Source organism: Arachis hypogaea, chromosome 3 (assembly GCF_003086295.3).
Source record: "Arachis hypogaea cultivar Tifrunner chromosome 3, arahy.Tifrunner.gnm2.J5K5, whole genome shotgun sequence".
NCBI lineage: Eukaryota > Viridiplantae > Streptophyta > Magnoliopsida > Fabales > Fabaceae > Arachis > Arachis hypogaea.
In genome coordinates this window covers 19,258,680-19,330,768 of record NC_092038.1, presented here as the reverse complement: position 1 = coordinate 19,330,768, position 72,089 = coordinate 19,258,680, and the positions used below count along the sequence as shown (strand labels likewise).

Here is a 72,089-nt window from a genome sequence, read left to right as displayed (position 1 = left end):
AACCAAACTGAATGAACATAAGATGTAAATTGATAATAGTAGCTTTGTAGATTATAAACAAGACATTGTCAATGTAACATAGTTGCAGTTGTCCACATAAGGATAAACAGACTGAAACAGCTACCTTCAAGCATAAACTCTGTTAAATTATCTACTACCAGAAAATCAAAATAAACCATACAGTCTACATAAGAGCCATTCCCTAAGAGAGGTAACAAAAAATCCAAAATATCAACCAATGCCCAAATCCCATATATATTGTTAAAGCAGCTGCTACAACATCCCAATCAAGGGTTTTTCTTCCTTGGTGCCTTGAACTGAGGTGTTGGAACCATCTTCATGAACCTTTCCAACCTTGAAGCTGTGGCTGCAGTTGCTCCTTGCATGGGATCGACAGAAGAAGTTACTGGTTGTGGTGTGGTCTTCCGTTTAGTTGGTAACTTAGGTGGCCTTATTGCTGGTGGTGGTGGTGCCTGCTTGAAGTGTAATAAGTTAAATGAGTTACTATGAAAAGGGGAGTTAAATATAGGATTATGAACAACAAATCATTTGGGACATTTTATACCTCATCTTGTGTTCCACCATAGCTTGGTTGGGATAATTCAACCTCTTCAGCTTGCGGTCCAGACACTGGGGGTGGAATGTCAGCTGCCGATGTTGCCGGATTGGTACTGTTGGTTGCTTCAGGTGCAGGTGTACTCCCAGTAGCAGTAGCTTTGTCCTTTGAAGCTGCCACAGCTGCTGCTGCAGCCGCAAGAGCAGCAGCAAGCTCATCAGCTCTCTTCTGTTTGCATCCCCTCTTGGTGTGGCCCTTTACACCACAATATGTGCATGTGAATGGCTTGAGCTGTCTCTTTAGGGTAACAGTCTGCTTAGCTTTCTTGTTTACACTAGGACCCTCATCAGCGTCCTTTCTTCTTTTGGTTGTGAGCTTTCCTGGTTTCCGTTTGATGTTAGGAGCCTGGGGCTTACTATATGCTGATTTTTCCCACATGGATTGACCTGGAAGAGGATTGATATAATGTTCGTAGGTCTTCGTGTATGAATCCATTGTGACCAAGGGGTGGCAGAAATCCTCTGGTCTCTTGTTCACCCGTGCAAGAGCAGCACAGGTGTGGACACAGGGAATGCCTACAGCACACCAAACAGAACATGTTAGCTAACAGTTTAGGTAAAAATTACACTAAAATGAATCTAATGATAATGCAAATGAAGATAAATAGAAAGAAACAGAATTAGATGTAAATGTAACAAAAATTACCTGTTAACATCCAGAATTGGCAGGTGCAAAGTCTTTTGCCTAGATCGACAACCATGTTTGTTGGTTGTCCATAGACCTCAAACTTCTCATAGGCTTCATCCCCAGTCCATATAGGTACCCAGTTCTTTGACTCTTTCCTTACCTTTTCTAACCGGCTCTGAATAACTGGAGGAAGTTTTCCGATGTGATTGTTCAACTTTATCTTGTTCTTTGCAATGGACCTCATAACGAACATCCTTACCTCTTCAAGCAGGGTGATGATTGGCTTGCTCCTAGCCTCTTTGATCCTTGCATTGAATACCTCACATGTGTTATTGCATATATTATCCAGCTTTGGCCTGTGGCTAAATTGAGATTTCGTCCATGAATGCCTAGGCCACTTGTTAAGGTATGTCCATGCTTCTTCACTGACTCTTTTGATCTTGTCCATGTTGCCAATAAAATCTTGAAAGGTGGTTGACCTTGCAGCATCCCAAATGAGTCTCCGCAGCTCAAGATCCTTCCACTGTTTGTTAAAGTTACGCCACAGGTGCCATACACAGAAACGATGGTGGACCTGTGGCATGACCTCTTCCACAGCTGAAATCAACCCCTGCAATTGATGGAAAGATATAGCAGAAACCAAGTAATAACCAATACCCAATCAGCCTAACTAATCAATAACCAACCACCCTAAGTCATCAATAACCAATCACCCTAAATAATCAATAACCAATCAACTTAAATAATCAATAACCAATCACCCTAAATAATCAATAACCAATCATCCTAACCAAGCAAACCATCCTAACAAATCAAACTACTTAGTTAATCAAATACCCTGAATATTCACACATACTACAAGTGATTCCAGCAACTTGCAATTATCAATACCAAATAAAACATAGAATCAAAATATTGCATACAATTAACTAATATACATTTTGCTTCCAATATAAACTGGCTAACCTTCTGCATATCAGAAATGAAACACCACCCGTTAGCCTTATAGTCTCCCAAGTCTTCGTGGAGTAACTCCAAAAACCATTTCCAGTTCTCCTTGTTTTCAATGTTGACTATAGCCCAAGTAACCACATAAATGTGGTGATTTGCATCTTGTGCGACAGCTGATAATATCTGTCCACCAATCTGCGTCTTCAGAAATGCACCGTCGAGGCCGATTAAAGGTCGACAACCAGCTTTAAACCCGTTCTTGCAACCACTCAGGCAGATATACATTTTTTCAAACATTACTTGGCCGTCAGGCAGTGGAGTAACCCCAATCTTTACAGTGGATCCCGGATTGGTCTTTAGGAGCGTTTCAGCATAATCACTTAACAAGGCATACTGTGCCTTTTCATCCCCGTACACAATATTTCTTGCATCAGCCAAGGCTCGGGCTAATGAATTCCTATGCAGTATGAGATCAGACTTAGACCTGAAGTATGTTGCAGCCTCACATTGCTTGAAGTTGGGGTACTTTCTAACCTTCTTGACCAACTTACTTGCCAGCCAAGCTCTGTTTGCAGCCCTATTAGAATTCTCTCTCGGACATGTATGATCGTCATAAAAGGTCTTGATTTGTCAGCAAGTGTCCTCGTGATCCCTTGAGGCATAAACAACCCAGCTGCACTCTTCCACCTGGCACACTGCCCTACACCTCACATTGTCATTCTTTACAAACTTAATCCTTCTACCCTCCTGAATGGTAAACTCTCGCACAGCATCCCTGAATTCTTGTTTAGTGTTAAACTTCATTCCCACTTGCAGTTGCAACTCACCAAATCTCTGTCCCTCCTGGAAGATTGGAAATTCATCCGATTCTCCATCAGATTCCAATTCATCTTCAGAATTAGGAGGAGTCTTCATCTCCTCCGAGTGCCAAGAGTTGGCACCATCAGACTCTGCACCCGGGTCAAGAGCATCATACATAAATCCCCCTCCTGGACTTCCTAAAAAACCAAGGTCCACCTCTACATCAGATAAGTCTGCCACAATTGCATCATCATCTTGCATAATACTGTCTTTATACAACTTTTCCTTTCCCTTGGCCATGGCTGAGGCCTTCTGAACCTTCTTGACCTCTTTCCTAATTAGTTGTTTAAGCAATTCATCATCACTACTAGAGCTGGCCTCCTGGACAGGGACATAAGAGTCATCCTCTGAACTCCCTTCATCACTGCTGGATCTGTTTCCAGTTAAATCCACATGAAAAGTTTGCTTCCCTTTGTTAGCACTCCACTGTCCCCTTGCCTGAGATCTTGTGATTCTTTTAGGTGGGTTAAATTTGGGCTTGGTTTTGGAAGTAATCTTGGGCTTGGGCTTTGGTTGAGTCTTCTTGGGCTTCTGGTTCTGTTTGGGTTTTGGATTCTGATTGACAGTTGGGGTTGTATTGGGCTTTGTAGTGGGTTTTGGGTTGGTTATATGATGGAGTTTGGGGTTCTCATGATCAGCCATGGACTTGGTGTCATCATGCATAGGTTTTCTGATGGGAGTGTTAGCAGGAACTGGGATTGCAGTTGGACTGTTTGGAATGGGGATTGGGGTAGGAGGTTCTGGGTCAGGATCAGCTTTATCATGTGGCATTTAATTTAAGGTTTCCTCAGGGGTGTTCTTCTTGTTTAACTCACCACCAGGCTCCTCTTGTTGAATATAATCCAGACACAGCACATCTTCTTTCCCCTCCAACAGTTCGGGTGTCGAAACTCCATGTTCGAAATAAACATCTACTAGGCCATCATTCATCTGTGCATGGAAGCACATCTCCCTTAATTCATCATCAGTGGTCAGAGCTCTCAATTCAACCTCCAAGCTCCTCTCCGGAACCAGCCACCAACACTCAATTACTTTGTCATATCCCAACTCCTTGAAATAGTTCCTGATGAAGAAGACATCAAGTCTATCCTCATCTAAATCACCTAAGCAAGCTTTATTGTCAGGTGAGTAAACCAACTTTCCATCAGCATTCTTCTTAAACGTTCCACCATGATGGAACATTATATCCAACAACTTCTCCATCTGTATTGGAAAAAAAATATACAACATTTTTACTAAAATATAGAATCCACAATCAACAACAGATCATATGCCAAAATCCCTAACTAACAACTACTTCAGTCACCATGCCATTATAGAAATTTCATATTTTCGGTTTGAAAACAGAGCATTCCGATTACCCCTACCCGCACCACCCAATGCAAAAAACCTATCCACTAACATAGCATCCATGGTTTCCCATCAATCTATACCAAATTTCCAAGTAAAATCCATAATGTACGATACCTTACCACTACGTAGAACAGAAAAATACTATGTAATATTCTGCATGCCTACCTCTGTCACAGGAGATTCCAGGCAGAATCTTTGCTCCTTCCTTCACCGATCTTCAGCCAACGATGAAGAGGTTCCACTGAACTCCAGATTGTTTCACTTCGAAAAGTCACGCCAGGAGTCTAGAATGCCAGGGTTTGATGGTTTCAGTTCGCAGGAGATGAAGAAGACGAAGTGATCTTTGAATATTGGGGGAGGGGGTTTGAAAGTTTTGTAGATGCTGAGTTGAAACGGTGTCGTCTATTAGTGGGTTTAGCGCCAAAACCCAATACGACGTCATTTTCGTTCATCCAGCGTGGCACTCATTCGCCACGTCACTCCCGGCGGTAAGGAATCTGGCCGGAAAATATGCGGGGGACCAACTTGATGCATTTTTTTCAATCTGGAGGACTAAATTTGTGCAATTGGGAACTCAGGGACTAAATCGGTGCATTTTGTGAATCTCAGGGACCACTTTGGTGTTTCCCATTTTTAATTAACAGATTAACATTCAAATTCAAATGAATTAGCAGCAGCAATAATAAGAATAAACAATTAACAGTAACAGTTAACAGTAGCAGCAGCAATAATAATGATTAATTAACAAATTAAAATTAATAACAATTAACAAATTAAAAAACAGGTAATAGTAGCAGTAGCCAACAAAAATTAGAAGAAGAGAAGATAGTAAATCAAGAAGTAAAAAATCAATAGAACAGAGAAAATCAATAAGCGAAAAATAGCAAGAGGTTGGATCAGAAGTAGAAGAACCAACTTGACTAAGGCTCCATTCTTGGTGATTTGCTGATGCAGACAGAGTGGCAGAGTGCAGGGAGGTCGACGGAGAGAGAGGCACTACCAAGACGACGGCGTGTTGTTGCGGCCTTCGTGGAGCTGTGGAGGACGATGGCGTGCAGTTGGGAGAGGACGACGGCGTGCTGTGTGGAGCCGTGCTAGGAAGGACGACGGAGAGAGAAGGTGTTACGAGGAAGGGAGAGGAAGAGAACAGGGCGGCGGGCCGCGAGTCAGGGTTGGTGCTGTCCAGCAGCAGGCCGGCGGCAATGGCGGAGGCGCGGAGCAGTGGGAGGACGAGGAAGGGAGAGGGAGAGCAAAAGGCGTTGAGAGTTGAGAGGATTGGAGGCAAAGAGGCAAGAAGAGTTAGGGTTATGTTGTTGCTCTTGCTGCGGCTGTTAGGTCATTTGGGCCTTTGGGGGTTGGTTTAATTTAGAGTTTTTTAAAAACGGGTTCGGTTCGGTTTGGGTCTTTCTTATCAGAACCAAAAATCGAACCAAACCATAAAAAACTGCCCAATTTTATTTTTTTAGTTTTTTCGGTTTTCGGTTTATTCATTTATCGGTTTTTTTAGTTCGGTTAATCGGTTTTGTTCGGATTGGATCGATTTTGAACACCCCTAGTACTGTTGACTTATTATCACAAAATATCTTAAATGACCTTTCAATGTTATCTGCTACATAAAATTCAGTGATAAAATTTTGCAACCATATGCCATGTTTGGATGCCTCAAAGCAAGCAACGTACTATGCCTCCATTGTTGAAGAAGCTACAAGAGTCTGTTTGTTAGACTTCCATGCAATAGCTCCTCTAACTAACAAGAAAACACAACATGAAGTAGAGCGTCTATTATCTTGACATCCCGCAAAATCAGAATCAGAATACCCAATGATCTCCAATTTTATAATCTCTGATAAGTAAGCATGTAATCTTTTGTTCTCTTCAGATAACGCATTACGTGTTTAATAGCTATCCAATGATCCATTCCAGGATTGGTCAAGTATCTACCCAACATTCCCACTATGAATGATATATCGGGACGTGTGCAAACTTGAGCATACATTAAGCTCCCTAGTGCTGAAGCATAAGATTTGTCATGCATTGCTATCCTCTCAAGATCATTTTTGGGACATCGCTTGAGACTGAATCTGTCTCCTTTAGCTACGAGTGTGTCTATTGGTCTACAACTTTCCATATCATATGTACTTAAAATCATTTCAATATAGTTCTTTTGTGACAATCAAAGAATACATTGAGAGAGATATATTAGTATCTCGATTCCTAATACAAAAGGGGCATCATCAAGATCTTTTATTTCAAATTTGTTCGATAGAAATTTCTTAGTTTCATGCAACAATCCTTTATCGTTACTAGCAAGTAGAATGTCATCAACATATAAGACCAAAAATATGTATTTACTCTCGCTGAACTTATGGTATACACATTCATTTATAATATTTACCTCAAAACCATACGAGATAATGACTTGAAGAAACTTGTAACACCATTGACGGGGGAAGCTTGTTTGAGACCATAGATGAATTTTTTTTAACTTACAAACCATAGATTTTGAATCGCTTGATACAAAATTTTTTGGTTGTACCATATACATTGCTTTATCAATGTCACTATTGAGAAATGTTGTCTTTAGATCCATCTGATGTAGCTCCAAGTCAAAATGAGCTACTAGTGCCATTATGGTTCTAAAAGGGTTTGATGATACTGGAGAGAAAGTATTTTTATAGTCTATGCATTCCTTTTGAGTAAAGCCTTTAGCGACTAGACAAGCTTTATATCTCGCGACATTACCCTTAGAATCCCTTTTGGTTTTAAATATCCATTTAAAGCCAATTGGTTTCACACCTTCAGGTAATTCCATGAGATCCCAAACGTCATTGTCTTTCATAGAGTTTATCTCTTCTTTCAAGGCATCGATCCACTTTTAGAGTTTGAACTTTGCATGGCTTGAAGAAAATTGAGTGGGTCATTTTCTGTCAAACTAATGCCATCCTCATATTCCTGGAGATAGACTACATATTCATCCAAAATTGTACGTCTCCTTTTTCTGTTGGATCTATTTAATGACACTTCTTGAGGTTGTTGAGCTTATTGTATAGGTTAGGGTTGAGGAGGATTCTCATTATTCTCCTGTGCTGTAGCAGTATCTTGAGCAACAATAGTATTCTCATTGTTCTATTTTACTGTAACTGGATCTACAGTAGGATTTTCACTGTACTCTTGTACTATAACTGTATCTTGAACAATAATGGGTATGAAAAACCTACTATTAGTTATAGAATCCTCATCAAAAGTAACATTCCTAATATTTCCTTCTCCCCTAAACTCAACATCCTCAAGAAATCTCACATTTTTCGTTTCAAAAATAGACCTTGATGCAGGATTGTAAAATTTATACCCTTGTAATTGCTCAACATAACCAACAAATTAGCAACTAATTGTTCTTGAATCCAATTTTCTTTCATGCGACCTGTAAGGTTGCACCTCAGCTAGACATCTCCAAATGTATAAATGCTTTATACTGGCCTTTTTCCAGTCCAAAATTCATAAGGGTTTTGTTAACTACTTTGTTAGGCACCCTATTAAGGATGTACACTGTGGTCTTTAAGACTTTTTCCCAGAATGATTCAGGTAAACAAGAATGAATAATCATACTTCTCACCATGTCCTTAAGAGCTCGGTTCCTTCGCTCTGCAATACCATTCATGCTAGGTTTGCCAGGCCTGGTGTATTAGGAATAATACCGCACTCCTCTATAAAAAGCGCAAATGGCCTGGGATATTGCTCACTTGAACCGTTGTATATTTCGTAGTATTCTCCATCACGGTTGGATTTGACAACTTTAATTTTCTTTCCAAGTTGAAGTTCAACTTCAGCTTTGAAAGACTTGAAAACATCCAACGCTTAGGACCTTTCATGAATTAAATATAAATATCCATAACGAGAATAATCATCTATGAACATAATAAAATACTGTTGTCCATTCTAAGAGACAGTAGGGAATGGGCCATATATATCGGTATGTATTAGCTCTAAAATATCTTTAGTTCTCTCGCCATCTAATTTCTTTTCATTTGTCCTTTTCTCCTTTATGCACTCAATGCAGATTTCAAAGTCTGCCAAACTTATGGGTCCAAGAATCCCATCCGACACTAGCTTCTGAATTTCCTTTTTAGAGATATGACCTATGCGTTTGTGCCATAATGATGCCGAATTCTCATTTAGTTTTCGTTTTGTACCTGTTTGCAGCATTTCATTATTATATGAATTCAAATCAATCCCATATAAATTATCCGTCAAATGGCCAAAGCAAATATTATTTGAATTATTAAAAGAGACTGACTTTATTGTTTCTGAACAAATAAAATAACTTGATTTGTCCAAACGAGAAATAGAAACTAAATTCCATCTAACGACGGTACATAAAATATCTCAAACAAATCAAAGTAGAACCCACTCGTGGAACATAATCTAAAGATTCTTATAACAACAACTGCAACTATATTATCGTCAGCCACATAGATATATCTTTTCGCATCACTTGACAATTGGCTCCACAGGCAACCCTGCAAGTAACACTTACATAAATAGTAGCAGCAGTAGAATCTATCCACCAAGGCAATGTGTTAGAAGTTTGAGGCTTTAGATACCATTAACATATCAATTTCTTCATATCAGATCCCTTCAGCTTTTCTACAAATTATAGACTCTGTCCTATTTTATCAATTTTCTTCGGCCCATAGTATGATGCACGATTGCAGGAAAGACAACAGTAATCAACTCCAAATACAAAAAAAGTATATAACAAAAAAGTAAAATTTAGGGCTTTGTAGATCCAATATTTTTATTCTTACATTAGTTTTATTCGTACATTTTAGCATTTAATATATCAAGTAAAAGTTTTGTAGACCATCACGAACCTCAGCTTCTACTTTTCTTCTTCCGTTTTTTCTCTCCCCTGGCCCTCATTCCAGCAAATTTCTTCTCTAGCGGCGTATCCAGCAGCAGCAATGGCCTCTATCACTACCATCGCCTCCTTCCTCTTCATCTGTCACCGATCTGTTTGCTTTCACTCTCTTTCATTTGATTTAGTGGTAAGGTTGTCGCCTCTCACTGCCGCCATCGTTGTTGCCTCCCTTTTCTCCTTCTTCCTCGTGCTTTTCCTGTTCACCGTCATGTTCTCTTTTTCTCTGCTTCGATGGGAACGTGAGAGGAGACCTTAGTGTAAGAGAGAAGAGATTGAGAAAAAAAGTAGAGAACTCAATGGTTATTAGAGTAAATAAGAAAGGGATTAGTGGAGAGAAATAAATCAATTTTTGAAATTTGATTTTTCAATTCAAATTTGATTTCCTGCCTCATTCACTTGATAAAAGCTGGTGGACAACCCAGTGTGTGAAGTGTGAACTGCATCCAGTAAAGAACGAAAGAACTAAAAGTTATGAAAAGAGAGAACTGATTTTTTTATTACTTTTTGTACTCTTCATTATTGATTTCAACGTTTCTGTTGTACCATTTAAGTTGCCACTTGTTATGCAATAAAGCTTAACACTTATCGAACAAATGAAGTGCCACTTGTTGAGTAACAAACTTATTACTTCTCTCTTATTATATTTTAACTAGCAGAAGCTCCCGCGTATACGCACGGGTGATAGTAGTATTTGGTTGTTGTAATTATTCTTTAAAACATTTAAATAATTTTGTGATGGACTTATATTATTTTTTTTATAATTATTTATTTATTTATCTATATAGTTATTTATGTAAGATACGTTGTGAAAAGTATTAATACTTAAAAAGTTATATAAATTGTTGAAGTACATCATTAAATTTAGAAAGAATTTAACATATTACTAAAGTTTCTATTTCTATTAAACCAAGTGAAATGTATATGAATTTAAGGAGATGATATAAAAAATTATGTACTATTAGTGGAAAATTGACGAGTTGTTAACTCTAATTATAAATTGGATAAATTACATTATACTCTTAAATTGATTAATATGGTATTGTTCTAAAGCATATCGATTTATTATACCACCTTATTAAAGTTAACTATTTATGTATTTAACGCGAGAATTTCTACACTTTAAATATTTAGACTTTTTTTTAGTATATTATAATTGTAATTCATGAATATTTGACATTCATTGATATAATTTATTGGTCTATAAATATGAACGAAAAATATTGTAGTTAAGTCATGGAAGTTAATCAATATTTTTTTTAATATTAAGTATTCGATTTTGTATCATGGTGTAATGCGATATTTTTACATTTGAAAATAGATTACTAAAATTCTATGTTATGGACATCGTTTTTTTTTTATTGATTTCAACATACCATAACAACACATAATATAGATGAGGACTGAATTTTAAAAAGAACGTACAAACAAAAGACCAATTGCATGTTGTAGTACAATTGTACTAAGTACTTCCATACTAAAGATGCCAACTCCAAAAATAATGCACACAATAAAGGCAAAACAAAAACTAAAAAAAAAATAGACACACCAAGTTGACATTACACAACACCACGACTTAGATCTAAACATTAATAGGAAAGTCCAGTAAAAATGACTAACAATAAATCCCTATTCTTTTGTTAAGTAAAACTTTGTCATTTCTAAATGCATTATGTCATACATGATACAAAATTTTATAAGTAATTTCAGTCTCACCTTATCATCATAAACAATTCACTGAAGCATCCTTCTTGTATCATCTACGAGGTTATATCTAGTAATATAGAATTTGGAGAATTTGCTATCATTCATTTCAAGCATGTGTATGTACTTCTCCATTACTTGAATAAAATCGTGGTCCATTTCTAAATTGTAATTTCATCCTACCACTTCATCAGTTAAACCTTCAAACACAATCTTTTGGCCTTGTTGTATCCCTTGACAACATGTATCTTAAGCGTCTTCTTTTTTTTAAGTGACCTTGTTCTTCTTGTATTGAGTAGATCTATCTCTCTTGCTAATAATCTCACATATATAAATTAATAGATAAACTATAAGAAGATACACCAAAAAAAAATTTTCATTGGAATCTAAATACTTTTGACATGTTACAAAATCTACAAGTCACCTACATCATTAGTTCTCAAATTAACGTTTGAAAATAAAAAAAATAAATTTACAGAATATGTTTATATTTGGAATCATGGAACTTCCTTAGGTGAAGAAAGCATAACCCAGATCTTGATGGACCAAAATATAAATCAAGATAGTAAAAAATTCAAGGATCAGTTTGCAAATAGTAAAATTTAGTAAATGGGACAAATTTAGATATATCCTTCTTGCAACAATATCTTTTATACTATTCTTTTTTTTTGTCTATTATTATTATTATTATTATTATTATTATTATTATTATTGTTGTTGTTGTTATAATTGTGTTAATATTATTTTGATTATTAAAATTATTATTACTATTATTCTTATTATTATAATTATTAATGTTATTATCATTGTCCTTATTGTCAATGTTACGACAATAACAATAATATTAGGGCAGATTATAGGCCTAACAAAAATTATCCTAAAAAATTAAAATAAAAAACTGTATTTTAAGGTGTAATTTAAAGACATATATTAAAAAATTTTTAATAAAAAATTCTTAATTTTATTAGAATATGATTATTATTTCCTTGATTGTTGTATATTTATCTATTTAGCCAATATATTTAGAGCGGGTTTTAATTAAGATTCTTAAAGAAAACTTTTTCTTCTTATAATTAGTATTTTGTTTCAAAACAAAATTAATTAATTATTAATTAATTAATTAATATTATTAAGAATTAGTTTTCTTCTTATAATTAGTTTTCTTCTTATTTATTATTACTTCATTCCTTATTTTACTTAATTTAAAATAATTATAAAACCCTACTTAAATTTTTTGCAGATTTAATCATGTTTAATTATATTATACATTATAATTTTAATTTGAGTTTTAAAAAGACTAAAATTTTAATTTTACTACAAAATGATAAAATATTCTTTAAGCATTCAAGTAAAATACTAAATTATCTATTTCAATGGTCATATTTTTATATGTATTATTTATATATATAATTTAATAAATAAAATTTACTAATGTTCATGCAAGATTATTAGATAATTTTATTAATTTTAAAAAAAGTTAATGCAATATATCCAACTTTTTTTATAAATCAAATTCAACTAAGTTAAACAATAAAATTAGAAATAATGTTAACCATAATTTATTTTTATTATGTTATAAACTAACTTAATTAAAGTTGATTAATTTTTTTTTTAATATGTAGTATTATTCTTATTAAACTTATCTAATTATATTTATACAACTTAAACTTTCACAGGAGATTATTAATAACATCTTATTGACCAAAAATTTTATTATAATGACTCTAAATAGAGTTTAAATAACTTGATCTGAATATATATACATTGAAAACTTAAAATGCAATTAATAAGAAAATATTATCTATAAAAAAAATTATTAATGAGATATAATCTAGATATAATGAGAAATAAATCATATAAACAGAGATTTTGTATAATAAGTAGAATTAGATGTAAAATTAACAATATTTTTAATTATTTTTTAATTTATTCAATAATAATAATAATAATAATAATAATAATAATAATAATAATAATAATAATATATTTATCTAACTTTATTTACAATATGTCTATGCATGTTAGTCATTCTATTCATAATTATATTATTAAATAAATCACAAAAAAATTATATTATTAATAATTATTGCAAAATATTTAATAAAAAATATTAAACTTTTAAACAGGCATTAAATATTTTTAACTCAGTATATTTTTTAGAAAAAATTTTCAGATACCATAAATAATAGTACGCATCATTTTCCACCACTAATATGGAATTTGTGAGCTTACTTCTTAAAAGTTCAGTTTTTATTTTTTTCATTGTAGACAATTTCTAAAATCATACATAACTAACTACATACAAAAATAAATTAAAACTTAGTTTCTTTTTTGTTATATAAAAATAAATAAAGAGCCATAATATGCTATATTAATAGAATTTATAAATTATTAAAATTAAAGCATTACTAAGAGAAAGATTGAAAATTATCCAGAGACATGTTCTAAACTAGCTCTTGACATGCACAGAATATTAATGAGTGAAAACAAAATAAATTTATATTAAATCTACATTGTTGATATATCTCACATTGATATATCTCACATCATCAATCAGCAAGATATATGTCACATAGTTAATCATCAACCATATTAAAAACTATAAAAATATGAAATTTAGTTAAAAAATTATACATGAATGGTCTTTAAATACACTTTTTTCTCCAACTACTTAAAAGTTATAGATTTACTTTTACTACAACGGTATCGCCAAATTCAAAACTACATACTAATCATCAGTATCAAAAGTTGAAAACAAATTATTATAACAATCGCCACCACAAATAACTCGCAGTTTTCCTTTTCAATTAAAATCTTATTGAAATTAATCGTGTAAATATTGTTAATACAATTATAAAAATGTTTTCTAAAATACATCATCCTTGATATTTTGTATAAACACACACATGATACATAAATAAAGTGCAAAAATAAATAATTTAAAAAAATAAAAAAGTTGCAAAATTGGAATAAAATTTAGTTATACAAATTATTTCAGGTTTCAAATAAAATTGGAAGCTTTAACAAAATTCATTACAACATATAGACCAATATCCAAGTGAATTTATCTCTACCTTATTATATATTGTTGCAAGTTGCAACCGCAAACGTAATATTATATAAAGGTTCACAAATGAAAAAATTAATTTAATTAGCATATATATGAATTGAGTAATTAATATCTTATTTTGTTAATGTTTAATCAAGTTATGAAAGTTTAATATATAAAATTTAGAATGATTAATTCCTTTAAAAATAGTTAATATTTTATTTGTATTTTTTAATTAGTAAATTCTATAGCATATTTTAATTAAATTTATAAAAACAAATAAGTATATAGATTTATTGTTATATAAAGATGAAATTAAATATTTTATATGTGTTCTAATTGTAAAAAATAATATTACATGACCAATAAAATTTATTATTTTTTCAATACTTGACTTACATTTTAAACATTAAATATTAATTTTATTATAAAATTTTAATAGTATAAAAAAAGTGTTGGTCGTCTAAAATATTAGCCCCTAACATTTATCTAAAATTAAGCACAAACATGTGTTATTTTATGCATAACTTTTTATATATAACCATAATACACTAAGCCGACTTTTTCATTGTAATTTTTTTTATAAAATTTCATACATTATAAAATTTCAAATTTTATTATTATTTAATTATTAAATTTAACATTTTACTTATATTTTATTTAGTTTGTTACATATTTTTATTTTATTCATAAGTTATTATTTAGTGAGTATTTATGAATAATATGTTTAGCATATCTAAAAGGTCATTTTGCTGTACAACTGAAAAAAAAAATTAAAAGTGTTTTCTCAAACTTATATCCAATAAGAGTTGCTCAAACACATCAAACAAATTCTAACTATTAATCACATAAACGAATAATATATTATCATATAAAGGATTTAGAGTATGAAGACCTTGGAAGGATATTTGTCAGCTACAGATAAAGGAGCAATCTGTAAGAGACAAGATGATAATTGGCTTGTCAATGGAGATTGGTGACGGAAGAAAAACTCACTTTTGAAAAGATGTATGGTTAAGTTATGGTTCCTTGAAAGATAGGTTTCCAAGGCTGTTCTCGGTTTCAACCCAAAAAGGCTTTGTCATAGGGGTTTGTGGGTTTTGGAATGGGTTTGAGTGGATTTAGAACTTCTAATGGAGGCGCAAGCTATTCTAATGGGAGTTGGAACTTGTGAATCAACTACATAAAACCTTGAGGCTGGTAAAACTAGCTTCTGACAGAGAGGATAGAGTTGTCTAGAAGTTTGACAGGCAATGTGTGTTTTCTACTAACTCCTTTATGCAGGTACTATAGGCGGAGACGCTTCCGGAGGAAGTAACAAGCTATAGCTTCACCAAGACTATCTAGAAAGGTTTAGTCCCTCCAAGGGTTGAGCTATTTACATGGTTTGCTTTAATAGGCAGAGTGAAAACTAAAGAAAGACTATGTCAATTTGGAATTGTTAACCAAGGTGATATTGTGTGTGTTCTATGTAATAAGGATGTTGAAAATGTCTTCCACTTGTTTCTTGGTTGTGAATTTACATGGCAGGTGTGGTGCGCATGGTTATCTGATTTTGGCATAAAATAGACTACTCCGGGTACTTTAAAGGAACACTTTGAAGGCTGGACATGTGTCACAACTAGGAAGGAGGAAAGTAAGAAGTGGTTCATAAGTTTCTTTGCGGTTATTTGGAACGTATGGTTAGAAAGGAATCGGAGATTGTTTCATAATACAGGAAATGTGCTGGCGACATTATCAACATGACTATGCATAATTACAAGGAGTGGAGGTGCGAGGATCCCTTTTGTTGTTAATGATAATGGCGGAGATGACATGAGAATGCATTTTTGTTGAGCGATCTAGGTGGTAACAATAGGTGTATTTTATTGTTGTCTATTGTTTAGTTTCTATTTGTTTATGCTTCAAATACTCCACACTCGTGTTGAGCTCTTCTTGTTTCAAAGAAAAATATATATTATCAGAAAATTACACACATTACTTGTATAGTTTTATTAGCATAATGATTCCAATAAAGAAAAAGTAGTAGTTGAAATGTATAGTTACCTAACACAGTAATTGATACAACATAATCAACATTTTTGTTCTACTTAGGGTCCTTTTGGAAAGTTTTAAAAGTAACTTTTTTAAGTTTTATTTTGATTTATGAAAAGTAGTAGTTTTAATGTCTGGTACAATTTTCAAAATCAAATTGTAGTTTTCTAAAAAGCTATTTAAGAGCTTATAGAGAAGTTAAAAAAATGACTTCTCTCATAATACTACTACTTTTTATCACATTTCTATAAAATAAGCACTTTTAGAACTAAAAATTCAAACACAAAATAATTTATTTATAAGCTATTTTTAATATAGTCATTTATTGTTTAAACTATTTTTTCAAAAGGAGTTTAATTAAGTTGTTTACCCAAATTGGACCTTAAGCATATATATTTGGCTAAACTATAATTGGTTAACACAGTCTTCGCTTTAGAATTTTTTTGCTTCTTTAGCTCAGCATATTCAACAGAAGACATAGAACTCTATCATAAAATATATTACTCTAACATAAAAAAATACAAATTAAAGTTCATTGATGTTGAGGCACATTTGTCCATAAAGTATCCATAGAACATGTTAAGGAGGAAGTTCGGAAACAAAGAATGTCCATAGAACATGTTAGAACAGAACTTATGATTGCTGATCCATCGACTAAAGGATTGCAACCAAAGACATTTAAGAAACATGTACATAGAATGGGTCTTGGTTCTTCTGAATGATGCTAACATTCTGAGCTCACTATGTTTATTTATGTGTTTTCTGAACATTGATAGTTTGTTGTTTTTGGTTAAAGTAATATTATTTTATGAGTTATAACATAATGATCTAGAAACCTTATGGGACTGGTATAAAATTTTGTGTTATTTATGTAGCTTGTGTAGTAAGATGCTAATGGTTGTAGAAGGAAGGAAATGTGTTTTATATTAAATGCATGACTACCATAACTCACACAAAATATTTTATCATATTAAAGCAATTATGTAATATGTGAAAATATAATTACACTTAGGCCAAGTGGGAGAATGTTAGAAGTTTATTGTAATTTAAACTTCTGTTATGGCCTAATTGTAATTATTTATAAATTATTAATGACTTAATCTCATCCGTTAATGCTAATGTTTGATAGACGCATTAGATTTAAAGGTAATAATACATATAAAGATGGTCCTCTCTCCGCCTCTATATGTAACACCCTACCACACAAAGTCTTATGTTAAAGTCATAAAATAGAGGTGACGAGGTATTACGACCTCTAAAAATAAAATTTAGTATATATAGTAGTGTAAAGAATGTTTATAACTAGGAGCCTTTGTAAAAAGGGTAAATCAAAATCGTTAAATCAAAAATCGTGAGTGTTGTGCTTTTTGATTTAACGGTATGGATGGCATACTTTCAATATATAGATTCTATTAAAAGCTGATCTATTCAGTGTTCCAACAGATGTGGAAGCTAAATCCAAATGGGACCATGGTAAATAGTTACTCCGGTCTGTGTGCAATAGCAGAATTTGCCAAAGGTAAAACTGTAAAATTATAAACATTTCTCAATTGGATACCACTTTTATAAGTCTTTACGGTGCCTCTTTGTTATTCATAATCCAACTTGGTCGTTCATGCAGATGGTATTAGTCCTGGTGGGATTCGCTCTTGGATTGCAAAAGGAAGAAGAGGTGAATTGCCAACCAACACTTTAGATGAATCTCAATAATCAATATATCATTCAAGCATTTAATAGAGTCTTAATTCCTTACTTTATATACGTGTTTAGGTGAACTGTATGTTGCTTTCTTCAATTTAAGTGAACAAAAGGCAGTGATAAGTACAAAGACATCGTCTCTGGCTGAAGTATCTTTTTCTGATGAATTGAACCAATTGAGAACCTGATTTGCAGAGAGCAATGCAAGGATTTACTAGAAGATTGTGGGATTGATGAAGAGTGAGGGTCTCTTGGCCGGAATCGGTCTATCACGTAAGTTTTCCAACTTCTCACTACGTTTATTGGGTTGTAACTATTAGAAGAAGACTTATTTTTATTGATTATATCACATAACCACATCCTCCATTTGCATATACACAACTACTTGTTTAAATTAAAGTAATTGAGCTTCGATCACTAATTTAATTTCTTATTTTGAGGTACCGAGGACAGCAAGTGTCAGAAACTCTGAATTGACAAAATATAACGCAGTTGACTATACATTATAATAAAGAGAGCAACTTATTAAGGGGCTGAGGGTGACTTGCTTTATCACTATATATAATTTCTTAATTAATTCTTGGATGCTCTTTGTTATGGATATCAACAATAGAAAAGACACAAAATATAACAGTTAAAACATCATGCTTATTTTTCTCATTTCTGTTTGTCATTGTGGTGTGTCAACCTTTTTAAATCCTAGCAGAATTGAATTACTTATTTGGAACTCAGATTCTATGCCCTTGTAAGAATTGCAATAATTTTCAGTCTTTTTCTGGTGTCTTTCCTCTTGTTTTCTTGATAATCTCCAATTACAAATTATAAAATTGCAGGAATGATACATAGGACGGATCAATGACGGCATGAGTTTGATTCACAAACATTTAGTAATAATGCACTTTATGTTTTTGTTATTTTGCTTCTTAGAAATTGGACTTCCAGTTTAGTGTTAAAGTTCAATTTCTATTTGAAGTGATAAAGCTGTTACTTGAATTGGGTAGTAATATACTATGAAGTGATTGCCACTTTGTTGTTGTCGTTGTGGAGGAACATGAATGTTCTAGTATACTTAATCGTTGAGGGTGTAAGAAATTAGCTTGTTAATGATTTGCTTTCTGTAGAGCACTAGTGCTAACTATATGGCAGAATAATAGTGTGTATAGTCCATTTTCTTATATCTTTCTTGTGTACTGTTTGTGAAGGTTTTTCAAACTATTTTATTTCTAGGAGTGATTTTTTTGGGCTGTGCTTAAAATCGAAATTCCATTTCAGGCCCACAAGCTAGCAGCGCGACGACAGCTCAAGTGGAGGAGTAAGAGGAGGTTGAAATTGCAAAAGGATACACTATCTCAGTTGCAGACACATTTAGCATTTCTTATGTTGGAGACACATTCAATGGCTTGGAGGATCGTGATGGTAAGTTGGAGACTATATAAGAGTGCAAGAAATCGTATTATTTTTTGCCAAAATAAAAATTCATACTTTGATTATATCTCAACTCGTCTGTTTCTTATGTTGGATAATACTCTGGAGAATGTCGAGACGTTAGATGATGCACAGGCTAAGTTTGATTATATCCTTGATTCTCCTTCTATTGATGTAGCTTTTGAGAAGATCAAAAGCCTTGTGAAGGCAAAGGACCTTGATTCCTCGTTGATATTGTTGATCAATGGTGCTTCGGCTAAAGCAAAAGAATCAATGCTGCCAGCTTCAAAGCATGAACCAGATGGCAGAGTAATCTTGGTTGAATTCGAAACACTTCGGTTGTTGAATACATATGTTCCAAATAATGGGTGGAAAAAGGAACCAAACTCATTTCAAAGGAGAAGAAAATGGGACAAAAGGATTCTAGAATTTGTTACACAAAATTCAGACAAGGCTTTCATATGGTGTGTGGATCTAAATGTGAGATTAATAAATTCCAATCTCTTTGTTTGGTGGCATACTTTTCATTATTGTCTTTGTAGCTATGAAAACAAGTTCAGCTCATTAATAATTTTCAATTAAAGCACAAGTTTTCTTATTAGTTTTGAATGATTGATAAAAGCACAAGTTGAAAATGTTTGTTGGATAATATAGTTCCGCAGGGAGGTTGATGCGAGGAAGCTTGATATGAATGAGAGACAACAGATCGTTGACAAGATCTTTAAGGTTGCTGAAGAAGATAACGAGAAGTATTTGATCAAGTTCAGAAACAGACTTGAAAAGTTAGTTCTACCACTTAATTAATTCATCCTTTTAATTATTTTTTTAATTTTTATAAATATTAGCTCATTTGTATTTAAGGATATATTTTATAAATTATGAAAATGAAATCTTTTGTACATCGGTAAGTTCATTAGATAGGACAGAAAAGAGAACTTCTTTGAGGTCCCTTCACTCTTTTATGTGCTTAGAGCATTGAATGCATTGATTTAAATCCTATTACGTGTTACACATTACATATACACTTCATTTTCTAAGTTCTTAATCTTTTTATCAGGTCAGCTAATGCATATGTGGAGGGTTAAATGAAGCCATTCCTCTTACTGAATCATCCCGATCCTGTGTTCAATTGCGAACAAGTCAATAGTACTCATTCAATGGTATGTGAAGCTCTTGGTTTATAGATTTGCTGCTTTCAGTTGTAGCTTCTAAATAACTATTTCTGCTCTGATTTCAGGCACATGCTCCTTTTCCTTACAGCGAACCATTTTTCGGTGGTTCATTAGTTGCTTATGGACTGCAGGCTGTTGTAAGTTCTGTCAAGAACATCTTGTTTATTCATGCTATCTACTTTTTTATGCCTGCTATTGTTGATAGAAATTGTTCTAAAAATATTGTTGCTATTGTTAAAGTTGCAAGTATGAGGGCATATAAAAGTAGTCATACATTGGCGTCTTCTCATCTTGTGTTCTCTCACTTGTTCTTCTTCGAAGTCTTCCAGTGCTTAAAATGCTTAAACTAGTTCAATCAGAAGAAATCAATAATATTAAATATTAAATATTAACTAACATATTACATTTCTCATTTGTGTGGAGGATCTGGAACTAACATTGATACTTGATTCGGTTATTTGAAGCAATATCTTGACTTCTTTTGTCTTCAACTCTTTTTGTTTTCAGCTTGGGCCACGAGATGGAATTATTCAGTGTTTCATCAAAAGAGATAAATCTAATTCAACATATCACATATTCCTTTGTCTCAGCCCTGGTAAAATTTCTTTCCATTTGTTGTACACGTGGACTACATATTGCTTGCGTTTATGTCTTTTTTGTGATCAGATGCTTCTAGTGTGACTATGTAAATTTTGACTTCAGTTCAAATAGTTCAGGCTGTTGAAGCTTCTGATTTTGACTTCAGACTTCTGATTTTGTATATGTTTGCATTGATACATGATCTATATGCTTACAATATGAAATTATAAATTACTAGTAAGAGAGTTCTGGACATGGTTGATCAAGGTCAAAATTTCCATCCTTTTTTTTCTTTGTTTAAATCGGCATTTACTTAGTGTTCTGAGTATGAAACTCGAATAGTTTCATAATTTTAGTTCCCATATGTTATTTGTTTCCCTTCCCCATTAGGAGTCTAGGATCTTATTATCTGATAATTGTTTACTTGGGAGCACACTTATCCAAGTTTCTTTGCCACTTAAATAAACATTATAAATTTTTGGATGTTGATCAGGTGACATAAGTTTAGGTATCTGCACTACTTGGGGTTGAAAACTATTACATATTTATATATTTGAAAATGTTTTTCATTCTATTAAATTATAATTTCTAATGTCAGTTTCTCCAGTGTTTGCATATCTTCATATCTTCTTATTTCTCGCTTTATCTGTGAATATAATTATGTGAATATAATAATTATTTTTTTAATTATGTTTTCAAATTATATTTTTATTGTAGGAATTGGATCAAGAAAGTGAGATTCTATCGCCAAAAGAGTTAGAAAGTAGGTCTTCTAGAGTGAGCAATAGAGTAGCGTGAAATATGATGGAGATGTTATGTATTAAGAGTTACATGTTAAGACATTTATAGTTAAAAAATTATGCTATATTTGATACTATGTATAAGAGTTATTACTTTTAATTTTCAATACTAAAATTATATATTTTGTTTAATACTTTGTTTATGAGTAATATATTACTTTGTTTATAAGTTATATAATGTTTTTGTTATTTTAAAATTTTAATAAAAAATTTATTCGTTTAACGTGATAAAAAAATGTCATTTTTATCCGGTAAAAACGGTGGCTTGTAATTGCCATTTTAAATAATATGAAATGCCATTTTAACATGGTAAAAACGGCAGTTTTAAATGTCGTTTTAACCAATAAAAATGCTACTATTAGGGTAAAAATGGCGGTTTAAAATGCCGTTTTAACCAACTAAAAATGTTGTTTTAATTCGGTAAAAATGACGGTTTTAAACGCCATTTTAACCAACCAAAAGTGTCACTCTACCAAGATAAAAATGGCGGTTCATAAACGCCATTTTAACCAACAAAAAATGCCATTTTACCCTGGAAGTAACGGCGGTTTGAACCGCCGTTTTAACCCAACTCAAAAACCGCCGTTTTAACCAGGTAATTGTGGCGGTTTTTCAAAAACCGCCGTAATAACCAAATGGCGCTTCAAATTATGGCGGTTTTTCTTGAGCGCCATTCAAGGTAATAATGGCGGCTCAAACCGCCGTAATAACCCTAAAAAACCGCCGTAATTACCAAGATTTTTTGTAGTGACGTCTTTAGATAAACAATTTCTCAACATTTAAGACTGAAGAAGACAGGATAACTAACACATGTTCTATTTTCTTGTCTCTTGTCAATGCTTTCTAAATCGTCCAGAGATGTTTGACCTACTAAATAATTATTGATGTTGAATATAATGACCTTGGTATAACTCTTACTCCTTATGAGCTCGTGCTTTTAAGAAGCTTGATAATAACTTTGTAAATGCTGCTGAGTAGCTTTTATTAAATAGCAACAACCAGCAAACCACCCAATTAATTGTTTGACAACTTTTGACACTGGAATGTTTCAGGGATTATGACATATGATGGCCTTGAGAATTGCGATGCTCGCCCAGCTATTGTTACCTTCAACAGAAATTGTTAGAGTCACGATGCTCGCCCAGCTATATTCATGACATGATGAGCACGCTAACTAAAAACAACTCCATTGAGAAGCTTGCGGAGATTGATGAGATTGTATAGCTTTTTTTAGGAAAATATTTTTGTTCTTTCGAATTCAAAATGTTGATGATTTAAATTATTTTCTATACTGTTATTTGTTCCATGAATTTGTGGATTCTGCATGCACGCGTTGCACAGGCTTTTTTTAGGAAGTAATCACTTTCTGCATGTACGGATGGTTTACAAATTTATTGGAAATGGCTATAATTTAGTTGACTCTACTTGTACATGCTCACTTAGGTTGTATGTTATATGTCAATCACAATTGATTCAATTATCTAAAGATGGTGAATCTGAACCCTTTTTTTCTTTCCAATTTGTAGATGTTTCTGTTCATATCAAAAGGATGTTTGATTTGTTATGTATGCGGGTGATTCTTTATTGAGTTTGGAGATGTTACATTTTCCTTTTTTTTTAATTCTATTCGGCATATTTCTTTGAATAGGTACTTGATTATTTTTTCACAGATCTAAGTGGATATTACTTCTGTTAAGTATCAGGATGCTCCTTTTGTATACTAATTAGATGTTACTTTATATGTTTTTCAAGTTTTCTTGTGTTGTAGTTGTGGATGTCTATATTTCTTTTAGAATTGCATGACCTCTTTTTTTAGAATTCTACTCGGCATGTTTCTCCGTGTAGGTACCTGATTGTTTTTGCAAAGATCTAAATAGATGTTACTTCTGTTAAGCATTAGGATGTTCCTTTTTTCTTACTAAATGCATGTTACTTTATACATTTTTCGAGTTTTCTTGTGTTGCAGTTGTGAATGACTGTATTTCTTTAAGAATTGCATGGCCCTTTTTTTAAGTCCTACTTGGCATGTTTTTTCGTGTAGGTACATGATTGTTTTTGCAAATATCTAAGTGGATATTACTTCTGTCAAGCATTAGGATGCTTTTTTTTCATACTAAATGGATGTTATTTTAACAGAAGCCATGTGAATATCAAATTAAAAAAGCTTATCTTACATAAGTGAAAAACAAAACCAAAACACAGAACATCACATGCATCTTAGTCAATAATGATTTTTTCTAATAGAATGATTAATAATGATAATTTGTATAAATTAATTGGAATTTAACTAACAATAATCACACAGTTTTTTGGCATCATTGATTCTTCTATTCTGATGATAGAATCAAAATTGTTCACAATTAGTAGTTACTTCTTGTTAGTTCTTAAACATAAAATGGAAAGAAACTATCTAATTTGACCTATTCCTAATCACTAGCATAATGTGACTTTAAAACTCAATTTTGTTACAATATTTTGTTAAAAATCAAAGAACAATGAAGAACATTGTTAAACTACTATACACTCTTTTCTAAATCTTAAGACATGCTTATAATCCAATCATTAGTAATAAGAATAAAAATTTTGTTGCTGCTATGTATATAATTCAATGTTTACACATGTAACAAATGATAAGAAATACTATCTTTTTGCCAAAGAGACTTAACAGAAGTGTTTAGACTTCTAGTTATTATTTGTCATTCTTACAAAAATAATCAAATGAATAAAAGAATGAATTGCATTTTGTACACTCCTACTTACTACATCTCTCAACTAATTCTATATTCTATATTCAATTTCAATCTTTGATTTTGACTGTACCAACAAAGATATATACAAAAAGAAAACAAACTAAAGGGGACAAATTGCAAGTTGCAACCATGATGATGAATTGTAATTTTTCAAGTTGATAATCAATTTTGACTCATTTAGTTTCAAAAATCTCAGACCCCCTTTCTAATTTCTTGTTCTTTCACACCTTTGCGGTTCCAAAAGCAAGTGATGCCTACAATTTTTACAATCTACAACTGAATTTGTCTTTAAACCAATATATTTAAAGCCTTCTTCATCCAAGGATATGTTTCTTTTACTTCTGCCACAACCATCCATCTTCTTTTCCTAAAATTTATCTCTAGTCAATTATCTAAATTACTTGCTAACAAGCATAGAAAACATGTATCCCTCATGAATTATGGGTTGTCCTTTACTCTTGTAAGTCCATTTTTCTAATTTATTCTGCAAAGAGAACAACCAAATCACAGATTATTTAAATAGAAGTACATAATATCATTCCTAAAAAACATAAAAAATGTATAAAAAAGAACATCCGAAAAATATAAAAATAAATATCAATTATTCAATTTTTCACATTCATCTTTAACTTACAACGGCAGATTTCACCCTAATCTAATTAATATTCCATCAATTATTCAATTTTCACCTAACTCATGGCAATGAACATAAGTCTATTATCTATATGCGTTATACATAGCAAGTTGGCAATAGTTATAAAAATATGGAACAATTCATACAACAAATAAAAATATGGAAACCAAATAAGCACTAGCAATAGTTATGAAATCAAAGGAACATGCTTATATGAAGACAACAAAAATAACTTGCAAGAATTATGAAGTAGCATTAAACAGCTAGACAGAAATCTTCAACCAGCGAGAATGGCAGCGGGGCAATGATTCTTGCCGCAGACCAAGAAAATTTGGCAATGATTCTTGTAGTAAACTAACTATCGGCACGAAATTTGGCGCACCAAGAAGACAATGACGCGGTGGTCATGGAGGCGAGACTGACGGCGCACTGGAGCAGTGACAAATCGGTACTTTGGACAAGAAAGAAGACCGACAAGATGAGAAAGAATGGTGATCACAGTCCTTTCTGAGGAGGAAAAGTGATCCTTGGACAACAAAGCGGCAGTGCAACGATGAAACGAAGGAGAAGGGAAGACGGAGCTTCTTCCAATTTCCTTCGCAGCAGTGAAGAGGTGGCTATGGAATGTCGCCTAACGGCGCGGTGTTAGGTGTCGTGGCGGCTGCGTTAACTGGAAAAGAGTGTGGACAGCGTGCGTGGCTGTAGGAATGGGAGAAGGGGAAGGGTTTGTGTGTGTGTGACTACGGAAGTGGGAGTGGGAGAGAAGGGGAAGTGTTTTCACAATTTTTTATTAGGGTTACTTAATCAGCTTTTAATTATTCAAATTTTGAATTAAAAAAATAAAATTAATTATTAAATAAAATTATTTAAAAAGTTGGCTGATTTATTTTGATTTCCTATACTTTTCCTTAATTTTAACATAATGTTATCTTTTCCATTTTGCGTGTGCCAGACACGCCTTGGCCCAATTCGTTGGCGCCGCAGGTGACATGGCCATTTCCCATCTCGTGGATGCCATGCTTGAGTTTGACTTTCACGTCTCTTTTGTCAGTCAGTATCTCCATTTCGTAGGTAATTTCCCTAAATTGATGGCCAAATCCATTTCGTGGATGACATACCTGAGATGAAACTGCGTATTTTGGAAATTAGTTTCATGTATGCGCATTTCAGGAATTAATGTTTTTTCTTTATTTATTTTAATAAAAAAGCCTATATATCAATGTCTTTATTTCCCTTAATATTAAAACTTGTAGCAACTATAATATCATTATCATATATTATTATGTTATATTACAATATACTTAATAATTTAATTTGATATATAATTAGTATAAAATAATTTTATATATTAATTAATTACATAATATTACAATAATAAAAATAACTACTTTTTAAATTGACTAACATAAATAATTATAAATAAAATAAATATAATTAAAAAATTATATAAAATATTTTCTACCATCTATACATCAAAATTAATTTAATTTAAAGGTTATATATAAACATTATCAGTGACTGGATTATACTTGCCAAGATGAGTTTTACTAATGGCCAATTGTCTTGATTTGTCATGTGTTAGAATTAAGAATAGTTTATGAAAATCATGACGAATACATGCAAAATTTCACAATGAATATTATATAATATGAAATATTTTAAAATATGTGATGTCACATAATTTTAATAAAAAAAAAAACTACATCCAATTTATGTTAATCATTTATATTAATTTATATTTGTAGTTTTACATATTTTTTTATATGAACTAAATATAATATAATTGTCACTTTTAATATTTTTTTCCATAATTTTTTTCATAAATTTAATGATAATAATATCCTGAATTTGCATTACTCTTTTTTTTCAAGGATTACTCTTATATTATATCATTAGCGAATAAAGTACTATTTTAACAACTAACATTTATGTTAAGTTCTAATATTTACAATGTCCTATTTTTATTACAAATATTTTATTTTATTTTAGTTTAGTTTTCTGATTAAAATTAATTTTTTTAAAATATTTTTTCTTATTATCTTTTTGTTTAATTATTTTATCACTTTTTTTTTTCTCAAATTTCTACAACTCCCACCATAATCACTATAATTATAAGTTTTATCTCTATCTAAAACAAAATTACACCGAAGGAAAGAATATTTTTGGACAAAAAATTTAATTTTAATCAAAGGATTAAAATAAAATAAAATAAAAAATTTAAAATAAAAATAAAATATTTTAAACATTAAATAACAAAATTAGAATTTAGTCTAATTGTCGAACTTTATCCTATCATGTGCAAAGCACCAGCAAATATATGAGTATCTTTTATGGTGAAAATTTAGATGCAGTTAACTTTATTTTGAGGCCAACATATTAGCCATTGGTGCAATGCCTCGGCCACAACTTGCCTGGTTAAGTGCAACGATATCCCTTCTTAACTTGGCCCAAGGCCCTATTTTATGTTCGCAAACTGAGGCCACCCAAACCCAATGTGACAATGCCTAATGTGGCAGAAAGTAGAAAAGTCCTAGTACATTTACGGTTATCAAAAGTCAATGAGTTTTAGTTCGCATGACATATCTTTTCCTTTTTACTTCAAAAATTTTGGGTTCAAATCCTAAAAATTTAAAGGTTGAGTTCAAATCCTAGAAATTGTAATCGAGGAGAAAATTTGATAAATATATGAGGATTGCACTAAATTTGTGAGTCTTTTAGTTTTATGACACAGATTTAGCCTGAACGGGCGGGTTGGGTCTTGCGTAAGTCATATATTAATCTATTTTATTATATTTATATATAATTTATTAAAAAAATCAATATATATTTACCGGAAGAGTTATTTTACTTTTATATCTCTTGTTCTCTTTTTATTTATTTATTTAGCTGAGTTGGTTTTATATATTGATTGATGAGAATATCAACGTGATCCATGGGAAGAACATAAAGAACAAGATATGTATCCCACTTAGCTTGTGTGTAAGGGATATCCTTTGATTTGGAAAAAGAATATGGAAGAATGACCATATGTTTATTCGTTCTGGGTCACTATGTCTTTTCCAAAATAAAATAATTCAATCGATGATAGAGATAGAACCCGCAGTTGATCAAATCCATTATTAAAAAAACTAAAGGCATGCATTATTAGTATATATTATTCTACTAATAATATAGGTTGAAACCACCTTTTAGTAGTCGTGACTCGTGACACTTCTACTCTCTCTCCTTCTTTATTAATTATTATTATTATTATATTAATAGACCTACCTACAGTTGAAGACTGAAGAGTAAGCTCGGAAGTTTAACGGGAAAGATCGGATAACCCATACCTTTTGCAAATTAAGATTAGAGATATAACGTTACGAGTCACGAGACTAAAACCTAAAAAAGAGTCTTATATTGGGAGAGGAAGAAACACTTGAGAAAGAGTATTATAAAATTTTAGATTTTATCACCATATGAGTTATTAATTAGTTTTTGTAGCTATACTTTTTGTAAGTTTTTGTAGTTCATTATATTGGTACTTTCATAAAGACTTAACCAATAAAAAGGAGTTATTTGCAAAGGATTTTGAATAACAAAAGGCGACTAAATCTTCATTTTGATCATTGAGATTTATGCGATTATTTATTTTGGTTTTCGAAATTTAAAATTATCTATACTAGTCCTCCAGATTTAAGTTTGGGCACTAATATGGTCCCTCGACTTTTTCCGGTGATGATTAGGCAAATGGAGTGTTGAGATGACACCCTTTCTGTCATATTGGACGCTGTAACGGCTAGCTGACATGACGAGAGTTGTATTTGTATCCAATTTAGTCCCTGAAATCCTAATTATCTTATTATTTATCTGAGTTATAATGACAAAGTTTTAATAAGGAGGACTAAATTGGATACAAATACAACCATCGCCACATTAACTGGCCGTTACAGCATCCAACGTGACATGAAATGTGTCATCTCAACACTCCATTTGCCTAATCATCACCGGAAAGAGTCGAGGGATCATATTGGTGCTCAAACTTAAATCTGGAGGACCAGTACAGGTAATTTTAAACTTTAGAGACCAAAATAAGTAATCGCGTGAATTTCCGAAATCAAAATGAGAATTTAGTCAACAGAAGGCCGAACACTGTCGTTGAGTGAAGTACTGCGGAATAGAATTGTCACTTGTATATTATGAGTCTCATGAAAATAATACTTAAAAAAGAGTAATCATGAAAACAAATTATAAAATTTTAAATTCTTTTATTATATGAGTTGATTTTTATAATAACGGTTGTTTTAAAATTTTGTGGCCCATTAGATAAATTAATCTTAAAGACCAATTATATCAAAATTCTTAAAAAAGATTTATTTAAATAAAACTTAAGAAAAAAGAATAAAAGAATAAGTTTTATATTAATATATCTGTTGAATTTTAAATTTTAATATATTTCTTGTAGATAATTCTATGATAAAAGGCATAATTTATTTGAAAAAATTAATAAAAATAAAATGATATTTTTTCCAAAAGGTATTTAACTACTTATAAAGATGAATCTTCATCTTTTCACTATTTTTCCTCTTCATCGTAGCAGGCATCTCAATATATATATTTTTGGGTAAAATATATTTTTTGTTCCTGAAGTTTGACAAAAGTTTCAAAAATATTCCTAAGTTTTATTTTGTTTCAATTTTGTCCTAGAAGTTTTCGATTTGCATCAAATATACCCTTAGCGGCTAATTTTTCAAAAAATTTAAGACCAATTCAACAACAATTTTATAAGAACAACCCTCAACACAAGCAAATCAAGCATCATTTTCATGCATTATTATTAGATTGGTCTTAATTTTTTTGAAAATTTAGTTGTCGGGGGTATATTTGATGCAAATCGAAAACTTCTGAGACAAAATTAAAACAAAATAAAACTTAAGGGTATTTTTAAAACTTTTGTCAAACTTCAGAGACAAAAAGTATACTTTACCCTATATTTTTTATTTCTATAAAATATTAGTTATTTTTTTTATTTAGTTTACCCACAAAAACTTTTCGCATGTTTTAGCAACGAACAATTATTATCTCTGGTAGAGGCATTTACCACGTTGAAAGTGGCTATCCGCTATTGCCAAATCTCTCTCACTTTCTTTATGTTCTTCTTATTATACTCTCTCTTTCTTAGATAAATAAATAATTCCAAGAAATAAAAATTTAATATATATTTTTATTTGTTGTGGAGTAAACTAATACTAATTAAATTCATATATAACATAATTAATATATAACAATTCAATTTAAAAATATTTCTGTTTTAATTTATACAAGATATATATCGAAGTAATATCTTTTATTTCTTAACAAAGAAATAAATTATAAAAGATACTCTAAAATATTATAATATCCAATTTATAGAATTCTTTTTTCGAGTATATATATCTCTTTATATGTGGTAAATTTGTTGAATTGATATCATCTTATTATTGAAAAATAAATATTTCATAGTTTATTTTAAAAGTCATTTTGTCAGAAATTAAATCTAATGGGAGTCAAAATAACAATTTAGAACAATTAAAATATCCACGAGTAATATGAGAAAAATTCTTTATCATGTGATGATATTTTAAGGTTATTTTGTTGTAACCGTCTAGTTATGAAGTATGATTATTTTATTGAATTGTCATGTTTATATGTCAAATACATTTTAAATAAAATATTTAGTTGATATTCGTTAGACATATGTATATGTTTTGCGTATACAATTATATCTTAATAAAAAAATAAAAATACACTCAAATATTATCATATATTGATATGTTTAATTTTATTTTTTATTTATATTTTTTAAATAAATTAAGAATAATAGTATATATTATTAATTATTAACACAAAAAATTATTTTAAATATTTTATATAATTAAAAATATTAAAGAATGAAAAGTTCGTTTGTAATTTAACATCACTATATCATTAAGATATTATTATAAATTATCAAAGAAATATTATATTCATAATAAGATCTTAACATATATATTGAGGAGGCGGGAATTAGCAACAACTTTTTTAAGATTACCAACTATTTAGGATTTAAAATTTGTGGTATAAACTCTAAACGTTATATCACTTGTTTTGGGAGGAAAAAAAAAAGGAATAATAGACATCTATATTAAAAGAGAATTGATACGATATCATTGAAAACTAAAATGACGTAATTTGCAGGAGTTTGCATATATTATCAGGTAGAAATTTAGGTGCAATCAATTTTATGTGAAGTTGATAACTGAAAATCGTTAGATAATTTAATTGATTTGACTAAATTTTCATCTAACGGCTCTCGACTATCAACTTCACGTGAAGTTGATTATACCTGAATTTTCACCTTTCATCAGGTGCAAATGTCGCAAAAGTTCGCATTCTCATCATTCACACATGGCTCCTCCGTTCAAGCTCCAAATCCATGACCATCCATCCCAAAATCTACGTTCATATATTCTACACTCCTTTTGAAATAAAATTCCAGATCCTTCAACTTTTCTTTTTTTTTTTTTTCACCCACCAATAGCTTTTTAAAACTGTGTTCTTATACCGTCACCCATTTCCAAATGTAACCATTCCCAAGTTATAGTTCTTATTAAGCAAAGGTGAGATGAATTTTGATCTGTTTGCTAAATGAGATATGGATTGAGTATATCAATATGAAAAAGTATATAAAACCAAGAGGTTATCAGTCAAAAACTAAACAAAACCACATTAATTTATATTAATAATTAATTTTAAATTTTTAATTTAAAATTTAAAAAATTTAAAATTGATTAAGTAAACCTAATTAAAACCTATAAAAACTTTACTTTTCTCTCTCACATTAACCTACCCACCTCTAACAATCACACATACAGACCTCTCTCTCACCGTCAGACTCTCTCCACTTCCCCACCGCGACCCACTCCTCCAATTACATTCGCTTTCAGTCGGAACTGTCTTTACTAGATCGAAAGCTCGTGATGATATCTCAATAATGTCTGCACGCCTTGAAGATCTGGAGACGTGAGCTCTCATCCGGTAAAGGAATGTATATCAATTGGTCAAGACGTCCTGGTCGAAGCAATGCAGGGTCTATAATGTCAGGTTTGTTTGTTGCTCCAATGATGAACACTGTTTTCTTAACAGACATTCCATCCATCTCTGTTAGTAGTTAGTTCAACACTCTATCAGCACCGTCGGAATCCCCTCTTGAACTTCCTCGTTGCAGATCCGAAATATCAAAGCCTTAGAAAAATAATTAGTGGCAATTTGTGTGAAATATAAAAAAAAATATTCATTTAATATGAAAAATACATCCTAATACTTAATAACAGAAATATTTAGTTATATTTTAGCAAAAATAATTACGTATCTATGAAATTTTAAAAAAATATAAAATTCTTAAAGAAATAGAGACATTCACATTTGCAATACAAAAAATTCGAAAAATATATAAAAGAACATCCATTTAGTATGAAAAAGAAACATTTTGATACTTAGCAGAACATCCATATATATTAACTTGTAGATATTTTGGTTTCACCCAAAGATATTTTGACTGATTTTTGGCTAATACCCTTTTGGTTCATAGCATTATTCTTTAGTGTTAGTCAACCAAATAAAAAAGACGATTTTTTAACAATTAAAAATAATAAAATATATTTTTTTAAATTATATATTTTATATATAAATATTTATTTTGTTATATTCAATTTAATTTTGTTTTGATTTCGATTGAACTTTTAAACTTTTAGTTCTATTAATTTAATGACAAATTTAATTTTTAAAATTTTTGTAGACGTAAACTCATTTAAGAAAAGATCCCTTTAAATATTCAATTTTTTCTTATAAATTATATCTAAATTTAGTTTATCCGTCTAAAATTTTTATTTATTCTCTTTTTCTGTGTAAAATTAATTTTTAGCTCGTACAAATATTTTTTTTATGATATTTTTACTTTGAAAGGCCAACGATTAATTCAATAAGAATCGAAACTTCATTTAAGAATTTGTCGGTTAGTTAATATAAGTTGTTATATATACAAAATAAAATTTAACTTTTCAATACTTAGTTTAAATAGACGAATGAACTAATAACACTCGACCAACTCAATTTAATTTGTTCTGACAAATCTATCTTAGCTGCGCATCTACATACGAGGATATTCGGCTATGATTTAGAAAGGTCCGTTGCGCTACTAATCAACATCAACTAATAAAGAGACGCTTTCTATTTACCATGAGAGTTTTGTTTGTTCTTCAACAATTAGATCTATTCAGTTAAGAATGATTATTGTGTTGGAATGACTAAGATTTTCAATTGGAGTACTAACAATTTCAATTGACTAAATTATCCATATTTTTCGTTCAATAACCCTCTTAGAAATTTTTGTATTGGAGTCTTGGTTTCTTAGAATCGAATGAGATTAATAAGGTTTTGAAATTAGAATTCAGATGGCAGTAGTTTCAACGGAATTTAAAACAAACAAAAGGGGTATATTTTTATCAAATGAAAAAAGGATCTTCTCTATCATACAAAATGTAATTGTAATCTTGACTAAAAGCATCATCTGAAATAAATGGTTCAGTCCAAAAACTGGAACCAAACTCATCAAACAAAGTTGTTGCACCCCACGAAGCAAACCTATCTTCTTCCCTATTTGACTCTTCTTCATGACCAGAGGAAAAGCAGAGCCATGCATTATTGTCGTTGTTGTTGTTGTTGTCTTCTTCTTCTTCAGTGTACGAATAGGAAGACTCAGTTGTCACATTGGATAACGAACTTTCCAAGATATGGTGTGAATCATCATCGTTATCATCAACAGTAGTAATAGTAAGGACTTCACTTTTTGGTCTTTCATGTTCTTTGGTATTCTGAGAAGAAGACTTGGACTTGGACTTGGACTTGTTCAAATCATCATCATCATCATCACTTGCTGTGTTGTTCACATTGCAGTTTTGGAACTTCTTCAGGTGGCTATGCCAATAGTTCTTGATCTCGTTGTCTGTTCTTCCAGGTAGATTTTCAGCAATCAGTGACCATCTGAAAAACACAACATTGCACTTCATTCAATTATTGTGCTACTAATAAAAAAAATTGACTAATAATTGCATAGTCAAAAGTTTTGTCTTGTTATATAAATAGAAGAGAAATGATAAATGACTATTAAAATTTGTTAGTTATCAATATTTAAAAATATGAGATAAAATATATTGTTAAATTATTAGACTAAAAGAATTAGACTAAAAAAATTGAGTTGAAGGTTAAATAATGACAAAAAATAATAAATTTTAATAATCTTTTAGTATTTTTTTTAAATTAAATTCATATTTCATCTTAAATAAATGGAGCGATAAGATTATGTAGGACAAGACCATTCGGATGATGGTTGAAATCCAGTGGCATATTCCTTATGCTAAGTGTTTTTTTTTTTATTTTATTTTTTAAAATAATAATTTCATTTAATTCCATTTAAGCTGGTTTTAGTTGAGTCTGTCTACATCAGAACAAAACTTGCTATCAATGTTATCTAGTTTTTAATTCATGACATTTTAGGCGACTTTAATTAAAAGACACCATACAATAATTAAATAAGTGTCAAATCATCACTTGAATAAGTTAAATTAGCAATAATGATGCTAGAGAGATTGCAACAAAAAATTATTTTACTTAATTTAAGATTCATAATTTTATATATGTAATATTTATAATTATATATCTATTATCACTCAATTAATTGAATAATAATTAAAAATACAAAATAAAATAAACAGTAGCTAAAAAAATACAAAATGTTTTGAGTTAATTTTTTATTGTCTTCTAAATATTTTTGTTAAATGAGTCATATTTTATGTGGTGATTTTCTCCATAAAGAAGAAAAAGACAATAACCAGCACATGAATGCAAGAAAATTTAATCAGGATACAAAATTTTAATGAATTAAAATCCATACTTGTTTCCATGTTGTTTATGCAAATCCATGATAAGCTGCTCTTCCTTTTGGGTGTAGTTCCCTCTCTTTAGATTTGGCCGCAAGTAATTCATCCAACGAAGTCTGCAGCTCTTTCCACATCTCAACAAACCTATGTAATTAACAGAGCAAATTAACCCAAATTCGCAGATTTGCAATTCAAATGAATGCATCAAAAGATTTCATAATTAGAAACACTATAATACCTGCAAGCCTTGGGAGTTGACGCCAATTAGGGTGACCATATCTCTCAACATAAGCAGTAAGTTTCTTATCCTCTTCTTCACTCCAGGCACCTTTCTTTATTCCATTCGCATCAAAGTATGGAGCTCTCACCATTTTTCTCAATCCAAAAAGTGAATTGCAGAAATCAAATCAGAGCAACAAAGATAAGAGTACCCTCCAAGTATAAATATAGTGTGTTGGTGATGTTGTTTTGGAATGAAACGCGTATCATGTGTTCTGAGATATCCAATCATCATGACCCAAAAGAAACATGGACCCACTAAAGTTTGTAGGAGTATATTTTACACAAGGAAAATATAAGTAACTAACAAGATTTTTGAACAATATGTAAATCATGTGAATTAATAGAGTTAAAAGAGTAAATTTAATTAGTAACATTAAATTAGAGTGTAGTATATTTTTATTTGATTGATGATTGTTCATGTTGTTCAAAATTTTCATTGTTTCCCTAACACTCCCTTTACACAAATATTCACGAATAAAGACAAATGCCATGTCAATGGCTTAATTGGTGTATGTATGTTGCTCCAATTATTTTTATATGAAATGATATTCTTTTTAGATGACCCTTTTTTATATTTATGAAATGTTCGCTCTTTTGTTGAAAAAAGAAATTGAAAAGTATTTTGGATACATTTTGTTGAGGAATTCCAAATTTATAAAAGGTGAATTTAACTATTTTGGCATTGTAATAAGTGAACTAAGACTTTTATAATGAAAATTTTCTTAATGTATGGTTCTTTTGGAAGTACATACAATAAAGTATTTTGTAATTAGAAATTGACATGGTCCAGCTCCCATTTGGGGTTGTTGCTGTTGGGTCATCGTCGGAATTCTCTATTACCGGAGAGATTTTGGAGAAGAATTAAATAAAAAAAATAAAATCAGAAGACATCACATCTAACTCAAAACTCTTAAGAAAGTAAGTTAATGGATCTCTTATCTTATAAACTCTGCATTCTTCTTTACTTATTTCAATGTGAGACTAATTTCATACACTACTCCTCATACTTACAATATTAACAATTGCATGCTTAAAATTGGAATCATATTCTATCAAATGAGTCAGAATTAAGAAAAGATTCTTTTAGCCACTGAATGATATAAATACTGGGTCACAAGTATTTTTTTAATCTTAATTTTTATATTTTTTAATCTCATATTGATTTGATTATCGGAGTTCTTATAAATACATAATTTTTATCCTATTCTAAAATGACGAGTGACTAATAGTTTTTTATTCAACCTCTCTTTCATCACTGTGAGTAGTTTTTTATTAGAACAGAAATTGAACATAAATTTTGATTAAAAAGAAGGGGTGTTCAACAAAATATAAAAGATGCAAATTTGGAAAGGTGCCCTTGTATCCAAGAAATGTTACCAAGATGGTTTAAGAAGCTTGTAGCTTGAGGTTTGACACGGATGAAGGATTCATAGATCTCTCATCAAATTGTACCAGAGTTTAAATCTCAAGAGTAAAATATAGAATCTTTTATGGTGTATTGACTATTGAGTGCAATGAGTGTGTGCAGTGTAAGACTTAAATAAAAAAACTTGTAGCTTTGAGTATTAGTATCATTTTAAAATAATGTAATATTTTACCGTTAATTTAATTTTCTATGTTTAAGTCACAGAATAATTGTTAATGGTAAGAGTATTATTTGACTCTTTTTATTATTATTGAATTACTTAAATATAAATTATATTATACATATAAGCTTTTGCGCTTAGAAGCATTGTCGCTGTGCAATTACAAATATTTGATCATATTTACCAGACATACATGCATACATACGAAGTTCAACTTTATACACTTCTACACTACTCAGTTATCGACGGCCCTTCCGACACGTTTGGTTGTGGACAGCAAGTTACCGACGGTGAGATCGTTATCGTAAAAATTTGATTAAAAAGTAAAAATTTCCGACAATAAATTTTTAGACGGCTAGACTTTTAATTACCAATGATTTAGCAGTATTAAACATTCGTGTCCATTGGCGCGCATCGAAACTTACTACCGACAAAAATTGACCAGGACATAGTAAAGGTTTTACGGATATTGAGAACTAGGAGTTTGAAAGTATTTTTTTTTTTTAAATTAGAAGCATGAAACAAATAGAAAATTTTTCGGCAGAAGATAAACGAAAAGAATGCTGACAATGGAGGAGGTTAAAGAGACAATTTAGAATTGTGAATTATCTAAAATTTCATGAAGTGATGGGTACAATATAAATTTTATTAAAAAGTGTTGGGATGATATTAATGCAGAGTTCACGTTAACTGTACTAAAATTTTTTCAGTTATCAAGGTTGTCTTCTGATTCGAATACTACATGGGTGGTCCTAGCACCTAAGTTCACTGGAGCCAAAGAGATTAAGGACTTCCGACCGATTAGTATGATAGGTTGCGTGTATAAATTAAAATAATCTCTAAAGTGATGGTTCGAAAGATGAGATCAGTAATACCAGATCTAGTAGGTAAGACTCAGAGTGCATTTGTAAAGAGTCGAAAAATACATAATAGGACACTTATTGCATGCGAAACAATACAATGGCTAAAGATGAGGAAAAAGAAAACGACAATCATTAAATTAGACTTTCAAAAGGCGTATGATCAGGTAAAGTGAAGTTTCGTGGATATTGTGCTACAGAAGATGGGCTTTGGTTGGAGGTGGAGGGAATGGGTGAAGGAGTGTGTTGGTACAACTTCTATGTCGATTTTGATAAATGGCTCACCAACTAAACCTTTTAAGATGGAGAGGGGTTTGAGACAAGGTGATCCACTATCTCTATTTTTATTTGTTCTTGTTGTTGATGTTCTGCATAGGATGGTAGGGGAAGCAGTCAGAAATAGACGTATTTTGCCTGTGCTGATTGGTAAGGATAATATAGAGCTATCACATCTCCAATTTTCAGATGACACTATATTATTCTATCTACCGGAGGATGAGACCATCAGAAACTATGTCAGGTTGCTAAGGTGTTTCGAGGTGATATCAGGATTAAGTATTAACTTTGATAAGTCTAGTTTGATCCCAATCAATTGTGAACAGTTGTGGACCTACAATATGTGCAATTTATTGGGATGTAAGGAGATTAACCTTCTAGTTAGATACATTGGCATCTCTTTATGAGCAAATCCAAGGCGGGTAAACACTTGAAAATCGATAATTGAAAAAGTAGAGGAGAAGCTTAGCTTATGGAAGGCAAAAGTGCTCAATAAAGCGGGTAAGTTAGTCCTTATTAAATCTGCACTGAATAGCTTGCCGGTATACTATTTGAGTTTGTATAAGATGCCGAAAGCAGTGATAGAAAAGTTGATTTCGTTGCAGAGAAATTTCTATGGAGTAAGGAGAAAGGTAGGAATGGTTTGGCATTGGTTAAGTGAGAAGTGGTTCAGACTCATAAAAAGTTGGGCAGCTTGGGGGTGGTGATGCCGTGGTTAGAAAGACAACTCTCCTTTTCAAGTAGTGGTAGCGTTTCTCAAAAGAGGAGTGTCCTTTATAGAAGAAAGTAGTATGCTCTTGTCATAACTTGAAACCTGATGTGATATTATCATTTTAGACATTACCTAGTAGAGGGATTCTATGGAAGGATATTTGTCAGTTGCAGTTCAAAGATCGTAATGTGAGAGATAAGCTGATTGTTGGGTTGTCTATGGAGGTGGACGATGGAAGGAGGACTCGATTCTGAAAAGATGTTTGGCTACAAAGTGGGTCTCTAAAGATGAGTTTTTCGAGATTCTTCTTTATTTTAAACAAAAAAGGATCTGTTATAGAAAATTGTGGGTTTTGAAATGGGTTAGAGTGGATTTGAAACATCCAGTGGAAGCGAGATTTATTCCAATGGAAGTTGGAATTAGTGGATCAATTGCATGAGACCTTAAACCTATAAAGATAGCATGTGATATATAAGATAGAGTCATATGGAAGTTTGACAAGGAAGAAATTTTTTTAACTAACTGTTTTGTGCAGGTGTTGCAGTCAGAAACACTTCCGGAGGACAACATCAGCTATAGTTTCACCAAAACATTATGGAAAGGTTTGGTTCCACCATGATGGAGTTATTTATCTGGTTTGTTTTAATAGGAAGAGTAAATAACAAAGAAAAATTGCATAGACTAGGAATCATTAGCCACGGTGATAACATGTGTGTATTGTGTAAAAAAAATGTTGAACATATCTAACACTTGTTTTTTGATTGTGAGTTTACCTAGCAGGTGTGGTATGAATGACTATTTGACTTTGGAAGGCTGTGGTCTATTCCGAGTTCACTGAAAGAACATTTTTTGAGTTAGACATGAGTGGTTAATAAGAAAGAGGAGCGTAACAAGTGGCTTATATGTTTCTTTGCAATTATTTGGAATGTTTGGTTAGAGAGAAACAGACGGATATTAAATACCAAGGAAGCCGGAGTGGGAGAGGTGTTTCACAAATCTTTGACTAGTTACAGAGAATGGTGTAGTTTGGATCCCTTTTGTTGTTGATAACGATGCTGGAGATAACACTAGGGATTGTTTTCAAGTTTTATGTAGTTGGATATTAGTGTTTGAGACTTTGTTTGAGATTCTGTTGCTCTACTTTATTGTGTTGAGTTCGCTTGTTAAAAAAAAGAGAGTAGAGAAAATAACACCGGCAAGTATATCCTAGTTCAATTCAATCTCAAAGTGCAATAAAGTTATATCCGGTCTTCACCACAACAATAACAAATTTTACTATATCCAATTTAATATTATAATAACCAATGTTAAGACTAAGACAAAGAAAAAGATAAACAAACTAAACTAGTTCAATGCCAAGACAAACAAAGCACTACACTATACTTCATAAACTAGTTTCCAAACCAAACAAACTCTCTACAACAAAACAAACCAAGACTAAAATTGTATTGTGATTTTTTCTTAATTTATGATTTATCACTCATAGATTTTTTTAAATATTTTCTCACAATTTTATATGCCATTTTTTTAATACTAGAAAGACTCAAAACTAAATATAAAATTTAAATCAAGGTAAAGAAAAAAGGCATTTAATTGTGGAATATTTAATTTCTAATTGTCCTTAAGTTTTCTCAAATTTGATTCTTTTTCTTATATCTAAAAATTAAGCTAATGCTAGCTGTTACAGTAGATTAATTTGTATTGAAGATGAGATGCTTTTTCCTTTTTTATGCAGTTATAAATCTTTTTTTTAAAGATAATATTATCTTTTTTTTTTTTTGCAGCAACACACCTCTTTTATAATCACTTCAAATCTTATTTTTAATGAATGATTCTTTCTAAATCTGTTCTAATTACTGTAATGTTCTCAACTATCTATTGTTTGCTGTTCATAATCATCATTATTGTTATATGTTTTCTTTTCTATTTTTGGCAACAACAATCTCTTTAAATTTAACACCAAATAAACATTTATATCAATTTTAAAGTTAAAATTTTATAAACTTTATAACATATAACGTATTAAACCAAATCATTAACTAATCAATCAATATAATTAATTAAATATTTATGATCACAAATACTTATAAGATCATTTTTAGACCCAACACATAGTAATAAGTTAATGTATTTTTTGTGATTATTATTACTAGCTCTCCTTGGATATGTTGGTAAGACATTATTTATTTATTGTCTTAAACTCTTTGTCAGGAGTACAGAGTTTTGTTCATGTTTCTATTGTTCCTATTTAATAATAATCATCTGATGATCTGATCATGATACAATCATCATCACCATCTTGTCCTTTATTTTTGTTAGTTCTTTTTTTTTTTACGTCTATTTTCTTTAATTATGCTCTTACCATAGATTTATGGCACGTTATTTGTTCTAAATTTAAGTTAGTCACCTTTCTAATACTTGTTTTTGCCACAGAGAATACTAAATTTAAGCAATTTTTCTTGTATTTTGAGTTTTAACCGTTCTGTCTGTTTTTTTTGTCTTATTTGTCCTTTGTAGTTAAGTCTGCATTTTATTTTTATAGTACCCTTTTATTTACATATTGTTTTAATTTTTTAGTATGTTATCTTTTAACAAATACTACTTGATTTTGAAAGAAATGTTAAAATCTATTTAAAATATTATAAATTAAATTAATATTTAAGTATATTTTATATTAATTTTATGTTTATTTATTTAAAATTAAATTAATTTTATTATTATGATTAAATTATATTTAGCCTAGATACTTCTCATTGTATATTTTTATTGAAAATAGATTCTCTCAATTTTTTTAATAATTAAAAAAATAAAGTGTGATTTCTCACTATTAATTTTATAAGTAGGACTAAAAAAAATATAAAAAAAAGAAAACAAAAAAAATTAAAAATCACACTTTACTCCCTCAATTTTTTTGAACAAAGAGATTTATTCCCTATTCTTATCTATCAACTCAATGCCAAGTTTATTTTACAATTTTAATAATGAATTCTAGCACAATCATATGATGGTATTTGGTAAACTCCATCCACTTTCACTGATCTAGTATATTTTATTCTCTTAAATTTAGTAAATGCATAAATAGACATTAATTTTAGGGTAAGCATAATATTATTAGGTAAAATTGTGTCATGTCAATTTTGAGTAATTAATAAATAATAAATTAATAAATTAAATTATTATTTAAAAAATTAAAAAATTTAAATTTTATAGTTTGAAAAAGTAAAAATAATTAAAATACAAATTTTAATATTAAAATTAAAAATTTTAACCTAAAATTGGATCAACAAATTAAACTAATTGAACCAGACACATATTAAGTTCAAGAACCAACATATATATATATGCCAACTAGTTAAACTGGTTGAACTAGACTATATATATATATATAATAAAACTTCAGCCTTCTTCTCTTGTTTTATTATGAAACATGATGAGAAGAGAGAATTGGTGAAGGAGGAAATCCTAAACCTCAAATCACCTACAATATCAATTTTCTGTAATTTTTAATTCGAAAATATGATTGATGACTTGTTTGTGACCATACGTTCGTCTTGGAATTCTCTTCGATTCTAACTGAACAAAGAGGTAAAAATTTCTGAAATTTATGTCCATTTCTCCTTCCCCTATAATTCCATAATTTTGATTTTGAATATTGAGAAATTTTGTAATTTTGATGATTTAGGGGTATTCTAGTGCGAGATATAGTCGGGTATTACTCAATTACTCGGTGAGTAACGGTAAAAAACTCATAACTCTTGTGAATTTTTGACATTAGTAAGTCCTAGTAGTGATTTTCAATGAATTGTATGAAATTAGATTGAGTTCATGTAAATTGGAGTCCAATTGGTGGTTTGGAACGAAATTCTAGTGGTTGAACTTGCTAAATTGATAATTGGAGACTTGGGGCTCGTGGAGGAAAAATTTTTGAGGTGTTTCAGGTTTAGAGAGGAATCAGTCAAGTTATAGTTTTAGTTTCTCGTAGTTAATGTAAATGTTACGTGAAAATTTAGACTAGTTGACCGTAAGATAAGTTGAATTATATGAATGGTGCATGTTTAGTGGATATATATAGAAAATAAATGTGGAGTTTGACGTGAATTATAGTTGAAAATTATTGAGTGGTGTTGATAAATTTATATGTTTAGGTGATTGTGGTGTGGTTGGTGTTGAATTGACCTAAATTGGTTGATTGGTTTGAGTAGATGTAATATGTGTATATATAATGTGAAAGGTTGATGATTGTTGTTGGATTTGGCGAGAAATTATGAATGAATTTATTAAATGGATTGGATAATTTTAGATGTTGGTATGTTGTGGAGTGATTGGAAAGCATGGTAACATGATTTAGGGACATTTGGGGTTGATTTGGTTATGAACAAATGGTTTTAAAATGAGAATTTTGAAAAAATTAGAGATTTTATAAGTTTTGGTAAAAAATAATTTTTGACCAATTTCGTTAGGATATAATTTGGTTTTTGGACCCTCAAATTTTGTAAAACTTATCTTGAATGAAAATTGGATCTGTGAAATTTACAATGTTCAAAGAACAGACGAAAAATAAATTTTAACGAAAACATTATGCGCGTTTGAAGTTTGAGTCTAAAAACTGAATTTTTCAGAAAACCAAAAATCCGGTATGTGTGCGTACGCACACTATCATGCGCACGCACATACCAAAATGAATATTGAGGCTCGTGCACACGTACACACACCCTAAGAATTTTGCAAGTTGTGCGTACGCACACCATGATGTGCACGCACACGAAGAAAAGCTCGTTTGGTACGTGCGTACGCACGATGCCTTATTTTACACTAAAATTTTATTTTGTTTTGTTTGACCTTTCCAGCAAACTTGTAATCCTCTGAAACCACTATTTTGTTGAGAATTCACAATTTTTGAGCTATCAACCATTATTCCAGTTTTTTCAATTTGAAAACTCTATTTAGAGTTCGATAGCTAGGTTTTAGGCTACGGAATAGGGGTAAAGGTGTTGATGGAGTTAGTTTTGGTATCAAAAGAGATTTGAGAAGTGAATGATTGATTTGATGAGATATTATAAATAATGAATGAGACAAGATGAGAATGATTATGATATTAGGAAATGATAATGAATGAGTTTGATTAAGATATGATTGATGATGATGATGAGGATCAATTTTAATTATGATTTTTGAATGAATTAAAATGATATTGAGAATGAATTTTTGAATGAGATACTTGGGCAATAGCAGTAGCAGTGGTTCATTCCACTTGCTCTGGGTCAGTAATTGTGATACCTGGACAATAGCAGCAGTAGTGATTTATTTCGCTTGCTCTGGGTTGAGTTCGTAAACACCCGCCTGGGTAGTAGCAGCAGTAATGATTTATTTCGTTTGCTCTGGGTTAAGTGGGTAGTAGCAAGGGGATGTGGCTCAGTCCCACTTGCTCCGTGATGGGGTATTTTTGTCCAAGGTTAGCTACCAGGACATGTCGAATTTAGTTATATAACCAACAAATGATATCATCAGCTATAGGATAGGCATGCATCATATGCATTTGTATGTTTTGTTTGAGTGTGCATTATTTTGGTTTGCCTAATTGCTCACCTATGTTTATTTGTTACCTGATTTAATTGTTGTGTTTGCTTCTTAATTGTGCTTTTCTTGTTTGTATTTGTATGTGTGTGCATATAAGAGATCCCTCATGTAGCGGAGATGTGATGAGGGATGTTCTTTATATGGTGGTTGAGAAGTTTGAAGGAAACAAAAAGGTGCAGAGTAAAATTAGGACTAGAATCCCTAAGATAGAGTACCGAATTTCTGGATTAGCATAATCTCCAAGTTAAAAATTCGAGTGTCGGAGTTCTAAGAATGGCTCTAGCTTTACCGTGACCTTATATATTATCTATGCGGGTACCTTTACCATGTTGAGAACCCCCAATTCTTATTCCATACATATATTATTGTTTTCAGATAGATACAGGATGCGAGGCACCTCACTAAGCATTCTGGAGATTTTTTGAAAGCGAAGAACTCTTGTGGGACTTAGTATTTGTATTTTGTTTATCTATATATATGTGAATAGATTCTCCGCATTGTATATATTGTACTTGTCCCTCATAGAGGTTAACTTGAAGAAACAAGTGTTTTGTCTTATCTTTTAGGATGTTTTTGGGTTGTATATATATGTATGTATACTCTGGTCGACCTTGGTTTTGCAGGTCGAGTCTGGAGCTTGGTATTTGTTTCCTTTGAAGTTCTGTTCTTTATATATATAGTTTATTCAGCCTTTTGACTTCGTTTATCCATATTTACGTTTACCGAACGTGAACGACACGATTTTCTTTTACGCTTTTATTTAACTTCTTCTTCAAGACTCCTAATTACAATTTCTTTCAATTATACATATATATATCTTTTGTTCTTAGAGGTTGTAATGCATCGCCATATTTGATTTACAACTTAAGTATAAAGTTTTGTATAGTAAAGTTTACATGTCACACACATTAGTTTAATTGACTATAGAAAGAATAATTATATATAGAAAAATACTAAAAAATTATCATAATTTATTATTTTTGGTCATTAGTTAGTCATTATTTAAAAATATTGAATAAATACATTATTAAATTAAAAAATTAAACTAAAAAATTAAATTAATAATTAAATAATAATAAAAAATAATAAATTTTAACAACCTTCTAATATTTTTTTATATATATTTTGAACAATCAAAATATATTGCTTGAGAACCTCTAAAGATTATTCAAACGTCATTTCCCAAAACAAATTTAAATATTAATATTCACATCACTCAGTCACATTTTTTCTATAGGTGCGCACTGCGTGCGTGACACATTTTCCTTTCCATCGATAAATATATGTACGATATGAATTTAATATTCACCCAAAGAAACAAGTTTGGGTCCAAAAAAAGAAAGAAAGAGAAAAGAAATTAAAAAGCTTTTTCTACACATTACAGATGGCTTGATTGTTAGCGCAAAACAAAAAGGTGTGGTAACACCGTAACAGTTTTATGGGGCCTATTTGGTTATTTCGTTTTCTACTTTTCTTGCAGCATGATTCTTCGAAAGTGCATAGCAGTAGGAGGTATTCATTGTAATAATGCAAGCAAAAAGACTTGGAATTAATTGCAAGAAAGAACAACATTAACATTATCAAGTCGTGCTAAATTAAAATTAGAATTAGAGATGAGAATGGTAGCAATTTTAAACCCACACCATGATAGAGAAATGGTCATGATAATAAAGTTCTACCCAAAATAAAAAAATTTAAAATCGATAATGTATTCCTGTGTACATCAAAACATATTATCAGTAGTTAATTGACTAACATAATTCAGATTAATTTTAGAATGAATTTTTTATATAAATTATTATCCGTAAAGTTGCTGCTAATGACATCGGAATTCACTTTAGCTGATTACGTCACTGGAATGATGTCAGCACTATTTAACGAATGTGATGAAAGGTTGGTCGCTCTCTTATTTTAATGACAACAGGCAACAGCCACGATCCACGAGGTTTTTTTATTAATACGTTTTTATGGTAAAAAATGTTGAATTGTAAAATATTCAGTTATTCACATGGTTTTTTTGTTGTCTTATTAAAAAGTAGAAAATATGTAGAGTAAATACTTTTTTTGTGTGTGTGTGTAACACCATTTATTCAAAGAACAAAGTGTTTTTTAACTAAAATAGCTGGTTTAAATCGTCTTTGTTATTGGTTTAAGCGGCACTCGACACATTAGTGGGTCGTTGTTTACAAAGGATCACTTAAACTAGTTAGATGGACGGTTCAAAAATGTTTGAAATATAGAAAAACGTTTTGTCTTTTGGACAAATAATTAGAAATCAAAATGACATTTACTAGAAAATATATGATAAAAAAATTATATTTTACAATATCAATTAAAAACAGAGATCGAAAATATTTATTTTGTTTTGAATCATTTATTTTGCTTTCTATTATTAATTTTAAAATATTATTTTTTAAAAGTTCATCATTCTTGCACAATGCCTGCTCTTCATATTTTGAGTAAAAATATTATAATAAATTTGTATTTAAAATAAAAATCCAACTCCAAAAATTGGTATTTTATAATTTAGTTAAGCGAAAAAAATTGTAATTTCTTTAATATTAATATATTTAATAATTGAAATTATTGAAATACACAAAATAATTGGAATAAGTACTGTTTTGGTCCCTAAAATTTTGGGTCAAAATTAAATTTCTCTCCAACATTATTTTGGATTTAAAATCGTCTCTAATGTTTCATTTGATATTAAAATCATCATTTTTAATAAAATTTTTAATTTTATTACTAAATTATCCTTAATAAAAAAATTATAAAATAAAAAAAAGAGAAAGAACGCGAGGGAAGAGAAAGGAAGAGGGGAAGGGGGAAAGGGAAGGAGAGGGGAAGATGATGGGAAAGAAGAAGAGGGGGATGGTGCTAGCGAAGTTTGGAGCTGCCGTCGCCGTCGGAAATCAGAACCAAAGGGAGAGAGAGCTCGTGAGGGAGTGAGGAGGCGCAAGCCAGGGAGAGAGCTTGTCGTCGCACTCCGTCACTGCCACCGCTGCTATCGACCTTGCCGCCACTTTGCGTCCTCGTCGCTGCTTCTCACCGATTCTGCTTCTGCTTCTACTTTTGCTTCGGCTTTTGCTTCTGCTTCTGCTTCTGATTCTATTTCTGCGCCTGTGTCTGCTTCTGCTTCTGCTTCTGATCTTTTATTTGTTATTTTTTATTTCATTATTGTTGTGTGTTGATTTTATTGTTGAATTTGATGTTTGTTTCTGAATTTGAATAATGCGTTATTGTTGGTGTTCTTTAATTTGATTATTGCTATTTAGTGGGAGTAAGGGAGGTGGTGGTGGTGGTGGCAAAGGTGATGGTGGAGGAGGGTATTTTTGTCCATAAAAAGTCAGAAGAACAATTATAACACCAAATAAAACGTTGGAGACGATTTTAAATCCAAAATAATGTTGGGACGAATTTGATTTTGATCCTAAATTTTAGAGACCAAAACAATAATTATCCCAAAATAATTTTATTTTAATATATTTTTTATAATTTTAACATATATTTTTAAAATTCTTTTTAATTAAACTCTTTTTTATTTATAATAATTTAATTTAATGTTTTTTAGAACTGCATTTAACTGGCTCGTTTGAAAATTGATCACTAGATTAATTCGGTTTAGAGTAAAAACTCAATTATCAGCAGATTGGTTAAAAATAAAAAAAATAAAAAATCAATAAATTAGTTAAACTAATTTGATTTTTAACAATTAATTAATTTAAAATAATAAATTATAAAAATATTTTTTAAAATATATTTTATATATAATATATTATTTTATTATATTTAATTTAATTTAATTTAATTTTAATTAAATATTTAAAATTTTATACTTTTAATTTTATTGATTTGATAATTATTTTAATTTTTAAAATTTTAATAAAAATATTATTTATACATTAAAATTAATTATTAAATATTTATATATAAATATATATAATTTAATTTATTTTTAATATATATTTATATTAATAATTAATTTTAATATTAACTGATTTTAGTATATATTTACGGAATTTTGATTACGGACATTGAGAGTTAGTGAATTACGTTTACGTCATAGGCAAGGATGTCAGCACTTGAGGTATGACATTTTCATCAATCATCAATAGACATGTTACATCTATCGATGTATATCTTTTGTAAACGAAAGTTGTAGGTAACTAGATATGTAGGCGATGATAAAATAAAAAATATATAAGACGGCTTTGTAAAGTCTTTTGTCTTCTTTTTGTCTTTTGTCCTTTGTTTATGTGTAAACTGGAATTTATTCTGCCAAAAGAAAATTGGAATTTACGACAGTTTAAGTCTCTAACACAACTTGTTTAATTTTCATAAATCATTATTGGGGTATTAGCATAACACTTCCTTTTACAAGTAAACTTTAACTTGTTCCATTCTTAATTTCTTGATAGTGAAACAATTCTTAACTACTAAACATAATAAAAAAATTATATTGTTAAATAGGTAAATAATTGTATTTAGTTTTGATGTATTGATAATATAAAATATTTTACATAGTCGTTTAATTATATTTTCTGTTCTTTTAGATAATCATTCATGCGATCAAAGTAAAATGTAGTTGTCTTTGTTAATATAACGTCACATAATTAGTACATGTGTAAAATAATTACTTTATATTAATATTAACCGTGTATTAAAATTAAATTCTAATTTTATAATTAATTATTTATTTTAACGACTTTTATTATAAAATAAAATACTTTCTTTGTCCTTATAAACTTTGAAATTATTTATTTATTTATCTATTTTTAAGTTAATATTAGTTTAGATCATTGGTATCATCTTTTACAGTTAAGTGAAGAGGTAAAATATATAGAAATTCAAGTCATAGTAATCGCATGTGTATTTAACATGATTCTGATACAATTCTAGCTCATTCTTAAACGTTCCTTGCTAAGAATGGAGTGCTACACACCTTGTACATTCGTTAAATTTAAACTCTTCATTTGTTATATTTTATTTGAATGGTCTGGATTTAAAAAGGTAACCTGTTAACCAGGTTAATCATTTTTTACAAGTTTTAGAATTTTTTTATAAGTCTTAGATATTGGGTTGAAGTTCAAAATAAAAAAAATAGTATATAAATATTAAAAACAACATGTCTGTAAAAAAAATTATTGGACTTTAGAATTAAAATAAATAATACATAAAAAATAAGTTAAAAATTCATGTACTAAATCTAGAAAAAAATTTAAATAATATTAAAATTTAAATAAATTTTGTTTTGTGTGAAATAAAATTATAATATTGAATATAAACACAATGATAAAAAATTGTGTTATATATATATTTTATGTATATAATATTAAAATTTAAATAAATTTTGTTTTATGTGAAATAAAATTATAATATTAAATATAAACACAATGATAAAAATTTTTGTATTATATATATAATTTTATTTTGTGAGAAACAAAATTAAAACATTAAATATGAATAAAATAATAAAAGATTTTGTATTATATTAATTTAATTAAAAAAATCATATATATAACATAAAAAGCAAACAAACATATAATAATTTTATTTTGTGCAAAGCAAAAATTCATATAATTTTTTATTAACAATTTTTTTATTGAAATATGTCATTTTACTATATTTATAATATATTATTTGGGATAATTATATTATTTAGTTAATATATATTATTTAAAAAAATATTTAAAATTTATTATTTTGTATTAAGAATATTATTAAAAATATATTGTTAGTTTTTCTTAAAATAATATTTTTTTTTTCTTTAGTTCAAATACTATGACAATAAATTTTTTTTACGTAACCGTCTAATCAATAAATATTATATTTATTTATTTTTATATAGTATGTAAAATAAATAATTAATGTTTAAAAAAATTAATAAAAAAAAGAAGTATTCTTTTTTTACCAACTTTTAGATGAATATAGAGACTATGTCATTTGAATTATAACTCGTTGACAAAGAAAGAAATACTCTTAATTATATTTAAATAGAATAATTATTTATTAGGCTCATTCTTATACAAATAAAAAAATTTCTTAGTTTTATATCTGTAATATTTTATACCAATTAACTTCAAAATTTAATTATTTTTGAATAAATTAATAAAAAATAATACAAATAATTGTTTAAATAAAATTATATTTTAATTTTTTATTCTATTAAGTACAAGTTGAGGATAATTTGAAATAAAAGATAATGGACTTGTTATAACTGTCATGTATTTTGTACTTTGACTGCGTCATCATTTGAGAATCATGGCGCCTTCATGGAGACCGGTTCTTCTACAGAATCAGTTTGGAGTTAGCCAACTAGCAGCAGCGACAGACAGCGTCTTCCTTTTCTATGGCAACAATTTTTTCGGCTTTGAAGGTCCATTTATAGTAGAAGTGGAATGGAGTGGGTTCAAGAGTGTCAAAATCTGTGGCTAGACAGAACAATAGTAAAAACACCTGCTAGTAAACAAAACAGTGAAAATGCTTGAAGACATCACATCAACAATAACAGAGTAACGGAGGAATTGGATTAAATTTTTTTGGGTATTTTTTTGGTGTAAAGATAGTCCTCTATTAAACGAGCGAATTAGTTTTTTTTGTTAGTGTCGGTTTGGTTGTTCACCCCATAACAAAAAAAATAATAACAATAATAAATAAATTTAATTTACCTAATTACTTTTGATAGTAAGTTAATTTTACCTGAAGTGCACTAGCTTTCGCCTACAATTCTATTCTCCTAGCAGTTATTAATTAGGCTAACTGATTAGCAAAATTTCTTGAATATAATTTAGCAAATGAAACGGTTGTAACACTATTGCTGGTCAGAAAACAAGTTGCTTGCTAAGTCAGATAAGAATAAGATCAATTGTTTAAGGTCAAAATCTATGATGTTATGTTCCCATTTAATTAGTGCGCGATGACATCAATTAATAATAATGGATAGTATCGGAGGAAGACTCGTGAGATGCACGTGGTTCAATTTCTAATTCAACGGTGCTTATTCCTTCCACTTTCCCTTAGTCTATCTGATCGAAGTAACTACTTTTACAAGGTTAGAACATTAATACAATAGGGATTCAGTTCAGATATCTTAGGAACCAAGGTGTATAAGTAATTTTAGTAGTTGGATCTCAATTATTTATATATATATATTATAATTAAGATTAAATAATTAAAAATATCAAAACACATTAATAAAATTTTGCATTATTATATTATTTGTTCATTAATTATTAGACTCTAAGGTCTAAATAACACAACCACAGCAATATGTAAAAACCCACTACCAAAAATTATATCATTTCTTAAAGTTTGATTAAAATTGTGGACAACTGATACATTATGTGGAACAATCAAGTGCATACTCTTATTTAAATAGTGCATAATGACAAATGTTGCAGTAAAAACATCATTATTAATTAATAAAAATGAGTTATTAGTCTTTTAATTAAGGTGTCAAAAATTTCTTTATTTATCAAATTTTTAGAGTGTTTGATAAACTGTTAAATAAAGAGTATTTTCAATTTTTCATACAATTTATAGAAATATAGAATTTTCACCGTTAGTTCATTAAATCGAACTTCACGTAGAAATGTCAACTAGCTCTGAGGATTCGAAGTACTCCAAACTTCAAATACTTTACTTTGAGTACTTAATCAACCACGCAGTATTCCTAGCATCTATATTAAAACATGCTCCACCTTAAAGACGTTTGCTCTAATAAAGATTTGATCTAATCCTAACTCTAAGTATTTTTTTATGAACAGTTAATAATTAATATACCTCACGGTATTACTTTCCACTATAGTAGTGTAACAAAAGTCTCACTAATGACAGAATCACACTCTAAGTTACTTAACAAATGAGAAAAATTACACAACTCTTCTTTCACAATATGATAAGACAAGAATCTAAATATGTAAGCATTTTAGATAGTGTATGGCTATAAGTGAAGCTCTATAAGTAATCTCAAAGATATCCCTCAAATTTTGATAAAAATTATTTTGAAAACATATAAATTTTGATCAATATAGTAGCGTATAGATTTAGAAGAAGTGATAAAATGAAATACAACTCAAAGACTTCTATTTATATACTTTTTATTTTGTCCAGTCCAACAAGGGCCATAAGTCCACTTATGGACCATTGACCCGCCGAGTATTCGACCCGCATTTAGAAATGACCCGCGTGCCACTTGATTCTACTGAGAAGACCTGGACAGCTAGCAGAAACTTCCAGGTAGACAAGTCTAAAGAGAAATGGCCCACCCGAACACAGAGTATAAATGGAGAGAGACCTACCCCTCCCTAGAAATACGTTACCTTTTATCCTAATTAGCCGTCTCATTGTAAGGACTCTGACTTTAGCATTGAAATGTCCTTGTAGGTAGCCCCACCCGCTAATCCACTGACAACTCAAGTAACCTTTCTTCTCGAGGAACTCGCGTTCAGGTTCTGACCCCACTTATACAACCAGTTGTTCTAGACCCGACACCATCCAAACCACCATTTACTCTAGCAAACGAACACTTTCCAACCGAACACTTCCAAACTCACATATTCGTTGGGAGTAGACAGAAGAAGTCTCGTGATAAAAAACACACACTCTTGGTATGGTCTTTATATTTTAGAAGCATAGAAGATCGATCTTCATAGTTCGAAATGTGAAATTTTTGCCTAAAATACACGTAGGAATTGATCCTCTGAAATAAATAGGGATCTATTTTCTATGTTCAAAATTTTTAAAATCAGTATTTTTAAACTATTGAATCTTGGATGTGATTTGGTTGGATCCTATACTTTCTATACTTCTTTGAAAATTAAATTTAAAACGTTATGGAATGTCCCACACCAACCATAATCCACTAAATTTGAAAATTATGGATAAAAATCATTTTAACTTTAATAAAACCTGATTTTTAACTTGAGAAATAAAATTAATTTACATTTGACAAGAAAAATTAAAGTTCTTTCTTAGACTTCTTCTTGTCATATTCTCTTCATTACATGCATGAATGATTTCTTGATGATTTTAATTTGTCCTTGATTTTGATGCGTAAATTCTCATATACAAATTTGCTTTTACTTGTTATAAAGTGATACAATTTTTTTACATCGAATCTTTACCAAAATTTAATATCTATCAAAATCAATTATACCGTAGAATATAAATCATGCAATGAAATTACCTTGTCCATCACAAGAACATTGGTTTGCCTTCAAGAAAGTGACGTGCTTTCGTAGGTATCGGTCATCTCAATCTTTAATTCCATAAGACTAGTGATTTGTGTTCATTACTTTTGCAGACTCAAATTGGACTTCAGACCTTGACAACAGAAAATCAAACTTTGGTTGTTGCATCTATTTTGGGTCTAATCTTAGTTCGTGGAAATACAGTAAGCAAATCTCTATGAGCTGCAAATCTACTAGAGCAGAATTGAGGAGCTTACATGGATCTAAACTCTTCTTTGTGAAATGCATTAGCCATGTATAGAGGCTCTTACAGTGTTTTATAATAACATGTCTATTATTGTACTCCTTGCTTAACCTACTTTTTTATGATCGAACAAAGCATTTCAAGTTAAACATATACTTTTTTTTTTGTGATAGAGCCATTAAAGGTCTTGTGCTCCAGGAACATATATCTTTATATTTGTATCGTTAATTAAAGTAGTCTAATTTAGTTTATATTATTATATTGTGTTATAAATTAGTCTCACATTATTCAAGTTATAAAAATTTTTTCTCCCCTATTAGTATAAATATGCATATGTAACTCTTTTGTTTAAGAAGTTAAATTCATTGAGTTATATATTAAATAAGTTGTGTATTTATTTTTCTCTAACTTTTTTGAGAATAAGAGGTACATCCTTAACTTAGCTAATTAAGGTGAGTTCTTGACTATTTTCACCATAATGGGATTATTAACCTCGCCAAAATTAGTGACTCAAACGACGTACCGACGTCGGTTTGGTATCAGAGTCATCGCTCCAGTAAAATTTTATTTCATTCGTGGGTACGGGCCTTAAGTGCGGTGCTCTTGCTATTAGTATGAGTCGTCGTCATCAGTACGGATTGTTTGTTGTGAAGTTCCGGGTAATATCATTCTTTTCTCTTCTTTTAGTGTCCTTTCTGTTGGTGATTATCTTAATTCATTCCCATCATTATCATCATTGGTACATTTCCATCATCATTGTGCATCATCATCGTCATAACATCGATACCCAAGCATCAGCCTCATTGCATAATAATAAAAGATGGCTCCAAAGTATAGAACTACTCAAGAGATTGAAATGGAGGAACTACACCGTCAAATCAAGAAGTTGCACGAGCAACTTGTAAAATATTAAGCCGCTGAAAATAATCATGGTAAGCAGACTGAAGATAGTTCTTCTAGCAAAGAGGATAATGCAAATCCATTTCATTATTCTTCTTCATTTGAATATTTGTCCACACGAATAGCACGACACAACAACACAAGAGCTAAAGACTTAGGAATCAAAATTGATATTCCTGAGTTTGAAAGGAGACTCCAATTATATTATTTTATCGATTGACTTTGCACAGTGGAAAGAGTGTTTGAGTAAAAAGACATTTCGGATGACAAGTGCGTGAAGCTTGTAGCAATCAAGTTAAATAAGCACACACTAGTATAGTGGGAGAATCTCAAGCATTAGCGAGAAAGAGAAGGACAGAGCAAAATTAAGACATGGGATAAAATGCGCTGTGAACTAAGAAAAAGTTCCTTCCAGAGCACTACAGGCAAGAAGTCTTCATCAAATTTCACAATTTGAAACAAAAATCATTGATTGTAGAGAAATACACCATTTATATTGAAGAGCTTCAAATGAAGTGTAATATCCAATAACCTGAAGAACAGACTGTTGCTCGCTACCTCGGAGGGCTTAATGAAGACATTTAAAACATTATTCAACTAGAATCATTCTTGATGTTGGATGATGTTACAAGACTAGCGTTGAAGGTTGAAAAGCAAATAACACAGAAGAAGAACAATCAATTCTCAAAAGAAAAGGGGGTGGTTAACTTTCCAAAGCAAAAATAGACTCCCCAACAATCCTCTAAGGTGAGTTCTTTAAAAAATTCACCAATCAATAAGGAGCACAACTCTTCTCGTTCTATTGAATCCAACATAAGGTGTTTCAAGTGTCAAGGATTTGGGTATATTGCTGTTGATTGTTCAAATCGAAGAGTTATTACTCTAATTGAAGAAGAAAACCACGAAGAGCTGAGTGAAGAGTTTGAGAAGGAGAATGATATTGGGTATGATGCTGAAGAAGAGGTTCCAGCGGATCGCGGGAAAATTTTGGTGGTTCGTTGTATTTTGAACACTGCCATACTAAATGAAGATGAAGGTTGGCTCCGTCATAACATTTTCCACACAAGGTGCACTGTTTAAGGAAATGTGTGTAAGGTCTTCATTAATTCTGGAAGTTGTGAGAATGTTGTTGCGACCTATATGATGGAGAAACTGAAGATTCCAACTGAGGAACATCCTCACTTTTATAAGTTGCAGTGGCCGAGAAAAGGGAATGAGGTTAAAGTGACAAGGCGATGTAGCATTCAATTCTCAATTGGAAGTAAATATAAAGATGAAGTATGGTGTGATGTCATCCCAATAGACACATGTTACTTATTGTTAGTACATCCTTGGCAATATGATTGTCGAGCTATTCATGATGGTTTTAAAAATATATACTCCTTTATTAAAGATGGCAGGAACATCATATTAACTCTGTTACAACATGTAGATGGTCAAAAGAATCAAGCTGAGCTAGATCTTTTTACATCTTTCAAGACCAAATGCACTCACCAATAGAATCTTTCGCCAATACAAGATGAGCCTTTTTCAACTTACAGAGGATAATGCAGGAACTCTTTTCAACACAAGGAGATGCACGAGCATATATCTTTACATATGTGTTGTTAATTAAAGTAGTCTAGTTTAGCTTATATTATTATATTGTGTTATGGGTTAGTCTCACGTTACCCAAGTGATAAAGATTTTTCTCTCCTACTAAGCTAGTATAAATATGTATATGTACCTCTTTTGCTTACGAAGTTGAATTGATTGGGTTATATATTAAATAAGTTTTGTGCTTATTTTTCTCTAAATTCTTTGAGAGTAAGAGATACATCCTTGGTTTAGCCAATCAAGATGGATTCTTGGCTATTTTTACCATAACAAAATTGTTAACCTTACCAAAATTGGTGACCTAAAAGATGTACCGGCATTATTTAGTAGCTATGGCACACATTCCTTTCACACTCTTGGGTTGTAAGAGTATACTCATGGATATTATGTAACACCCTACTATACAGAGTCTTATGCTTAAGTCATAATTTAGATATGGCAAGGTATTACGACCTCTAAAATAAAAATTTAGTACGTATAGTAGTATGAATAATGATTATAACTAGGAGCCTTTGAAGAAAAAGGGGTAAAACAAAATCGTAACTCAAAACCGCAACACTTCGATCGAAAACGTAGTAGTATGAATAATGATTATAACTAGGAGCCTTTGAAGAAAAAGGGGTAAAACAAAATCGTAACTCGAAACCGCAACACTCCGATCGAAAACGTAGCGGATAAAGGTATAAACTAACGCGAGATTATATATATACAAAGAAGTGCAAAAAACAGGAATACAAAACTTAAAATCCGGTTGCGAAGATAACCGGTTTGAGCATAAAAATATATACATGTAAATAAAATAAGAAACCTCAAAGGAAACCCAAAGGGACATAAATACAGAAAGCATATTCTCCGAAATCTTCTCTAAGAAGAATCATCACGGTTTGTATTATTTAATGGAGATAAAAGTATCTAAGCAAAACATATAAACCAAAATTAAAGTCTCGAGAACAAAGGATCTTCGCTAATCTAGAAGTCTCCAGCATGCCTCAGCGAGGAGCCTCACGTCCTGCATCTGAAAACCACAAAATCTGCATGGGTGAAAACCAGAGGTTCTCAGTATGGTAATAGTGCTCATATATCTAACATGTAATGTCTTGGGAAAGCCAAAGGCAATCCTAGAACTTCCAACGGATAATTCAAAGCTTATAAACAGGCTAAACTATAAATGGCAGCTGACTAAGGATTCTTCAGTCTAACTAATACTTCCCTTTCCAATTCCATCAGACCTCCCAACCATCAGCAGGAGTATAATATGGAAACCACAGTTATATCAAACAAGAGATATACAAATAGGAACAGATAAGGCATTTAGACAATTAACAAGTAATATGCAGTCAAATAGGCAATCTCAAACAATTCACATAGTATGCATATGATGTATGCCTGTCCTAATGGCTGATGATATCATCTGTCGGTTCTATAGCCAACCTGACAAGTCCTGGTAGCTAACCATTGGACTGTCCCTCTGTCGTGCATCCCCAACTCGAGTTATTCTCGATCATCATCATGATCATAATCATAATCCATATCCAAAACCTTCACTGGTGTATATTCACGGGGGCAAGCTCATCCGGAACTTTCACAGTGTCCGGCCATACTTATGACATAGGGTCAGCAGAATATCGAGTCTTCACCTGGAGCACGTAGTGGCTAGCCACTGCTTTCATCCAGAAAAACTCGTATCTCAGATAGTGGAAGTGCAACATTCACATTTCATTCAATAAGCATATATGCAATTATACTCAGGCATAATCAATAATGGCTCCACCGTAACTCGGCAATAACTCAGCCATCCGACTCATAGTTCAATCCAGAACCAGCCAATTTATCAATAGATAAAGCCCTTCGGCTCATGGCACATAAAGCGCTTCCACCGCCATTCTCTGTATCTCATATAATCATCTTTGATCATAATTGATCATAAATTTTTCCCTTTCTTCATTCACAAGTTACTACATCCCCTAGCTTCTTTCTCATCGCTAGGCATATCATAATGATTTAAGACATAAGGGGTGAGATCGGAGGATTAGAAGTATGAAATAATTTGGCTTTTAAAACTCAAAAGTCAACTTTGGGATGAAAATAGGGTCACGTATACGCGTCGTCCACGTGCACGTGTGGATGACCAAAAAGTTCATCGACATATATGCGTCGCCCACGTGCACGCGTGGATGGAAAAACAGCCAAGCGATGCCTACGAGTTAGCCACGCATACGCGTGGGTGCGTTTGTGCCCCCACGCACAAAACTGACACAATTCTCGCACAACTCTCGAGAAAAATGGCTGGGCATTTGGTGCAGTGCATCGACATGCACGCATAGGCCACGCGCACGCATGGATGGTGCATTTTTAAAAAACGACGCGTACGCGTCAGTCACACCTACGCGTGGGGGCATTCTGCTAAAAAAATTTTCTAAGTTAAAAGCTGCAAAATTCACAGATTCAACCCCCAATCTTCCGACAAACATAACTCATTCATTTTAAATCATTTTTTGCCCGTTCTTCGAACGGCATGAACATCTCGGATCCAATTTCATTTCTATATAAGTTTGACACAAAATAGAGATCCGGAGCCCAAGTTATGACCTATCAAAGTATGCCCAAAAATCATATTTTCATACAAAACCACAAAGTGCCATTTTCAAAGCAAGCCATTTTCAACCCTTTTCAAAATCAACCAAAACATACCAATTTCAACCCCTTTTGAAATCAATCAAAATATACCAAAATCAATCTCAAGCCTCCTCAACTCATACATTAACATTTTCCTCAAAATCACAATCACCATCCCATTATTTTAACCCATGTCAAATCAATGGCTAAATTGCAAACATATTAGCATGTCATACATCCTTCCTCATTCCAATTTCCAACAATAGTATTTCTAATTAATCATCATTTCACATAATCAATATCATACTCACCATCAACATGGTTTCACCTATAATTCAACCTCAACCATTCATCAAGCATATATCACAACATGCATTTTTCTCATATATCACACCATCAAGGCATCAATATTCATAATCACATATATGACCACATCATATATCTCAACCATTCAACAACATCAACAATTCATTGCCTATCTTAAGGTCTCTAGCCTGAGTTTTCACACCACATTACATTTTAGATACAGGAAACCGAAATCATACCTTAGCCGATTTCCCAAGCTCAACTGGAGCACTTCCAAATCACTTGTCCACAAGCTCTCAAGATCTCAACACCTCCAAGAACAGATTTTTATCACACCAAAGCCCTTTTTCAAGCTTTCCAAAATCTCAATCAAGCTCCAATATTCACATACACACTATCTAAGTCACAATCATCATACCCAAACACAACATCTCAATACCCAAACATCATAGAACAATAAATTATACTAGGATTGAGAATCTTACCACACTCAAGGTTTAAGGAGACAAGATTACTCTTCTCCTTCAAGAGAGTTGGGTCCTATAACATCAAAGGGCCCAAAATTTCAACACATTTCTCCATAAAACTCGAAATTTAGGGATGAAGAACTGAAATGATTTTGTGATTTACCTTAAGAATAAAGTAGTGGATTTTGTAGAGCTCTTCGCGGTGAACGCGTGGCCACAAACGGTGGGGCAATTAGAGCTCTAGATAAAAAGTTATGGTTTGAAGATCAAACAAGGGTTAGAACTTGAGAGAGTGTTATTCTCCCTTTCCCTTGTGATTTCAGCGTGAATGAGTGTGTTGTAAGGAGAGAACGTGCTGAAAATTAGGGTATTAGGTTTAGTTTAGGTTGGGCCAAGGGCCCAATATGGTCCGGTTGGTCTAATTTGGTCCGTTTGGTCTAATTTTGGTTCGATTTCTACAAAATTGTTATTGAAATTCTCGTCTCAATCTCCTCTATCATATTAAGCCATAAAAATCACATTTTTGGCTTTCTAGAATAAATTCTCATTTATGGATTAATTAGTCATTAATTAATCGGATTTTACATATTAAATATTAATAGACAATTCAGTTAAAGTAGTTAGTTAGCTAGTAGTAGTTTGATAGGTAGTTAGGATAATGTTGAGGGTAATCTAGAGTCTGTACATTCTTCAGCTTGTGTATATAAAAGGCATGCATATAAACAGAAAGATATCATATATAGTTCAATAATATCATTGAGGTATAGTAACACTTCGAAAACTCTCTCTCTTATTACTTCTACTACTACACTTACAATTACAATTACATTATTCTTATTTTCCTACAAGTTAAAACAAAAATCTGCACTCTCGTACAAGTATGGAACAAGAAACCCAACATCGTCTTCACCACTTATTATTATCTCATCATTAGCATATGCATCATTATTTGCCACTATGAATGGCTCAGTCCAAAAATCTCCACCAAATTCTTCAAATGATACTGACGGAACCACACAATAATCTTCGCTTGATGTTGGAGAGTTATTCATTATTGTTGATTGTTCAACATTATTGGGAGTAAGAGAATAATAGCTGTGACCTACTTCATCATCAGTATATGACGAAGTTTCTGTTGATGATGAACTTTCTAGAACACGGTGCTGGAATTTATTATTATTAGCACTATCAACATAATCATAACTTGGCCTTACAGAATCTTTAGGCTGATTGGTATGTTTTCCTTCAAGAATATCATCATCAATTGGGTTGTTTGATTTTGATTCAGATTCAGATTCAGATGATGGGTTGATCTCATTGTTGTTGTTTTTTGATGATAACTTCTTGAGGTGGCTATGCCAATGGTTCTTTATTTCATTGTCTGTTCTTCCAGGAAGTCTTTCAGCAATCAAAGACCATCTGTAATATTAGAGGGCTAACATTATTGATATATAGTGATAAACACTATATATGGTAAGAAATATAACTATATATTTATGTGCTTTTTTTAACACTTTTGAAAGGAATAGTTTCATGAGATGATATTACAGTTTTTATGAAAAATCTACAGTTCATTTTTTGTTGAGTTTCAGAAAAAAAGAATTTTGGCATAAGATAAATGAATAAAAAAAAATCTATGCCAAAAGTTCATGTAAAGTCATAAGATGCTTTTGTGTAAGAAAGTATATTAGAGATATAATTATTTATGTACTTTTTCGTACTAACTCAATTTTTTAAAATAAAATGGTATTTTAATAGCTATAAATTATGAGCATGAGATAGTATTATTTTTTTGTTTTATTTATTTATTTATTAGTTCTGTATGAAAGACAATTTTTTAAGCTTAAAAAGTTTTATACAAGTATTTAATTATCGGTTTAATTACTCATTAACCAAGAGGTTTTACTGTAGAAATAATATCCAACTAGTGAAGATTATAAAACTGTTTTGCGTTATAAAATGTATGGTAATTAATCTCGTAAGGTGTATGATATATCTTGGATTTTGATGTGTATATAGTATGTTTAAATTTAATTTCCTAAGTAATTCATAAAAAATAGTGACCTAAAAATTGGTTGATATTGTGAAAACATACCTATTTCCTAATTCTTGGTGTAATTTGATTATTAATTCTTCTTCCTCTTGGGTGTAGTTCCCATGTTTTAGATTTGGCCTCAAGTAATTCAACCAGCGAAGTCTGCAACTTTTCCCACACCTTGCTAAACCTATAACAAAGAACCACTAATACTCATCAACACTTATGGCATATAATTAATGCATATATAATATATTTAGCACAAATAATCAACTTTTTTCAATTTTCTTGATTCTTTAATAATATATTCAAAGCAGAAATTAAAGTTAGTTACTATGAATGACTGAAAATATATATGTACCTGCAAACTTTGGGAGCTGACGCCAATTAGAATGACCATATCTTTGAACAAAAGCTATTAATCTTTGATCCTCTTCTCTACTCCATGCACCTTTCTTCACTCCATATTTGTCATAGAAAGGAGCTCTCACCATCTCTTTAATGATAATTTGGCTTTGGAATAAAATCAACGCACCATGTTGGGGAATTTATACAATTTTATGTGCCAATAAGAATGATTAAAAGGAAGGTTAGCATGTAATGACAATGTTACTTCCATTCATTAACCAACCTAGCTAATTAAAGAAAGTGGAAAAGACTGACCTAAGTCTCACATATATAATTGTTTATTATTGCCAAATTGAAATTATAATAAGGAAACCTTCGTTGTCTACTTAATAATATATAGTGTTATTGAGATAATTATATAGCTTTTAAAATTAAAAAAGAACCTTCTCTTACGTCTGAAAGGGAAGACTATATATACAATACTACCTAATAAGAAATTGGTTTAGCTCACTATGGATTGTAAGTAATTAATGTCCATATGAAATCTACACATTTAAATATTGTTGACTTTAAACGAGTTGAAAAGTAAACCCACGTAGTTATATCCTTCAAATTTTAATCAGAAAAGTATAGGTAACTAATAACATTCTTGAACAATGTGTGAACAATGTGAATTAATAGGGTTAAAAGAGTAAATTTAATGAGTAGCATTAAATTAGGGTGTAATATACTTGTATTTGATTGGTGGTTGTTCATGTTGTTCAAGATAATCATTATTCTCCTAGCACTCCCCATTTTAATTTGATCATAGTATTTACTATTTAATTAATTTAGGGTCTCTTAAGATAGCTAGAAGTGATAGAAATTGTGAGCGAGATAGGAGTAAAAGACAAAAACTAATCCACTTGATAAATTTGACTTTGTGTGATTTAGCAAAAAAAAAAAAAAAATCAATAAAAACTCAATAAAATTTGTCTATGAGTTTCATGTCCATAAATACAATCAATTAAATTAGCGCTTAGCGAAAAAACTCGAGCACAATTCAACACTTTCATGTCATTCAAGGTCCCTAAATACGAACACAAAACAAACTAACATCACCATCAGAAACATCTACTACATTTTTAACACTGGCAACATGATCATGGTGAAACACAGTAAAAAACCCTAGTGAAAGGGTAATAAAAAGCCATATCCTTATAACTAATAGAAATTAAGAAAACTGTAATCCTATTAGCAAAATCAACGACCTATATACACACCGCCCATAGAAGACAATAACTTAACCATCCCTGGGAATTTGTCATAGTGCTAGATTCAAACAACACCACATTAGGCACACAATTATATTTGTCATTAACTTTGATCTCATCCTTCCTCCTCTAACCGTCATCTCGTCCTTATATTTGCCGACAATTACATTGAGCCCACAAACACTAATACTCCCGTTAAAGCTATTACAATTTAATCTATGCCATGTCGTCATACCTTGTATTCTCTTTATTCGGTTGCTTTGAGTGAGAAATTTATGAAATAGGATCTTCAATTTTAGGAGAAGGACAGGAGCTAAATATACAGTAACATTTGAAAATTTTCATAAACAAAATTTTAATCATTAATTTAATAGTTTAATAATTGGATTTTTTTTCCACATCTCTATATCATTGAGGACGCTAACAATACACTTAAAATCGTTATTATCAGTGGTGGAACTTAGTTTAAACAATGGTAGCTATGTCCTCCTTCTAAAATTTTTTAACTAGTAGTAATTTTACAAAGAACAAATATAGCTCAATTGATTTAAATTTTATATTTGGGTAAATATTCTATTAGGCTTCTGACCTTTTTTCTATGAGAAATATCATATCTTAATCATCCTTAAACCCCAATCCAAATTTTACCCATTAATAAAATTGGCTAAATCGACCCTTACAATCGATTGGCAGCAGGTTACCTGTCTGACGTGTCAGGTGGAATATGATGTGTCAATACCAAGTGACATGTGTCAATTTGAAATAGTTATAGGGACTAAAATTATCCTCCTACTCCTTCTCCTCTGATCCATTATCATTACTATCTACTTCCACAACCTTAAAATTCTTCCCGCATTAATCTTAATAAAATCATAAAGCCAGTGGTGGAGCTTTACTCAGACAAGGGGGGGCCATGGCCCCCCAAACTTTTTATAAAAAAATTAGTAATACTTCATCAAAAATGAAAAATAGTTCAATTGTTTTAAATGCTTTACTATAATTTGAAGTATCCAAATTCAATTCCCATCTCATACATTTATTGTATAATAATTTTTAGTGAGTGGGTCTTTGTTAACTTCACAATACATTAAAATTAAAAGATAAAATCAAATCAAATCAAAAATATTATTTTACAAAAAAAATAAGAATAACAAAAATCATCTAATAATCAAATCAAATAAAAAAAGATCATCTAATAAAATAAAAGATATCTAATATGATAACTATAAAAACATAAAAGATAACCTTTGCTTCTCAATCTCAAAACACGCTACTACTACTTTGCTTCTCAAAATAGTGAAACACACTGTCTTTGCTTCTCAAAATAGTGAAACACGCTACTGCCTTGCTTTGCTTCTCTATTCAACAAGTAACACTCTCTTTACCTTTGAGTTCAAATATAAAAAATTAGGTATTTTTATTTATTTAATTTAATATTTATTTAATTTAATTTTTTATATGATAAAAGTATTATAATATTTAATAAGTATTGATATTATTGTATTTTGATAAATTCATAAAAAAATTCAATAAATATTATAAATTTTAATATTTATTCTTCTAACTTTTTTTTATATATTTTACAGAATATATATTCAAATTTTTATACAAAATAATGATGAAAAATCAAAGAATTGATGCATTTTTTAAGAGGAAAGCTAATATTCAAGAAGGGGAACATATAACTTCTACAATATCAACACCTGTAGATAGTTCTTCTACTATAATGAATCACGAAAAAAGTGAGATACAACCTTCAAAAGTTCAAAGAGTTGCATCTGATGAGTTTGACCTTAATTCTTTAGAACGAGACCCTGGAAAACGGCTTCAAATTTGGCAATATCACCCAAACCAAAGAGATGAGGTTAGACGAGCTTATCTTAAATGGGGTCCATATCAAAAGCATCTTGACAATTATCCTCTATCTGATACGAAGCATCCAAGACGATTTCAATATGCTTGGTTTGGTATTTTTCCTTCATGGTTAGAGTATTCACCTTCTGAAGATGCTGCATATTGTTTATTTTGTTATTTGGTTAGCAAAAAACCCAGTGGACGTAATGGATCAGATATTTTTATTAGTAAAGGGTTTAGAAATTCGAAAAAAGTTAATGATGGAAAGAATTGTGTTTGTCTTAAACATATTGGAGATCCTTGCTCACCACACAATAATGCAGTTGGAGCATGTCTAGATTTATTGAATCAGGCAAGTCACATCCAAAATGTAATTGAGGATCATACTTCTGAGGAAATTCAAAAGAATCGATTGTGTCTAAAATCCTCCATTGATGCAACTCGTTGGCTTACATTTCAAGCTTGTGCTTTCAGAGGCCATGATGAGACTCCAGAATCAAAAAATCGAGGTAATTTTCTTGAAATGATAAAACTCATAGCATCTTACAATGATGAAGTTGCAAGAACTGTGTTAGAAAATGCTCCATATAATGCTAAATATACTTCACATCAAATTCAAAAAGAAATCTTGCATATACTCTCAAACAAGGTGAGAAAACATATTTGTGAAGAAATTGGAGATTCCAAGTTTTGCATTGTAGTAGATGAAACTCGTGATGAATCCAAAAGAGAACAAATGGCACTTGTTTTGAGATTTGTTGATATACATGGTTTTATTCAAGAGCGTTTTCTTGATCTTGTACATGTCAAAGATACTACATCATTAACTCTAAAACAAGAATTGTGCGGTATTCTTTCTCGACATGGTCTTGATGTCTCTAATATTCGTGGTCAAGGATCTGATGGCGCCAGCAACATGAGAGGAGAATGGAATGGGTTACAAGCATTATTCTTAAAAGATTGTCCTTATGCTTACTATATCCACTGTTTTGCTCACCGATTACAACTTGCATTAGTTGCTGCATCAAGAGAAGTTATTCCTGTGCATCAGTTTTTTTCAAAATTGACTTTCATCGTCAACATCATTTGTTCTTCTAGTAAGCGACATGATGAGTTACATGCTGCCAAGACAGATGAAATTGTCCATTTATTAGAGATTGATGAACTTGAAACTGGTAAAGGGGCAAATCAAATTGGTACTTTGAAACGAGCAGGTGATACTCGATGGAGTTCTCATTTCTCTTCTGTTTGCAGTTTGATAAATATGTATGGTGCAACGTTGACTGTTTTACAAAAGATTATTGTTGATGGATCAACTTATTCTCAGCGTGGTGATGCAAATAGTGCTTACAATACCCTAACCTCATTTGAGTTTGTATTGATCTTGCATTTGATGAAAGATATGATGGGAATAACTGATATTCTTTGTCAAGCTTTACAAAAGCAGTCTCAAGACATAGTTAATGCTGTGCAACTAGTTCATTCTACAAAAACACTTATCCAAAACATGAGAGATGACAGATGGGAGGAATTATTAAAAAATGTGAAATCATTTTGTGAGCAACATGATATTCTAATTCCTGATTTAACTGCTTCTTATGTTGCAAGGCAAGGACGCTCACGTCACCAAAAAGATCATATTACAGTTGAGCATTATTTTAGAGTGGAGATATTTTTAGTCACAATTGATAAGCAATTACAAGAGTTAAATAGCAGATTTAATGATCAAGCAATGGATCTACTAAGTTTGAGCTCTACTCTCATGCCTAAGGATGCTTACAAAAATTTTGACATTGCTAAGATTTCTACTCTTGTTGATAGCTACTATCCCGAAGACTTTACTGAACAAGAGAAGATTAATTTGCCTTTTCAGCTTCAGCATTTTATTCTTGATGTTCGTCAGCATCCAGAAATGAAGAATTTGTCAACTATTCATGAACTGTGTAGATGTTTAGCAGAAACAAAAAAGTCAAAAGTGTATTACTTGATTGATAGATTGATTCGTCTGATATTAACTCTTCCAGTTTCTACAGCTACTACAGAGCGATCATTTTCAGCAATGAAAATAATAAAGACAAGGTTAAGAAACAAGATGGAGGATGACTTTCTTGCGGATAGTTTGGTTATTTACATTGAGAAAGAAATTGCTGAAAAGTTTAGTTCTGACTCAATTATTGAAGATTTTAAGTCATTAAAAACTCGAAGAGTACCATTATAAACTATTTTATATTTTTTATCTATAGAATTATTTATTTATTATCTTTTTAGTAACAAACTTAAAGAATAATTATATTTATAAATTTTATTTTGATATAAATATTATTATTAAATTTTTATGTTAAATTTCCGGCCCCCCAAAATTTTGGTTCAAGCTCCGCCACTGCATAAAGCTAATAATCCATATATCATTAACAAAATTTGGAATAACCGAAAAACCTTAGCAACGAACTTGAATGCCTCACCAGATGCTACATGGAAACTCTTGTAACACTTGCGGAGGACGAGGCATGGGCAAATGACTCTGGACGTAGTACCAATTAAAAAAGGAGAGTTGTTAGTGGTGGCGGCGCAAAAGACGATAAGGATGGCGAAGATCTTGGTGACGTTGAGAAGATTTGTAGTGAACTATTAAGGGAGGTTGGACGAGGACAAGAAGGAAAAGAAGAGGAGGAAGAGGGAACCATAGTGGTGGCGACTGTTGGTAGTAAAACAAAGGGAGAAGATGGTGGTTCTGGAGATGGCACGATGAAGGAAGAAAAAGAGAAGAAGAAGAGGAAGAGAAAAGGAAGAGGAAGAAGAAAAGAGATGGTTCGACGATGGTGGTGGCGCGGTAATGGTTGTGAAGGTGAAGCTCGATGATGATGGTGACTGGTGAAGAGAAAGGAGAAAAAGATGAGGAAGAAAATGGGAAGAAGAGGAGAAGAGAAGAGGAGGGTTTAAAATGCTATGACTCTGGCTTCTGCTAGGCTTGATGAGGGCAATGGTGATAATGGGGCAGGCATGGATATTGAATCCGGGAACCAGGGACTCAGTGGTGGTACGACTCAGGAAAGAGAAGAGCAAATGGTCGAAAATAAAAAGGCATGAGAGCTGGCAGTAGAATTCAGAACAGTTCAGTGCGATAAAGATGACAACATAATGGCAATTCTACAAGCACAGAATGAGGCGCTTGCCCAAAAGAGAAGATTGACTAAGCAGAAAGAAAAGGCACGTCGATGCAGACCGAGAAAACTCAAAAAGGTGTGTAACAAAAGTTTAAAATGTTCTTTAGCTCTTGGAATGTTAGGGAGTTTGGGGAGTTGATAAGCTGAGTATGGTTAAAGATCTAAAAAATAAATAGAAGCTGAATATGTTAGGTTTGATTGAGACTAAAATGCAAGTTGTGACTAAGTTTGATGTAATATGTTATTGGGGGAGCGATGCTGTGGGGTGGGAGTATGTAGGTTCGGATGGCACGTCTGGAGGGCTGTTGTTAATGTGGGATGTCATGCTATTTAGAATGAATAACTGTTACAAAGTGGAGAGATGGTTATGTGTTGAAGGAGTCTATTTGAAAAATAATTTTTCTTGTGCTTTCTGTTTGGTATATGGGGCTCATACTAGAATGGAAAAACTTGTTGTGTGGGAGGAACTAAGCTTTATAGCTGGTCTATGTCAAGTTCCAATATGCTACATGGGTGATTTTAATGAGGTTACTCAGGTGGAAGAGAGGAAAGGTCCGGACAGGTTAACAGGGTCTGCAGAAGATTTTAAGTGTTGGATACAAGACATGCAGTTAGTGGATCTACCATTGTATGATCATAAATCTACATGGTTTAGAGGCCACTCTTGCAGTCGCATTGATAGAGTTTTACTGAGTATAAAATTGACGGAGGAGTTTCCGGAGATTCGGTTAAAAGGGGGTCGAGAGGCCTGTCAGATCACTGTCCAATCATAGTGGAGGATACTATATTCAGAGGTGGTTCTCGACCCTTTCATAGCTTAGATTCCTAGTTTACACATGACGGTTTCCTAAGATTGGTCAGAGAAGAATGGAGGAATCTTGGTGAGGTATAGTTCACCGAAAAGCTGAAGGCTTTAACATTGCCTTTGGGAAGATGGCATAAGGAGAAATTTGGTGACATGGACAAGAAAATTCAGCGCTTTGAGGAGAAAATTAGGAAGATAGACAAGTTGGTAGGAAGTGGGGTCTATAATGGTACTATGGAGGCTAGAAGGAAGGCTCTAGTAAGTTGTTGTAAGCAGTGATATGTCAGAAAAGAAATACACTGAAAGCAGATGTCGCGCTCCAAGCATGCAAAGGATATGGATAAGAACACCAGGTACTTCCATAACTTGGCATCGGCGAGAAGAAGAAACAATAGACTTGATGTACTGGTAATCAACGGAAGGTTGATAAGAAATCAAGCTCGGATCAAGATTGCTATCAGAAATTTTTATAAAGATCTGTATCACCAGGAGAGATCACCGGTTGTGGGTTTCAGGGATGGACTGGTAAATCAGATTAATGAAGAAGACTCGATAGTTCTGGAGAGAATGCCGACAATGGAGGAGATTAGAGAAGCTGTTCGGGATTGTGAATCATCCAAAGCTCCAAGGAGTGATGGGTATAACATGATGAATTTCATCAAGAAGTGCTGGGATGAGATTGGGAGAGAGTTCATGGCAGTTGTTCTAGATTTCTTTCGATAGTCAAGATTGCCTTCTGAATCCAATATTACTTGGGTGGCCTTTGCACCTAAGTTCACCGGAGCAAAAGAGATCAAGGACCTTCGGCCGATCAGCATGGTAGGTTGTATTTATAAAGTAATCTCCAAGTTGATGGTTAGGAGGATCAGATCAGTCATTCCAGGTCTGGTAAGGGAGACTCAGAGTGCATTTGTGAAGGGTCAAAAAATACATGATGAGGCTCTTATTGCATGTGAAACAGTGCACTGGTTAAAGACAAGGAAGAAGAAAGCGGCAATCATTAAACTAGATTTCCAGAAAGCTTATGACCGGGTAAAATAGAGTTTTGTAGATATTGTGCTACAGAAGATGGGCTTTGGCTGGAGATGGAAGGAATGAGTGAAGGAGTGTGTTGGTACAGCGTTTATGTCGATCCTGATTAATTGCTCACCATCTAAACCGTTTAAGATGGAGAGGGGGCTTGAGACAAGGTGATCTACTATCTCCATTTCTGTTTGTTCTGGTTGTTGATGTTCTGCATAGGATGATAGGGGAGGCAGTTAGGAACAAACGTATTCTGCCACTGTTGATTGGAAAGGTCAATATTGAGTTATCACATCTACAGTTTGCAGAGGATACTATATTATTCTATCCACCAAAGGAGGAGACCATCAGGAACTATACCAGGTTGCTAGGATGTTTTGAGATGATGTCAAGGTTAACCATTAACTTTGATAAATCAAGTTTAATCCCAATAAATTGCAAACAGCAGTGGTCTTACAATATGTACAACTTATTGGGATGCAAGGAGGCCAGCCTTCCAGTCAGATATATTGGCATTTCTTTAGAAGCAAATCCAAGACTGGTTAGGACTTAGAAACCAGTAATTGACAAGGTTGAGGAGAAGCTCAGCTTGTGGAAGGCAAAAGTACTCAATAAAGCGGGTAAGCTTGTCCTTAATAAATCTTATTAAATAGCCTGCCGGTGTACTACTTGAGTCTGTATAAAATGTCGAAGGCAGTGGCAGAAAAGTTGATATCGTTGCAGAGGAGATTCCTGTGGAGTAAGGAGGAAGGTAGAAAAGGTTTGGCACTTGTTAAGTGGGAGTTGGTTGAGGCACCTAAGAAGATGGGTGGGCTGGAGGTGGGTGATGCAGTGATTAGAAACACTGCACTTCTTTTCAAGTGGTGGTGGCGGTTTTCAAAAGAGGAGTGTCCTTTATAGAAGAAGATCGTGTGCTCTTGCTATGACTTGAACCCCAATGTGATGATATTGGCTCAGACATTACCTACTAGAGGGAGCCGATGGAGGGATATTTGCCAATTGCAGATCAGGGATAGTAATGTGAGAAATAAGATGATTGCAGGGTTATCTATGGAGGTGGGTGATGGAAGGAGGACTCGATTCTGGGAAGATGTCTGGCTACAAAGTGGTTCGCTAAAGATGAGTTTTCCGAGGCTTTTCTCTGTTTCAAACAAAAAAGGATATGTTATAGGAAATTGTGAATTTTGGGATGGATTAGAGTGGATTTGGAACTTCCAGTGGCGGCGAGAGTTATACCAATGGGAGTTGGAATTAGTAGATCAGTTACATGAAACTTTAAGGCCTATTAAGCTAGCACATGATAAGCATGATAGAGTTGTTTGGAAGTTCGACAAGGAAGGTATATTTTCAACTAACTCTTTTGTGCAAGTGATGCAGTCAGAATCTCTCCCAGAGGAAATAACCAGCTACAGCTTCACCAAAATCATTTGGAAAGGCTTGATTCCGCCACGAGTGGAGTTGTTTATTTGGTTTACTTTGATAGAAAGAGTGAATACTAGAGAAAGATTGCATAGAATGGGAATTATTAGTCATGGTGATAACATATGCGTGTTGTGTAACAAAGATGTTGAATATATTCACCACTTATTTCTGGACTGTGAGTTTACTTGGCAGGTATGGTGTCAATGGCTATCTGACTTTGGGAGATTGTGGTCTATTCCGGGTTCACTAAAAGAACACTTCAAGAGTTGGACAGGTGTTGCTAACAGAAAGGGAGAGCGCAACAAGTGGCTCATATGTTTTTTCTCGATTATTTGGAACGTTTGGCTAGAGAGAAACGAGCATATCTTCAATAACAAGGAAGGCAATACAGAAGAGGTGTTCCAGAAATTCTTAGTTAGTTATACAAAGTGGTGTAGTTTGGACCCCTTTTGTTGTTGATGGCAATGTC

General features: G+C 31.6%; 5 protein-coding genes across 7 annotated transcripts; 3 read left to right on the top strand and 2 right to left on the bottom strand.

Moving 5' to 3' along the window:
- Window positions 1–17,659: 17,659 nt before the first annotated feature.
- Window positions 17,660–21,912, top strand: LOC112769762 (tubby-like F-box protein 5). 3 transcript variants are annotated; one of them, XM_072229507.1, is made up of 9 exons: window positions 17,660–17,782; window positions 18,004–18,081; window positions 19,081–19,224; window positions 19,412–19,713; window positions 19,888–20,015; window positions 20,291–20,393; window positions 20,471–20,542; window positions 20,913–21,000; window positions 21,702–21,912. In XM_072229507.1, the coding sequence occupies exons 6-9, from the start codon at window positions 20,319–20,321 to the stop codon at window positions 21,719–21,721; spliced, it is 255 nt and encodes an 84-aa protein (XP_072085608.1). In that variant the 5' UTR covers window positions 17,660–17,782; window positions 18,004–18,081; window positions 19,081–19,224; window positions 19,412–19,713; window positions 19,888–20,015; window positions 20,291–20,318; the 3' UTR covers window positions 21,722–21,912. The 3 variants fall into 3 exon arrangements, 2 of the variants coding, with proteins under 2 accessions (XP_072085608.1, XP_072085607.1); XM_072229506.1 differs by having other exon boundaries at window positions 17,699–17,782; window positions 17,881–18,081; XR_003186551.2 differs by having other exon boundaries at window positions 17,712–17,782; window positions 17,881–18,081.
- Window positions 21,913–33,639: 11,727 nt separating this feature from the next.
- On the bottom strand, window positions 33,640–35,573 carry LOC112769754 (uncharacterized). Its single transcript, XM_025814229.2, has 3 exons — window positions 35,342–35,573; window positions 35,118–35,247; window positions 33,640–34,207 (listed from the first exon to the last, which is right to left on the bottom strand). Exons 1-3 carry the CDS (start codon window positions 35,472–35,474, stop codon window positions 33,670–33,672), a joined length of 801 nt encoding a protein of 266 aa, XP_025670014.1. The 5' UTR covers window positions 35,475–35,573; the 3' UTR covers window positions 33,640–33,669.
- Window positions 35,574–60,435: 24,862 nt separating this feature from the next.
- On the bottom strand, window positions 60,436–62,362 carry LOC112769746 (transcription factor MYB15-like). Its single transcript, XM_025814220.2, has 3 exons — window positions 62,113–62,362; window positions 61,812–61,941; window positions 60,436–61,135 (listed from the first exon to the last, which is right to left on the bottom strand). Exons 1-3 carry the CDS (start codon window positions 62,243–62,245, stop codon window positions 60,559–60,561), a joined length of 840 nt encoding a protein of 279 aa, XP_025670005.1. The 5' UTR covers window positions 62,246–62,362; the 3' UTR covers window positions 60,436–60,558.
- Window positions 62,363–65,729: 3,367 nt separating this feature from the next.
- LOC112769737 (uncharacterized) lies at window positions 65,730–67,424 on the top strand. The gene has a single exon (XM_029297378.1). It carries the CDS (start codon window positions 65,730–65,732, stop codon window positions 67,422–67,424), a length of 1,695 nt encoding a protein of 564 aa, XP_029153211.1.
- A 2,567-nt stretch (window positions 67,425–69,991) lies between these two features.
- On the top strand, window positions 69,992–71,835 carry LOC140183303 (uncharacterized). Its single transcript, XM_072231425.1, has 5 exons — window positions 69,992–70,143; window positions 70,418–70,739; window positions 70,892–71,017; window positions 71,156–71,537; window positions 71,813–71,835. Exons 1-5 carry the CDS (start codon window positions 69,992–69,994, stop codon window positions 71,833–71,835), a joined length of 1,005 nt encoding a protein of 334 aa, XP_072087526.1.
- Window positions 71,836–72,089: the final 254 nt, after the last annotated feature.

What these genes read in the sequence shown, in the direction of transcription:
- LOC112769762 (XM_072229507.1), top strand. Translation starts at nt 20,319, where the DNA reads ATGAAGCCATTCCTCTTACTGAATCATCCCGATCCTGTGTTCAATTGC. An exon ending in TCAATAGTACTCATTCAATG is followed by an intron (nt 20,394 to 20,470) that starts GTATGTGAAGCT and finishes CTCTGATTTCAG; the next exon opens with GCACATGCTCCTTTTCCTTA. An exon ending in ATTCCTTTGTCTCAGCCCTG is followed by an intron (nt 21,001 to 21,701) that starts GTAAAATTTCTT and finishes TTTTTATTGTAG; the next exon opens with GAATTGGATCAAGAAAGTGA.
- LOC112769754 (XM_025814229.2), bottom strand. Translation starts at nt 35,474, where the DNA reads ATGGTGAGAGCTCCATACTTTGATGCGAATGGAATAAAGAAAGGTGCC. An exon ending in TCAACTCCCAAGGCTTGCAG is followed by an intron (nt 35,248 to 35,341) that starts GTATTATAGTGT and finishes TTAATTACATAG; the next exon opens with GTTTGTTGAGATGTGGAAAG. An exon ending in CATAAACAACATGGAAACAA is followed by an intron (nt 34,208 to 35,117) that starts GTATGGATTTTA and finishes TGTGTTTTTCAG; the next exon opens with ATGGTCACTGATTGCTGAAA.
- LOC112769746 (XM_025814220.2), bottom strand. Translation starts at nt 62,245, where the DNA reads ATGGTGAGAGCTCCTTTCTATGACAAATATGGAGTGAAGAAAGGTGCA. An exon ending in TCAGCTCCCAAAGTTTGCAG is followed by an intron (nt 61,942 to 62,112) that starts GTACATATATAT and finishes TCTTTGTTATAG; the next exon opens with GTTTAGCAAGGTGTGGGAAA. An exon ending in CACCAAGAATTAGGAAATAG is followed by an intron (nt 61,136 to 61,811) that starts GTATGTTTTCAC and finishes CTAATATTACAG; the next exon opens with ATGGTCTTTGATTGCTGAAA.
- LOC112769737 (XM_029297378.1), top strand. Translation starts at nt 65,730, where the DNA reads ATGATAAAACTCATAGCATCTTACAATGATGAAGTTGCAAGAACTGTG.
- LOC140183303 (XM_072231425.1), top strand. Translation starts at nt 69,992, where the DNA reads ATGGTAGGTTGTATTTATAAAGTAATCTCCAAGTTGATGGTTAGGAGG. An exon ending in GCATGTGAAACAGTGCACTG is followed by an intron (nt 70,144 to 70,417) that starts GTTAAAGACAAG and finishes TGTTCTGCATAG; the next exon opens with GATGATAGGGGAGGCAGTTA. An exon ending in TAGAAGCAAATCCAAGACTG is followed by an intron (nt 70,740 to 70,891) that starts GTTAGGACTTAG and finishes AAAATGTCGAAG; the next exon opens with GCAGTGGCAGAAAAGTTGAT.